The 71,062-nt window shown below is 46.3% G+C and overlaps 1 protein-coding gene and 2 long non-coding RNA genes across 6 annotated transcripts; 2 read left to right on the forward strand and 1 right to left on the reverse strand.

Moving 5' to 3' along the window:
* Window positions 1–10,116: 10,116 nt before the first annotated feature.
* SALL1 (spalt like transcription factor 1) lies at window positions 10,117–26,411 on the reverse strand. Of its 3 annotated transcripts, XM_065537301.1 has the most exons (4): window positions 26,263–26,411; window positions 25,252–25,344; window positions 12,813–16,267; window positions 10,117–11,683 (listed from the first exon to the last, which is right to left on the reverse strand). In XM_065537301.1, the coding sequence occupies exons 2-4, from the start codon at window positions 25,325–25,327 to the stop codon at window positions 11,243–11,245; spliced, it is 3,972 nt and encodes a 1,323-aa protein (XP_065393373.1). In that variant the 5' UTR covers window positions 25,328–25,344; window positions 26,263–26,411; the 3' UTR covers window positions 10,117–11,242. The 3 variants fall into 3 exon arrangements, with proteins under 3 accessions (XP_065393373.1, XP_005591967.2, XP_045238952.2); XM_005591910.4 differs by lacking the exon at window positions 26,263–26,411 and having other exon boundaries at window positions 25,252–25,761; XM_045383017.2 differs by lacking the exons at window positions 25,252–25,344; window positions 26,263–26,411 and adding an exon at window positions 24,461–24,679.
* LOC141409244 (uncharacterized) lies at window positions 23,539–25,180 on the forward strand. Its single transcript, XR_012428707.1, has 2 exons — window positions 23,539–23,666; window positions 23,763–25,180. It is a non-coding gene; the product is annotated as an uncharacterized lncRNA (long non-coding RNA).
* On the forward strand, window positions 26,187–57,363 carry LOC135968862 (uncharacterized). Of its 2 annotated transcripts, none has more exons than XR_010583871.2 (3): window positions 26,187–26,252; window positions 50,944–51,061; window positions 52,151–57,363. It is a non-coding gene; the product is annotated as an uncharacterized lncRNA (long non-coding RNA). The 2 variants fall into 2 exon arrangements; XR_012428706.1 differs by having other exon boundaries at window positions 51,004–51,061.
* Window positions 57,364–71,062: the final 13,699 nt, after the last annotated feature.

Below are 71,062 nucleotides of genomic sequence, written 5' to 3' on the forward strand. Positions count from 1 at the left end.
CTTCCTTTCCTCCCTTGCAAGAAGTCAAAACTGACACAGGTCGTCAGGCGGGTGGATGAGTGAGATGGCTGGGTGGGAATGAAGAAAAGGTGGAGAGCAGGTTTGTTCCCTCCAAAGGGGATGGTCACGCCTTTGTGCCAGCCCGTTGTTGAAATGTGAAAAGGCAAGAACACTAGATCACCTGACATTCGAAAAAAAATAAAATCTGGAAATTTGAACTTTTATAGGAGACCTCCTGACTTTTAAACATTGGCAACACTTTCAAATTTGTTAACTATGCTGCCCGAGCCAACTAAAACACACCTGTGAGCCCAGCAGTCTGTGAGTCTCCGATTTGTGGCCTGAGGGCTCTGGGCACCCTTGTAGCTCTGAGAGCCACGGTCTTTCTGAACTGTGAACTCTGATTTAAAAAAACAATAAAAATACCCAAAGCTCCTTTCATACTTCCTTTTCTTCTTAGGTCCTCATCGTGCCTCACCTGAGCTATTGTGACAGCTTCTCTCTAACCTGGTAGGAATCTGATTTGGAAATAGGGTCTTTGCAGATGTAATCAAGATGAGATGAAGTCCGTGGAGTAGGCACTAATTCAGTATGGCTGATGTCCTTCTAAGAAGAGAAGAGACACAGAGACAGGTACAGACACAGACGGAGATGAGGTGGAGATTGTCATGCGATGGTGAGGACAGAGACTGGAGTGTGTCTGCAAGGCAAGGAGTGCCAAGGACTGCCAGCGACACCAGAAGCTAAAAGAAAGGCATGGAACAGCTGGGCGCAGCGGCTCACGCCTGTAATCCCAGCACTTTGGGAGGTGAGACGGGCGGATCACGAGCTCAGGAGATAGAGACCATCCTGGCTAACATGGTGAAACCCCGTCTCTACTAAAAATACAAAAAAAAAAAAAAAAAAAAAAAAATTAGCCGGGCTTGGTGGCGGGCGTCTGTAGTCCCAGCTACTTGGGAGGCTGAGGCAGGAGAATGGTGTGAACCTGGGAGGCGTAGCTTGCAGTGAACCAAGATCGCACCACTGCACTCCAGCCTGGGCGACAGAGCCAGACTCCATCTCAAAAAAAAAAAAAAAAAAAAAAAAAAAAAAAGAAAGGCATGGAACAGATTCTCCCCTACAGGCATGAAGGAGATCACTGCTCTGCCAGCACCTTGATTTCAGACTTCTCGCCTCCCAACAGTGAGGGAATACATTTCTATTGCTTTATTTGTTACAGCAGCCCTAGGAAACCAACACATTGGCCAATCAGGGGATGAGCGCCTAGAAAAGAAGGACGCTCCCCCTACCCATCTTCCCACCCCTTCTCACTTCACACCTTCCCACAGCACATCCAGACTATGAAAACCTGAACTTCCTCTCACATTTCCTAAGTTTCCCCAAATTTTAACAACTTCTCTAAACATTTCCTTGATTTTCCAGGGATTTTCAAATCTAGCTTTGTGCGAACAAGCCAACATGAATTGCATTGATCCTCTTCACATAGAGACAAAAAGATGCCAGCTGCTCATGCCTGCAAACCATTTCTTCACAGCGATAACTCAGATGCAACTTTTCCTCCTTGGTGAAAGACAGTGTGACTTGCGGTCTGTGAGAAGGAAAAGGAAAAACAGTTGATTTGTTTTCCCATGAGAGGGAAAAAGAAGGAGGGGATACAAGCCCACACACTGTTAGGTGGATGGATCATTTCCTCTACTGAAAAGATACATGAATAATTTGATCTCTAAGCATTAGCAAGGTCTTTGTAGGGTAGGTAGTGAGGATCACATGCATGAAGCATTCATTGCTCACTGAAGGAAGATCTTGAAATGAGTGCGTGGATCCACAATTCATGTAGATTGCTGCTATTTCTGTCTTCACTGCATGCTGAGCATGAGGGACTCTGGGTAGGAGAGCTCTTCTGGCAGAAGGAGGGGTTTAGAGAGCAAATCTCTTGCCTGTAAATTGCTGAGGATTCTTCTTCTGGAGACCTGTATATAAAGTAGAGAAAGTTAAGAACATCAGAGTGGGGAAGCTGCAGGGTGAGCTTTCTTTCTTTCATAATTCCAGACTTGGGGTTTAGTTAGGGAGGGACTGTCAACAGGTTTCTTGGGGAGACTTGAGATAGGGCAAAATAGCAGCATAGTGATGAAGAACCAGCATGTGTGCTCTATGGCCAGGCGGTCTGGGTTCACATTCTTGTTGCTTACCAGGTGGGTGACCTTAGACATTTCACTTAACCTCTCTGCGCCTTAGTTTCCTTATCCATAGAATGGGGTCAATGATAACATCTACCTCTTGTCGTAGTTACAGGGATTAAATGAGTTCATTCAAATAAAGCATCTAAAGCCATGTCTGACATGGTTATCATTGCACACATTTTACTGTCATTACTAAATATATCTTATTGAAATGGTTAACTGTGTCCCGATGATGCCAAGTAAGGAATCGCTCCCAAGCTAGTGGCTTAAAACAAGCACCATTCATTCCTACAGAGCCGTGGGTAGACTCTGTGTAGCTGGGTTCACTCCAGCTACACTGTAGTTGGGGTTGGCTGGGGTTGGCTGGGGATGGCTCTGCTCCACAGGGCTTCCACTCTTTTCCTGAGAGCAGCCGGCATGTGCTTCTCATGCCATGTGCTTCTCAGAGGTACATGCAGGCTTCTTGAGGTTTGGCTCAGAACTGGCATACCATAGCATCGACCTCACTCTCCTGACCAAAGCAAGTCACATAGTCAAACCCAAAGAGGCAGGGAAGTGGGGAGGGACTGTAAGTTACCTGCCAAAGGGCATGGATCGAAGAGGCTGAAGAGCTGATGCCAATAAAGGAACTACTAGGGTGTGGTTTTTTTTTTTTAATTGTTATTATTGTCATTTAAACAGGAAGTATTGAATTGAGAATCAAGAATGAGATACTGTATCTTATCTTCAACTCATAAGTTGACCTTGGGCAAGTCACTTCTGCTCCCAGATTGAGAGGGGTAATTCTAACTGACTCAGGCCTCAACTCAGACCAACCTCTATATATCCAAAGAAGTTCCTCACTGGTCACTCCTAGCTCTGGACATTTAGGTAAATAAGTGTGTGTGTGTGTGTGTGTGTGTGTGTGCGTGTTAGAGGTGGAATCTTATCTTTGTTGAAGTCCTCAGACAACCTCCCTATCAGAGCAGCATTTCTAAAAGGACTTTTCTAGGAATGACTTCTTGGTACTTTATACTATTAGGCTATGCTAAACCCTACAGTTAACACAGTGACTAAGGATGCCTAGAAATGGCAGGATTTGGGAGGGATGTTATCTTAGTTACCCAAGAGCTGGGCCCAATTACCAATGGGGGAGGGATCTTAAAGAGACAGTGCTGCTTGCTGCAGTCATTAAGCTTTCCTGCTCAAGGTTTTTGTTTCCCCTTCTGCACTCAAGTGTGTGTTTAAGGAGAAATCCCCTTGACGACGAACTGCTATTAAAATCCTCCATGTGGAAGCAGCCTACGAGGGGAGAACACACACAAGCCAGCGCCAGGAGCCAGCGCTGGCCTCTTTCCTCGCAGAAGTAGCAGCTAGAAAACTGCACAGTGGATGAGTGATGGCAAAGAGACTCAGGAACCCACTTCATCTTCCTGTGTCTTCACCCCTGCTCTCTCCATCCTCAAAAACCTGAGTGTCAGTCCACTCTCTTGAGGATCCTGGTTCTGTGTTTCAGCTGAGAAACAGAGAGAATAACCATATCTTTCAGAGTCTTTGTCAATAGCTTTCAAACTTTTTTAAACCAAGAATTATGTGTAATTAATATTATTGTAGCTTTTATTCTTTAAATGATAAATAATAGTTGTATGTATGGAGTACATAGTGATGTTTTGATACATATAATGTATAGTGATCACAGCGGGGTAATTAGCATATCCATCATCTCAAATAGTTCTCATTTCTTTATGTTTCAAACTTTAAAAAAAAAATTTTTTTGAGACAGAGTCTTGCTGTGTTACCCAGGCTGGAGTACAGTGGTGCAATCTTGGCCCACTGCACTTTCTGTCTCCCAGACTCAATGATCCTCCCACCTCAGCCTCCTGAGTAGCTGAGGCTACAGGCACATGCCACCACACCAGGCTAATTTTTGTATTATTTGTAGAGACAGGGTTTCACCATGTTGTCTAGGCTGGTCTCAAACTCAAACTCCTGGATTCAGGCAATCTGCCCACATTCTGCCCACATTGCCTGCCCACAGGCAATGGGCCTCCCAAAGTGCTGGGATTACAGAGCAAGAGCCACTGCGCCTGGCCTGTTTCAAAGTTGTTGTGTGTTTTTTTTTTTTTTTTTTTTTTGAGACGGAGTCTTGCTCTGTCGCTCAGGCAGGAGTGCAATGGCACAATCTCGGCTCACTGCAACCTCTGCCTCCCAGGTTCAAGCCATTCTCCTGCCTCAGCCTCCCGAGTAGCTGAGATTACAGGCGCTCGCCACCACGCCTGGCTAATTTTTGTATTTTTAGTAGAGATGAGGTTTCACCACATTGGCCAGGCTGGTCTCGAACTCCTGACCTCAGGTGATCCGCCCTCCTTGGCCTCCCAAAGTTCTGGGATTACAAGCCTGAGCCACCATGCCCGGCTCAAACTTTTGGGATGTCAACTCACGCTAAGAATGGCACCATGCCCAGTGCACACATATATATAACTGAAACAAAAGCTTCACAAGACACCACTTACCCTTACTATATGTGATATACTCTGATATTTTCTGTCCTATTATATTAAAAAAAATATTTCTAGTGATGATACATTCTACTGATTTCTTATTGCACTAATGGGTCACATCCTGCAGTTTGGAAAACTCTGGGCCAGGTCAAAGGTGTGTATTGACAGATATGGGCAGGGGGAGATGGGGCTTAAATAAAACTCTTTAAGACCTACAGACCTCATGCTTGTCTGAAACAAGAGACAGCTGGTTAGAAGGGAACCCAGAAAGGGTGTTGATGAATGAAGCAGCAGGATCTGTTCAGATTACTTTGAATTTGGGGCACATCACCAGTGTAAAGCCATTCTGCACTATAAGGGTTTCTCTGGCACAGGATTAGAAAGACTACTGGAGATAAATGAATGTAATGTTTCCCATTCCTTTTGAAATAAATATACTTAAGTGTTAAAAGGGGAGTTAGCTTAAATTATTCAATAAGTGAAAGTAAAGATGAGATTCCACTAATGTAGTTATAAACATGGCAAGAGTCTGAAGGAAGCTACTGGAGCCTATTGATAGAAGTCTAACCTCTCATGGTACAGTCTGGGGAATGGTACCATGGATCAGGCAATGATTGCCAAATGCCCAAAGTTAGCATTCAGGCTAGTGATAGCTCCAGGTCTCCTGGTGTCCAAATGTTCCTTCTTTGCTCTCAGGGCCTTAGTTTTGTCATCTGTTAAAGGGATTGTTATGATCACAAGCTAGATGAGACACGGAGAATTCCAAATTGTGAATACAGAAGCAGGTCTGCAGGCTGATTAGTATAGTTATGTTTTGTCTGGCCCTAATCTCAGGAGCAGGGGTCTACCATGTGTACATGTTTACCCATGTTTCCAGGTGACTTCCAGGACCTCATCCTGAATGTAGTTGTGATGACAAGATGATGTCATCCATGACCTAACAGACTGTACTGTGTCAGGATTCAGCTATGCCTGGTGCAGCTGGACTAGGTCCCAGTCTGGGTCTCATAAGGAAGGATTGACTTGTGTGTGGCCTCCAATGCAGTTTCACTTGTCTTCAAAGCCCTCTGCAGAATGTAAGTAAAAAGCAGATCCTGGAATTGCCCTTGGCTAGGTGAGCAGCCAGGGGCCACACACAGAAAATGGTCTGTTCCTGGTGGCCTTCAGAAAAGCCAGTCACACTCACCACCCCCTTTGTCGTAGTCCCTAGCTTCAGAAAGCACTGGAGCCAGGTTGACACGCGGCCCACTAGTCTTTGTTCAACTTGAGCTCAGATGGACACAGAAACATGAGAGGAGCCAAGTCCTATGTTTAAACAGTTAAGAGGAAGCCCGGCTCAGTAAGGAACTACTACAACCCGGGATTTAGCCTGGGCCAATTTTCCTTCTCTGGGATTTCCTGTCCTTTTTTGTAGATGTTTCTACCTATCGAATGTTCCCTGGTTGTTGGTTGAAGGCCATCAAGTCAGTGGTGAAAGAAAGCCTTACCCAGTACTTACACAGTACTTGAGCTTAGCTGCGAAAGTATCAACGAGCTGCCGAACTGTGTGGACCCCAAGCCAGGCTGATGGGACACACGCGCCAGGCCTCTGTCCATCTGCCCTTCACAGTGGAAAGAGAGCCCAAATTTTAAGACTGGGCTTAACTAAAGCATCCACACAAAGAAGTCCAGCCTGCTACCCCAACAACTGCCTGGGGGGCAGTCCACGTTGGGGTTGGTAGGGGACAGAAAACCGGTGGGTCTTTAAGGAATGCCAAAGAAGTGAACCCCAAAGGCCTCCTGCAATGTCCTCAGACTGCAGTTAAAATTTAACAAATTTTTAATGTAAATCATCTGGCATACTCAATTGCATGGGGTGCACGGGATGGGTGGGAGTGAGGGTGGCAGCAGGGAGGGAACAATGGCTAGGATTAGATAATTTACTTACTGCTAAAATTCCAGGAAGTTTGTGTTGATCTGGGCCTGGATCTTGTTACTTTTTAGCTCCAATCTAAATCTTTATCTTCCTTTAAGAGTTGAGAGGACATTTATTACGTCGTCATTTTTACAGTTGTAATTTTTACCCCCTTTCATCAAATAGAGCTGGTTAGATTAGCAGCTCTTAGCACGGACATGAAAATATTGGTAGGGTCCAATGGGTCCTGTTTTGTTTATTCTAACAGAGCAGGCTTTGATCTAGACATATTTCCTGGGGTCTGGACGAGATGACCTAATTCCTGTCTTATCCGTCTCTACTTCTCTGTGAATCTCAGATTGCGCTTTACTATGGAGCCCTTTGAAATTCACTTTACACTTTTTCCACTTTGTTACCCCCTCTGACATTTGTTTCATTTGGGGTAGAGTGTGTAACTCCTAGTAAAGAATCCATTGCTTTATTTTTCTAACAGGACTGCTAAGTTTTAACAGAGTGGGAGCTTTTTTTTTTTTTTTTTTTTTGGTTCTCTCATTCTTGACATTCACGACATGCCAAAAATAATAAGCAAATGATCTACTGCTAGAAATTTATGTCAACTGCAAATCATTTAGAATTTTCTGTTTGAAGACCTTTTTCTCTTATAATTAAAAAAAAAAAAGCCCTCCTGCCACTCCCTAAAAAGGCATTTGAAAAGACCTGGCCTGTGAAGATTGGGATGTGAAAACTCAAAGCGCAAAGTCAGCTTCAGGTATCTCCAGTTGATCTGCAGGACCCCTCCCTTACACTACCCATCCTTTCCCCAACCAGACCCGGGGGGGAGGGGTCATCTCGGGCAGCTTGGGTCTGTCATTGGTTCTCTCTTTCTCTCTCTCTTTTTTCCCTCCCCAGGTCCCTGTCAATCACCAAACTGCTCTTCCAAGTATATTTTCCAGAAAGAAGGAAGCCCGTGGGGAATGGGTGGAAAAGGAAGGGTAGTGGAGATGGTGGGAGAAGGAAAAAAGAAAAAGGACGACGAAATATAAGAAAGGAAAGAGAGAGAAGAGAATGAGAGAATGACCGCTACCCAGGCAGAGAGGAAGAACAGGAAACTCAGTTCCTGGGGACAGGTGGGGGAACAGCAACAACAACAAAAACACCTCGAATAAACTACAAGTTCCTAACGTTTGTAAATTTTGAGTGATAGGCACAAGGAGTTTCTTAAGTTCTTCTCTGGGCTGTTCTGTATTTTTACAATTCCCCCTTTTTAAAAAAAGCTGGGGAAACTCTCACCAAAGTGAGTATTTTTAGATAAAAAATTCTGTGAACTTAGTTGCAGCCACAATCCTTCCTTAATTCAGTGAATTCGGTTCTCGGTGATTCCAATACCACCACAAGGCACCTCTAGTGAGGCATAGCGGGGCAAGGGTCGGGGAGTAGGTGAGGAAGGGGTGCGTGCCCCTAGGCTGCCTTCACCTCAACCCTGTTGCTTTATAAATGTAAATCCAGTTCTGTTCTGCGGGCCGAGCCCAAAGGCTGAGTGTATGTTTCACACTGGGAGGAGAAGCAGGGCAGAGGGCGATTTCTTATTTCGGAAATGGATGGAAAGGGGAATGAGTGGGCAGGTAATAATCAATACATTAGAAAGATAATCAATAAATGGATAAGCAGGGACAAAAGGAGGCAGAGAGAAAGAGAGAGAGAAGGGAGGAGAAGAGGGGGTTGGAGAGAGAGAGAGAGAGAGACGGATAGACAGACAGAGAGACCCTCCAACCTTTTCCTAAACTCTTCTGATGCCTCCGGAAAGAAGAGTGACTTTTGCTTCCCTTAACTCACTTTCAGAAACCGCTGGAAGGTGGGAGGGTGGTGATGAGAGGGAAGGGAACACAGCGCCCCCGCTCCCCTCTCCCCACCGACTGCCTCTTGGAAATGGACGGGCAGCCCAAGGTGGTACAAGGCGGTGACCTTCGCGCCTGGTCCGGCGTGCGGGAGCCCCGGGGACCGGGCGGCGACGACCATTGGAGAGCGGGGTCCAGCTGCTGGCGGACGCTCGGTGGAAGGTGTCGCGGGACAGCCGCCTGGACGCCTTCAGGGAGGGCCGGCGAGGCGCCGGGCGTGTGGAGCAGGGGGGCACTGTCGAAGCCTGCCCCTCTCGGTGGGCGGCAGCCCCCCGAATCACTTCCCTCAGATGTCCCCAGGCCCTGTCCCTGGGCGCAAAGAGCGCGCAGCCCGGGGCAGCCCCTCCTCGCCACGCCCAGCGATGGGAAGGTGTGAACGTCGTCTGTGCAACGGAAACAGCTCCATCTGGCCCGCGCAGAACTAGAGCTTCTGGCTGGAACTCCGGCCTTCAATCCGTGTCCCCACTCTTGGGGAAAAATGGTCACTCCTGGAGCAGAGGGGACGGGACAGGAGAGGGGAGACCAAGAAATCTGCCCCTCTGAATGTTCGGGTGCGGGGCCTTCGGGGTGATTCTCAGCATCACTTACGACGTCGTCGCGCAACCCCCTTCCCTCACCCCCCGCCTCCCTCTCTGTCTTTGGGGGCTCCTATCCCCTCCCCTGAACTCTCACGGCCCAGGTCAGCGCCCACCTTCCGGAACGCCAGACCTGGACCTGGAGGCCAAGCAGGGGTTGAGGGCGACCCCTTGGCACAGAGGTCTAACGACAGGGTCAGGGGAGTGCGGCCCCGAGTGGGCCGCGCCCTGGTGGAAACTTCTGCGGGAAGTGGCCTGACGCTTTCTACCTTACCTGGGCACAACCGCCAGATGCGCGGTTCACAGCATTAAACAACTTACAAAAAAATTTAAAAAAAGAAAAAAAATCCGGCGACCCCTTTGGACACAGCTTTCCCTTCAGTCGTTTGCTCACCTCAAAATAGTGCTCAGGAGGAAGAAAGCCTGTTCCCCCCCTCCACCCCAGAACAACCGGGAGAGGGGAAGAATCCATTTGAATTTGCATGACGAAATATTCAAGCTGACTCTAGTAACCTTTCTAATAGACTTTTTCTTTCAAATATGCATGTGCGTTTAAATGCCTAAAAGACCAATCAAATAAAGAACATGTTGACCTCTCTGGGTTGAGGCCCAGTTTGAGTCAGATTATATAACCCAGCCGCATCAGGAACTCCCCAGCAATGTGGCTCTCAGCTGTCTGAAAAAACGTGACTGCTTTAAGTGAAATAAAACCAGAACAGTAAAAGTGAAATCTAAATCGGCATAAATATTTTGCTTAAAAGAAACTTACCTGTTGGGATAAAACCTCCAACATCTTTTTATGTCATTTCGTTGTTTCGTTTTTCTTGGGGGTGGGGTGGGTAGTGGAGTCTATAAAATCCATTCCTAAATAAGTCATGGATACTGGGAAAATATCTAGGGCCTCCAAATTTCAAAATAAAAGAAAATGCAGGCCCATGCAAAGCCATTTCTGTTATGCCTTTTACAATTCCTCATTTAAAGAGGGATACACACTCACATACACAATTGACTGCTGCCTGGGGAAATGTTAAAATGCATTTAGGGGCCTGGCTAAATGGAAATGCACTCTAAAAACACAGACACAGTATACTGTTTTATCTGTTGCAAAAAAAAAATGTATTTGATTACTTGAGTAAAATTACAGTATCTCTGTTGTTAGTAAGTATTAAATGTTAAAGAAATTGGACCCCCCCCCTTTCCTTTCAACTTTCCAAGAAAGTGCATGTAACAGTCCAATTTTTTTCTTCCATACCTAATACAAAATAAACAAACACTATACCTGCTCTCTTGATCAAGAAGCATTTGCTCTTGTAAGGAACATATGTACATTTGAATGAAAGTGATATTTCTTATTGTATATACAAGAGCATCTACATTTTCTCCACTGAAGGTTGTTCAAGATGCTATACTTAGCAGCATTGTGAAATTCCAGCACACATTTTCTATCGTGAATATACCTACAAGGCAAAATGTTACGTCTCAGTTTCAACTACCAAAACAACACTTGTTTTTTCTCTAAAGAATTCTGCGTGCTTATTACTGTACAGAAACTTATTAACATTGAAGACGACTCAAGTAAAAAGCACGATACAAATAGCAGTTCAAAATGGAAATGGTTAAATCTACAAAAAAAAAAAAGTTTGAATTTTAGAATAAAAATCAAAAAACCAAACCTTTCAAAGACCCACACTGTTCAGTCTGTACTTTAAGTCTTTTCCTTAAATCTGTTTTGAAAGATTAGACAATGTGTTTGCTGATAAAATTTTCCAGCAGGATCAAAGTGTACATGTATATACAGACTTTATTAGAGATCTAATGCATCACTGAGGCATTGCATCAACACCAGATTCATATTAAACTGGATATAGAAAATAAGTTAATGCCAGATTACAACTGCCTAGCAGGGCAACTTGCAATTGCCATAAATGTTACAGCAAGTTTACAGCACTCTAGTCAATTAGTATTTAGTCCAAAATACAGAAGACCAAAGTTAACGCTTGCATTCTGTTTGCAAAGCAAGGTTATATCACTAATAAATAAGCTTTCTTAGAACTCTAAAGTTGAACAAGGTACAAAAGAATGTCTTCATAATGTTGTAGTTCATAGATCTGGGGAACATGAAGGAAGGGGCGGGATGGGGGGGAGGGCAAGGAGTAGGAGGCCACCATAGGTCGCGTTCTGAACAGGAATGAATGCTATGTCTCCAGCCCGAGCTGCTTTAACTCGTGACAATCTCCTTGCTGTCCTCCACGAAGCGGGTGAAGCGGAAGTTGGTTCCGTTCTCACTGCTTGCCATTTTCTCCAGGCCGGCCAGGGGAGCATTGGGCTCTGAGTTCTGGAGCCTCTCCAGGTTTCCTGTCAGCCCACTAATAGGTGAGCTGTTCCCACTGCCGAGGCTTCCAGGAATTGGAGGGATGCCACCATTCTGAATGACGGAGATCTCGTTGGCCTTCATCGCCAGCCCGTTGGAGAGCGCTGCTGCATACTGATTCCAGAAGCTGGAAGGATCCCCACTTCCTGATCTTGCCGCCAAATCCTTCTGGAACATTTCTGGGAACTTGACGGGATTGCCTCCTAGAAATGTCATGGGGCCATCCACAGACAGCCGCCGACCCCGTCGTGCAGGGGTGCTATTCCACATGTGAGTGCCCATGTGTACCTGAGATATGGGGAGGGCAGGCAGACAGAGAGAGAGAGAGGGGGGAAAAAAAGAGGAGGGGGAGAGAAGCTTAATAGCTGAATCTGTCTCAACTCATATCCCAAATGTCCACAAAGCAAGTGGCCTAAATGCCTATTCTCATCATGTGATAGACAGTGAAGGCAACAGGAACCATGCATTCCTCCTGTCTAGTAATAACGTGCTCACTCTGCAGCCCTGGGCTGTCTCCCCTCTTCCTGGGAAAGGATGCCTTACTTACTCTTTTTTTATTACCCATATTTAGCTTATAATGGACTCAAGCAAGCCAGGCAGTGGCGGATAGCTCCTTTCAGGGTTAGAATTGTTATGTCCACTCTCATTGCAATGGTAAGTATTGTATCTGACACCCTTTACCCTATAAATGTCCTTTTCAGATGGGAAGAAGGTATCCCTCCCTGACTGCCCATTGGAGGGCCTGCGTATGGAGAGAAAAGCCAGAAAGTAATTATTCATCTCACAGTACTGGGAGCAATCTCCAGAGAAATACTCTGTCAACAGAAAAATGTACATACTAAGAGCACTCAACTGTTGCTCTAGAACTTAAGCATATTTGCTTTATTTCCAACACATATCAGTAGGAAATGCTGTATAATCAATTATCATAATGCCCATTAGCAGAGCAGTGACGTTACTGTTTTTAGACAAACAAACCATGCTGGACTGCATAGTTATGAAAAATAGATGCAAACGCCGAGAGCCCTAATTATTAAGTGATACAGGCAGCACACAGGCCACATGGAGGTCTTTAATCAATATCCCATGGCAACGCCAGGCTGTCTTCCTTGGTAGGTAAAGCAATTCATTTGGTGCACTTAGCAAGACAACACAGAGGCCGCTCCTTCGCTTAGGTACCAAATTATTCAATGTGCACTGACATTCAGTGAGCTGCAGCTTGCCCTTGTCCCTGCCACGATCCTGACCCTCCCAGACACCCTTGTTTCTCCCCCGTCAACCATGTGCAGCAGGTTCCCTTGCAAGAGCTCTCTCCCTGAATATCTGGGCTGATGACTCTGGGGGCATGCACTATAGATAATCAATGGCAGCGGGACAGGGTTGATGGAGTGGGTATGGTGCAGACAGAGCAAGATACCTTAAGATTGCCTTTAGTCGTGAAAGCTCTTCCACAAATAGTGCAAGCAAAGGGTTTCTCTCCAGTGTGAGTTCTCTCGTGAATCTGCAGGGCACTCGACGAGGAAAAGGTTTTGCCACACGTGTTGCAGTAGTGCTGCTTGGGAGTTCTCCTGGGCAGAGCAGGGAGCAGAACTGGGGATGTGGCAGAGGAAGACAGAGGCCCAGACGGGATATGACTGGTGGGGGTGTCCTTACTGTCCTGAGGAGAAATATGCACGAAGCCGTTGACCTCTGTTTTGATGAGAGATGACAACGAGTTGGCGGGAATCACCGCCGAGTTCTGATTGGGGCCGAGGTTGGAACTGGGCTCAAAGAGCTGGGATGGCAGATCTCGCATCTGATGTGTCAACATGTGCTGCTTCAAATTACCCTTTGTGGAAAAGCCACGATTGCAAACTGTGCAAATAAATGGTCTCTCTTTGGTATGACTTCTATAGTGAATGTCCAAGGCACTCTGACAAGCAAATGTTTTGCCACAAATGTCACAAGCAGTGTTTTTAAATTTACCCCGGTCTCTAAAAGGGAAGAGGATCCCCAAAGAATCTTCTTTGATGATTTTCTCTGCGTGACTAGATGTCAAATCCAAAGCCCCACCATTCACTGGGGTGGGAGACAAACCATTGGCAAACTCACTTGGGACCGCTCTCTGTGGTTTCTCCTCAACGCTGGGTGACTTGTGGAACTCCTGGGTGCTGTTGGACGGGGACAGAGCCTGCATGGAAGAGGTAGACTCTGAGATGGCTGGGCTGCCAGCACTTTGGCTCTCCATGTCACCACCCACTGAGGATGAATCATTGGTCAGGACATCCCCCTCGACCGACCCATTCTCCACTGACTTCAGGCTGGCCTGCAGCTGCTCTGCCAGGCCAGCATTGATCATCTTCATCTGATTTTCCAAAGCAGCGATGCTCGACATCTCGAGGGGCAAAGGCGAAGAGGATAAGCTGTCTTGGGAGGCGTCTGCAGACTTAGGTGTATCGGGGATGCTGCCCTCAGGACAGTCTTCCATGTTTTCATCGGAGAAGTTGTCTAGGTCATCAAAATTTTTCTCATCGAAGGAACCTGTGTCGGACTCCATGGACTCAGGGTAGCTGTCGGGGACTGGGGTGTTGGGGATCTGGCCTCCCATATGCATTCGGATGTGCTGCTGCAGGACCACAGCGTTCGTGAACTTCTTCTGGCAGATGGGGCAGGAATGCTGGACTCTGAGTGGGGGCATAGCACGATGGACACTGTAGTGGGTTTTAAGATTCCCTTTCGTGGTGAAAGCCCGGCCACAGATCTTACACTTAAAGGGCCTCTCCCCGGTGTGTGTCCTGTAGTGCATTTTCAAGGCGCTCTGGCAGCTGAGAACCCGGTGGCAGATGATGCACTCATTGGGGTCAGTGGCCTTCTTGTCAATGTTTTCTACCAGTTGCTGAAGCTTGGACGTCTCTGATGCCTGGGCTGAGTCCAGGAGTCCCCCAAAAGGAAACTTGGCCTTGAACTGCTCGGACATGAGCGGCAACAAAGGGTTGGTGAAAGTGGTGGCACTGCCCACGGGGCCGCAGTCTGCCGCTGGGGAGCTCAGGGCGCTACTGCTCGCCGTTGGGACTGAGTTGGTGACCATGCCACTCTCTTCGCTTTTGCCACCGGAGGGTGGCAGAGCGGACCCTTCGGCTTCCTCTGGGAGCCCACCTAGGTTTCTCGTGGCCGGCTCAGGGCCCCCGGAGTCACTTTTGACTGAGCCTGGGGGGCTGGTGGCAGAATGGCTGATGGGGATGGGGGCTGGCTCTTCTGTCTTGATGAAGGGTATGAGGCTTGGGAGGGTCGGGGGCAACGGCAGGCCGACTGAAGTGGTCAGAGTAGGCAGGACTGGTTTGGTGTCTAGCCAGCTGGTGACTGGCTTCTCTGGAGGGATGGACATGCCGTATGGGATGCCAGTACTCGTGGGGATATTGTCCAAATGCTCAGGCACAGGATAGGGGTTCATCTGGATATGAGGGTATTTCTCTTTGTGGCGCTGAAAGTGGACTTTCAGATTCCCCTTGGTGGAGAACCTGTTCCCGCAGATGTTGCACTTGAACGGCCTCTCTCCGGTATGGGAACGCAAGTGGATCTGCAAGGCACTGTCACTCCCAAAGACCTTCGCACAGAACCTGCACTTGTGTTTGAAGAATGCCTCATCGGAAGTACTTTTCGCTTCAAAGGCAGTGACATTTGGTGGCTTGCTTTTTCTTTGCTGGGCCAAGGCAGACAAGGAGTTTAAATCCTCTGCAGTTGTTCCGATGTTGGGCAAAGGGCTGGGGAAAACCGAGTTAGCGGGGGCTGGCTGAGGTAGAAGTGGATTAGACGCAGGACTTAATAAACTGCTTATTGCAAAAGCTGGTGAGGACGATGATGAGACCGCTGGGTTGCTGACATGGGAGGCCCCAGCACTTGAAGCCACTTTTTCAGAGGACGGGGTGGTAACTGCCGCTGCCAATATGTTCATACTGGGAGAAGAGCCGCTGTTGGATGGAATGATGGTGTTGCCAGAACTGCTCTGAGGTAGCTGGATTGGGGGTAGCTGTTTCACACCACTAATGCTGGCAGATTGGCTGGCGAGGCTCTGTGCCAATCCAGCTGCTGCTGCCAGCTGCTGAGATAAATGGGAACTTAGCGTGGACAAGGGGTTGGCAGATGTTCGTAAAGTACCTTGAGAAGGACTAGAAGATGTTGGCAAGTCTGCGTTCTGAGAAGCCAACAGCAATATTTGGTGACGAATCTGTTCGATCAATTGCAGCTGGTGGATCTGCTGCTGCTGCAGAGCTAGGAGCTGTTCCATGAGGGCTGGGACGGCCAGCTTGCCCCCAGAGGCCCCGCCGCACCTCGCTTCCTGGGAGAACTGGGCCACCGCCACCTTGGTGCTCTGGAGGTTCTCGATGATGACGTTGCTGTTGATCACGGAGAAGTTGCCCAGTGTTGTCAGGTCCCCGAGTTGAGGTAGAGAGGTTGTGATCGCTGAGGTACCTGTGGAGGAGCCGCTGCTGCTGCTGCTGCTGCTGCTGCTGCTGCTGCTGCTGGGGGCGGTACTGCTGTGGCTGCCGCTGGAAAGGCCGCTGCCGCTTTTGTTAGCAACCGGGGCCTCCACCTCCATGGACTCTTCCCTGTCAAGTCCGTTGTGTTCTGAAAGGTCGCTGCAGTCCACTTGATCTGTTTTGTTAACTGTGTCACTCATTTGTTCATCAGGATTATCGGGAGGGGGGCTGGGGGAGAAGGTTTCGGGTGGGGAGGCTGGATTTTCATTTACGATTAAAACTAATTGATTTTTAGTACAGTTCTTCTTGTGGAGCAGAAGATCTGATAATTCGAAGAACTCGGCACAGCACCGGCCACAGACGTGGGCATCCTTGCTCTTAGTAGGGCGACTCGGTTGACCCTTTTCTGTGTCTCCTACAAAGGTCAAAAAGGTGCAGGGTTAGTAAAGGGGCCAGGACACACAGTCACCTATGACTTTAAAAAAAAAAAAAAAAGAAGGCTAATCAATGGTTTTTTACCTGCAAAACTCAAAACTGTAGCCCCTGAAAACCAATCAATATTACCTAAGAACATCCATAATTAATTTTTAAGGGTATGGAGGAATTCCATCCATCCGGTATCTCAGAGAGTCGTGGCCTTCAGATAATTCATCAAAATACAAAATACTACAAATGGGAAACACTGGTGCATGATGAAATTCCATAGCAAAATATTGATTTCCAATCTTTTATACACCTTATTGTCTACTCGTCCGGAGAGGGTCCACAAACCATTCTGAGGACTTATTAGGCTCTTGAGTTTCTGTCAACCTTATTCATTTTCAACTGACTCAAAGATATCTGTGACAGTTTGTTCTGTCACTAAACTAATTTGTAGTCATTCAGGTTCCAATCAGTTGTTGACAAGGGGGAAAAAAAATGCATATCATCAAGCTGTAGACTGACAACTTGAAAATCACCTCAAGCCCCTACCTCGAACCTGCGCTAAGTCTGATCCGTGACAAACACACTTTAGTCACATGAGTAACAAATCCTCCAGACCGCTCCTCAAAACTCACTTGAACACAAAAGGAATGGCAACACACACAATGAAGAGAAACACAATGATCATAATCCGTTACAAGGCTTGCCTGGCACCTATATATCACTCCCTGGCATGTTTATTTTTAAAATTAAAGATGTAACTCCGGCTACCATTCCACTAATCAAATAATACATGCCACTGTGCTCCGAATGGCAACATTATGCCTCTAAATATTTCATCAAAAGTGCTCTCTATGTCTATAAAATCTGGCACAAGATTTACATTTCTGATTAAACATCAACTTCAAGAAGGATGTGCAGTTGAAAAGTGCTCCCATCTCCTAAGAAATAATTCTTGGTTTAGGGTTTGAAATGCTTTGCAGCTCTCCTTGTCTGAATGCCTTTAAAAACAGTTTGCTCTTAACTGTTATCAATTGTTTAACAGATTGTCCTGAACCTTTTATTATAAAAATCCCTTTATTTCATGTTTGTTTCCATTGGTTGCTCAGATGTCTTCTCACTAAGATCCATTTGTAAATTAAACAGAAAAATCTCTAACTCCAAGCTAACATCCTATTCAAAGACAGGATGGCTTCCCATTGTTTGCCCAGCATGGGGAACACCAACTTCTGTTGTACAAATGGTGTGTGGTCATCTAAGAAGGCTGTGGAAAAAAAAAAAAAAAAAACTGTTTAATTCAAGGATTACCTCCCTGCATGCTTTTCTGCAGAACTGAATCAGATAATAGGTAGTTTCCATGACTTCCAAATTGAATCTCCCAGAAAACTTGCATAAAACAAAGTAATTGCAGATATGAATAAATGTAAAATCAAAATGCTGCTTTTTTCAGTAAACTTAAAGTCCATTGGAAAGTGTCAGCTGTTTGCCTTTTTGTAGTAAATATTTTTAAAAACATGACTAGTTTGCATTCCAGAAAATAAAATTAATACCTAAATACTAACTTCTGGAAATTCCTTAACTCTATTTGCCTTGAGTGATGCCGAAGTTGATTAGAATCCCTGGTGAAGTATGCCAAATGTACGCACACTTTATTCACTGGGAGTGTTATTTGAGTAGCTAAGTTATACTTAACAAGCCAGCTTTCCTAATACCCATCTTTTAATCTCCACAAGGGTATGGTGCAAAATGCATTAACACCACCAAACAAATCTTAGTTGTAGCAGAAAATACCAATAATGATTTGGTTTTAATTTAATGTTTAATCATCCTAATTGGCACTGGATTCCTATGCACATGGAAGGTGCTGTTTTAAGCACTTTCTGCTTCTCCCCCTGCCTTAAAATCATATAAACAAAATATTAGATGAAATTTGCTAAAGTTATGTTGCTTAACTTGGGACAAAAATAATGTGACAAAAAATTCTCTTTAAAGCTTCTTATTTTGACAACCAATTTTAAATGATGCATCCATTTCAGATGCTTATTTTAAACTAGGAAATGCAATTCCTAATATATTCAACAGAAATGTTATTTCTTTCTCTTTGCACATTTCCATATGTAATGGTTATGTTTCCATCTACTTTTACAGCCAATTATGAAGGAACAAAAGCTATTCTGTTTGTTCACACATTTTCAACAAAATGCATTAAAACTATTATGTCAGCATGTTCTATTAAGCTCTGCATTCAGTGGAAAATACTTTTCAACCAGCTCACATTTATCAAAACATAAAGCCACTTTAAAACACAGTTTTGCTTGGTCAGCTGGGCTTAGACAAATAATGACAGATTCAGAACTAAATAACTAGCAAGGGAAATCAGAAAACTGACTTCATCAATTGTACACATTACAATGTAGTTGCTTCAAATATTTAGCACATCTGTGCTCACGATTAAAAGAGATTTTAATTCTTTATAACTTGCAAACATCTGATATTCTCATAATAAATAGAGAAAGTAAAAGGCAGGTTACTTTATAGGATTTAGCTGATTATTACTTTCCTGCACTCGAATTCTGCATTTGTGCTGCCTCAAGACTCACTTGAGAATTTTCAAGTGTTTCAACCTGAACATTTTTATATTTAGGATTGTGCTAAGTGGATGGAAAATATAGATGTTTAAAAATAAATGCCTGCCTGCTTTTAAGAGACTGTGTTAAAAAGTTGCCCATATTTTAGCTTAGGTTTTCACAACATTTTTAATAAGCTGACATTTGATCTCACTGTAGAGTGAACTAATTTAATTTCCTGATGTTTATGAACACCCCCATGCCCCCAAAATACTGGTATCTATTTTGATTTATTTCAAAAGCAGGTGTCGCTACACTGTAATAATTCTTAACTTTAAATCTATCTACATTCGGAACAAAACTCCAAGGAAACAGTCTTTTATTTAAAAAAAAAAAAAAAAAAAAGACAAAACATGAGGACTAGTTGGACTCTTTACCAAAGGGAATATTTTAAGTTGTAGTAAGATACACATGCACACACACATTCTCTCTCTCTCTCTCTCACATACACACACACACACACACACACACACACACACACACACGAACAGTTCTAATTCATTTTTCTGATTGTCTGCTATCTTGTATCTCTCTCAGTAATCTGTTACACAGGATTGCAACTGGTGACCCCATTATAGTAAATACAGTTGCCTTGTTCCTTGTACTATGGTGAAAATAACATTCCTGTTCCTTTTCTATGGATTTTGCATGCAGATTAATTTTGTAAGCAACCCTAGTCAGATACCAAAATTTAAGAAGCAGTGGTTTTCTAAGTATGTACACACAAACAGATATTTGGAATTTTCTGGGCCTTTTGGTGGGGGGCGGGGAAGAGTGATCTTATACCTCCACCAAATTTATATTAAAATCCTAGATGCTTTAGTTCCTGTTGTACTTTTTAGTTACTTGGTGCCTAATTCAAATCTGTCAGTTTTTCATCCTCTGAACCAAACTGCAGAATCGGAAGCAGAAAATTCAAGTGTTCTACCATATCTGTCTACTGAGAAAATAAAAATAAAACTATGCCCCACACAGAAAGGTTTAGCCAGCCAGGAAAGGAAAAAAACAAAACAAAAAACAAACACAACCACCTTACTCTACCAGATTTAGTTTTCTTTTTTGGAGCTCTTCAGAAAGACACTTCACTGTACTTCCCATTATGTTAAAATTGCATTTACATTTCTTAATAGAATTGCTCATGACAGTGGTTTTGGAGTCCTTAATTTTAACAGCCTGTTCCTTTTCTTATCACAAACATATTTGATTGATTGGTCTTTTATCTTTTTTTTTTTTTTTTCTGCACCGACCTGGGAAAAGTCTGAATCCAAATGTCCAACTTAAGATTCCAAAGAAATTTTAAACACTACGACATATGCTGTGCATATTTTCTGTGATGTCTAAAGTTTCCTCGATGTGATATGCCACCAAATGACAAATTTCCTGGTACCCTCCAAGTTCACTCACTGTTCTGACCGGGATTAGCGTATTCTCTAGTGGAAGAATACAAGTGAAATCTCTGAAAAAATAACATGGACGAGGCATTGCTTTTAAAATAGTGATCCAAGCCCACCTAATGTACACAATAAATGAAAGGGGGAAATGTCTTTCCCATGGATGAATCAAACTGAACACTAGATGGGGTTCCAGTTGCAAGGGTTTGTTCAAAAACTTCTTTGTGGCTTTCCTATTGCAGTGACGCGTAAAAAGAGACTCCTTAAGGCAAGATCTAAACTTTGACTACATAAACATTGGCAAAGGCACAAGAAACTAAATCCCTGTTGTTTGAGGGTAAAACTGAGCTATGGGAACTACCTGTCAATCTTCCCCTTCGGGGGTCTGGCATCTGAGGGTGACAGGGGAATAAGGTTAGGAAAAGAAGTCAAGCTGATAAGGTGAAACTAAAATAAACTACTAACTTCCTGCTAAGTGACTAGCAGGATTCAATTTGGGGGTCACTGGGAAGATACAGAAGGACATATTATGATCTGGACCTTGTCACCTTTGCATGGGAGGAGGCTAGCAAAGGTTAAAACAGCTTGACACATCTAGGTTTTCTAAAGCCTGGCACACAAACTTTTTTCTTTTTTGGGGGGAGGAGTGTTAGTTCTTCGGTTAACTTTCCACCTCTTTCGCCAAACTACTTCAGTTTTAATAATCTAAGAATATTTTTGGAATATTCTGGTGCTATCTGCACCAAGAAGTGTCTCAGAAAAACCTAGCTGAGGTTGCAGAAGGAATTTGTTCTGGTTCCTACACAGAGTTTGGCTTTTGACAATTTCAAAAACTTAACCAGTCTGCCTATTTCTGTCCCAGTAAGATCTCCACCACAAAAATGTGGAGTTCTACCTTCTAAAAGTTTCTGTTGGTAAAGACAACTTGCTACCTCCAAAAGTATAAAGAAAAGAAATAGAGCCCCCAGAGAAGAATCTATACATTGGCACTTGCGCCAATGAACTCTAGGGAAACTTGACGTAAAATAAACTACAAAACATTCAGTATCACATATTCACTTTCACACATAGTACCCTCATGCCTAACTAGACTTTGCTCGTTTGTGTGTTTGTTTTTTAACATTTTACAAAGTATGTGCGGCCTGAAGCAAATCACAAAACACCGGTTTGCATTTTCTCATTCAGAATCTTCCATTATGACAAACTTAAAACAGCTCTGATTAAACATGAATTCTTTCCAACTGCCTTATCTTGCAGGTGTTGGTATTTTTTAAAAAAGCAATTAATTATAGTTCTCGCTAACCTTTTGGGCCCAGAGATCAATGTGTTGCTATGAAACTGCTCAAAATGAGCAAATTACTTTGGTAAATAATAGAATTTCATTATTAATATAAATAAGAGGAATTTTTATGATACTTCATATGATTGTTAGTGTTTTAGCTGCAATTCGTGGTGTTTCATTCTTCCAATATTATCTTTTCCTTGAAAAAACTGAGCACCAAAATACTTTTTAAATAAATGAATGGAGTCTAAATGGGCCATCCATGTAGAAATTACAGGAATCTTAAAAACGCCACCAAAGGAAGAACCCCAACCCGCACACATACAACACACAACTGAAATCCCAATTTATAGTAAAGAACCCACAAATCAAATCATTAGATTCTAATATTCCCTTTCCTCGGAATTATTTACTTGATAAACAATCTTTCCAGTAGCAGTCATATTTCCGCAAGTAATTCAAGACTTGTTGCATATCATTGAGGAGATAAGTCATATTTGCCATAATCTTGGTTTCATAAGAAGCAGAAAAATTACCAAGTTTAGAGTGTTTCTGGCATAGCAGCTGCACACTAAAGTAAAATAAAATACCAGCATCCTGAAATAGACCAAATACTTGTTATTCTTTTTGTTTTGGTTTTTGTGTTTGTTTTTTGTTTGCACTTGCTTCAGATGAAGCTGTCTGTGTGGCTTCTTAGCATGGTCTGGGTTTTCTTTGTAAGCACACACACACTCAAACACACACAGGCAAGACACACAACACCAAGCAGCCCTCGCTGCTTTCAGCTTTGGGAGCCGCTTCTTCAGGGCTCCTGTAACTTGGGTCTACAAACTTTTCTAGGTCTCACTCTGGGTAGAAGTCATACAACTAGAGGTGCTGGTAAAGGAGAAGTGCATGAACTAGATTTAATTTGGTATGTTTCGTATTTCCTTTGTCATATTTCAAAGACCATCTCAAGACATAAGAAAAAGTAATCAGAATGTTTGAAAAGGGGCTTGCCATCTAAAAATGTAACAATGTTTCTTTACGTAAAAAACAAAACCGAACAGAAAACCCAGCTACTCCTAGAAGTAGGGGTTGTATGTGGGGAGAAGAATGAGATTGCTGAACTCACTGCAGAAAAGGTGACTTTTAAAAGGTAACCTTGAGTTATGTCATGAACTTTCAATGCCATTTATCTCAGAACTACTTTCAAATAAAAAGAACTGGAGTATGTTAGGCCCTCCTGTATGTCCAGCGTTGGGGGAGGATTACTTGTGTACTAATATTATTACAACACACTAAATCCTGAAACCCTATTACAAAATCCACCCTCTAGGCAACTTCTCCCAAACTTATTGTTCAACCATGTAAAAACAGTCATAACCTAAAACCATTACTACCGAAGAAAAAGAGGAGGGGGTGGGGAGAGGTGAGGAAAGAAGGCTGGGAGGGGGTGTTTCCTAGGGAGCCCCTAACAGTTTACCGCTTCTTTAGGACAATGTACCAGCTTTTGGGAAGAAAAAAGAAAGGAAGGAAGAGAAATCAAAAGAAGGAGAGAAAAGAGAAAGGAAGGAAACTTGATGGAGTTAACTAACTTACCTCCAAGCTCAAATAAACTAAACTGAAAAAATTAGTACTAATAAAGAATAATGGTAACAGGTAGTGAACTCCTTTTATACTATTGCTTTATGAGAAGACTTAACTATTAAAAATTCCTGATACAGAAGGCGAAAGGCAAAGATCTAGCACGCATCATTTCTCCTAGAAGGCCGAGACTTTTTTTTTTTGAAAATGTAGAAAACCAGTACAAATGTACAAAACACACTAGAAAATGCTCTCTTATCTCTAGTTTGCTTTTTTTGTGTACAAACTGTTAACTTGAACAGTTTTCCGGTGCAAAAGGTCTCACCAGAAACTTTAGGAAAGATGGGTGTGGGTGCGGGAAGCAGAAGAAACTAAGCTGAGAAAAACCCGGAAAAATACTCGACGCAGCTGCTGCGGCCTTGGGTCATCTCACCTCGATCTACCCCGCGTGCTTGCTTTCGCTTGGGGTGGAAAGCGGGGTTCAGGGGCTCTTTTCAGCGGACTGAGAAATCGCAGAGGCCATGGGTAAGGATTCAAGCTTGAGGAAATACTGGGGGCCGGGAGGAGGGTTATTGTAAAGCATTTTCTTAATTGATTTCAAGTCCCCCATTTTTTTTACAGGAACCCCAAGTCAGGACTCCCCTTTCCCGACAGCAGGGGTAAAGGGAGCGGGGGTCCCTTCGCTTCACTGTGCCCCAGCTCTACCGAGAGGCAGGCCTCTGAGAAACGAGCCGGGGACCTGGGGGCCCGGGCGGCCGCAGCTTAGTGGGCTGAGGTGTCGATCAGGGGCACGCTTCGGAGCTCTGTCGGGGCCCAGCTCCCTCCTCCACACCCCAAAATGCCGCCTAGGACGTGGGCATCCCGAGCGGCATCCAGAGCCGCTGAGAACCCGCCGAGGTTGCTCCTTGTCCGTTCTCCCGCAGCCGAGAGGCCAGCATCGCGCCGGGACGACCCGGGGACCCGAGCCCGGGCGCCGCTGCATTGCCTCGGGTGCTAGGCCTGGGAGCTTTGAGGCCGGTACAGTGAAACACCTTTAGGAGCAAGGAGGGATTCCAGGTGTCCTCCCTCTGTACCCCAACTCCCTGCCCGGATATCTTCCACCCTTTGCCAGAGCTCCCACACACAAACTTTGTTCTGGACTTGTTCAGCCCCTTCGGGACCCACAGTTGTCGCCTCCATCGGAGAAAGCGAGTGCCCCTGTTTCAGGGGGGATTCCACTCTGGCTGGTCACCCGCAAACCTGAAAAACTATCCTACGACTTCTTCCCCGACCCCCCTGGAAGTAGGGGGCACCACGATCCGCAGAGGGCGCATACAGACCGTAAAGATTTTGGGGGGCAGAGGGTGCAATTGTTGGGGGAAGAGATGCGGAGATAAACTTTGCGAGCCAGACCCCGACACTTCCCCCGTCCGTTTGCACCGTCTCCGGAACAACTGGCGGCCAGCGGCACTCTCCACCCCGGCCGCGACCCCAGCAGGTCAGGCGCGGGCGCCCCGACATCAGTACCCATCTTCTTGCAGCTCGGAACCTCCAAAGACACCCCGTTCTAGCGCGGGCCGAGGGGGAGTGTGCGCGTGGGGCGGGGAGGGGGGGTGCAGCGAGCTCCCCCACGCTCGGAGTTCAGCCCAGCGCCCGAAGTAAACTTCCTTCCCGCTGGCAGCAGGGCCGGGAGGCGGAGGCCGGGCCGGGGGCCCTGGGGCGCGGCGCGGGGAGCGCCAGGGGCCCCTTGCGGTCCGGCGGGGACGACCTCCGCCCGCACCCACGCCTCATGGGGCTCCCGGGTCCCGGCGGTGGCTGGGATCCCCGGAAAAGCCGGGACGGAGAAGCCAGGCCGGCATGCCCGCCCTCCTTCCCCCGGGAGGACCCAACAACTCCGGAAAGATCCTGCCGGGAGATGTGCTCGCTTTCGCCGGGGCAGCGGGGGAAAGCCCAGCAAAGGCAAATTGAAAATTAAAAAGAAAAAAAAAAATTACGCCGAGTGGAAGAAGCAATCGGGGCCGCGGCGGCGGCGAGGTAGGGGGCGCGGGGGCCAGCCGCGTGTGCGTGGGTCCGAGTGTGCGTGAATGTGAGTGTGTGTGTGTGTGTCCACGGCGCGGGCCGGAGCACTCACCATCTCGCCGGGGGAGCGAGGCCACTTCGGGGTCGGATTGGAAATGTTGAGGCTTCGCTTGCTTCCTCCGCGACATGCTGGCTCAAACATCAGCTGGGGCAGAATAAAAAATTACTAAAAAAAAATCTTCTCAAAATTACGGAAATCGAGCGGCGGCGGCGGCGGCGGCTCCCCCCGCCCGCCGGCCCGCCCGCCCCCTCCCCGGCTCCCCGGCCCCGGGCGCAGCGCGCATGTGTCCTGCTATAATTATGATTATCAATAATGCATTGCGATTAATCATAGAGGGGCTCTTTGAAAGGCGATTGGCACCGGGCCAGCGCTATTCAAACCCGCTCGCCTTAATCAATTAGTTCGTGATTTGCTGCAGACCCCTGTCTCTCCGCGCGCTGGCCCAATAAGCCTGCCGCGGGGCTGGCTCTGCACGCCGCGCCGCCCGACACTGGGTTAACCCTCTTTGCGACCGCCCGGGACTCCGCGGCCAGGCCGCCGGGGGCCGGCCTCCTCTCCACTGCGGGCCCGGCGCCCCGGCCGGCGCCCCCCGCTCTCTCTCTCCTCTCCCTCTCCCCTCCCTCTTTCGCCCCCCTATCCCGGGCTGGGCCGACCCAAATTAGCATGCCCTCCCCGGAATTGAGCCGCCCCGGTGGGGGGTGGGGCCGGGCGGCGGGGGCTGGGGACTCAGGCTGGCGGCGCGCTGCGAACTTCCCAACTCGGGCGCGAGGCGCGCCGGCCCGCGGGGGGAGGGAGTCCCGCGGCGGGATTTGGGGGGAGGGCGTCCCGTTTCGTGAGTGTTTCTTCGTTTCTTTAAGAGCTACCAGAAAGCAGCCCACCCCCACCCCCATAAAAAAAAAAATAAGCGAGTGGGGAAGAGCCAGCCCCACGCCGGTCCGCCTCCCGCCCACGGCTCGGCCTCCCTCCCGCCTGGCTCGGCGCTCCTCAGCCCCGAGTTCTCCATCCCCTGGATCCCGGGCTCGCGGGGGCGCGGAGAAGAGGATCCAGGAAAGGTTTGGGAACCTGATGGGTTTGTGGCCGGGGGGAGGGGCAGTTCTCCCGCCACCCCATCCCCTCCCCGCCAGGGGCCCTGATTCTCCAGCCTCTTGCTTGCTCCCTCGCTCCCTTTCTCTACCTCGGACATTCCCAGGACAATTAGGGCTGAAGTTTTCGGGAGAAGCAGCCCTGAGCCCGTGGGATAAGGGGGCGGCCCGGCTCCGCCCAGGACCCCTCCCGGACCTCCCCCCCGGCTGCCCCGGTTGGCTGCAGGGCGCGTCACTCCGCGGGGAGGCGGCGGCAGCGGTGGCGCCGCAGAGCCCCGGGCGGGCGGAGAGCGGGGACCGGCCTGGGCTGCGAGTTCAGCTCCGGCCGGGGGGAGGGGAGGGGCTGCAGCTCACCCTGAGCGCAGCAGCCCGCCCCGGCCTGGAGAGACACGGCCCGGCCGGACCGGGCACTGGACTGGGCCAGTCCCCGGGACCCCTGGGCACCCCGCCCTGGGGAGGGGGCTGCGCCCCAGCCTTCGGGGACGAGGTGGCGGCCCAGAGCCGGGAAACTGGGTTGGGGGGTGGCGGTGGGAAGGTGTTCTGTCCGAGGCTGCCTGGAGGCGCGGAAGCTCGCCTCCACTTTTCGGGCACTTGCCGAGCGCTTCGCCCAAACTTTTCGCTCTATCACCATCTCCCCGAAGCTGAGATGCAACCTCCCTTCCCGCACCCCAGGGCCCAGAGCCGGGAGCCCGATCCCTCTGCCGGGCTCAGGCGCCCGCGAACCTGAGACTCGGTACGCGGCTCAGCCTAGCTCTTTCCCCTCGCGCCTCTGGGTCTCCTCGCTCCAAGGTTCTCGAAGTCCTGCGCCCGAAGAACTAAACTAAACTTCGGCTGAGTAATGGGGGAGGAGGGGGGTGCAGATACACAATCCCTGCCCTATCTCGCGATCAGGAAAGGAGAGAGCTCATAAGGACGCCCCAATTTGCGAGCGCCCTTCAGTCTAGCTGGTGACACGGTCGGTTCGCGCGAAGTGGGCACCAGTCTCACGAGCCGACTTCGGGTACTCTGGACCCGTACTGCGCTCCTGTAAAGGACCTTTCTCTTAGCTTCTTAAATCTTTTATTTTTAAGGTGTAAATGTGTTTTAGTGTGCTGGTGAATGTTTATTTTTCATCTGCTGACTTTATTATTTTTTTATTGGTATAACTTCTCCCTTCTTTCTCCCTGATCGTCCGTTTTCCACCTTTTCTCTTACTTTCTTATCTTCTGCCCTCGCGCACTCCCTAACACACACATTCACACCCTCTCCGCCTCGCTCTCCCTTTCTCCCCAGGTCCTGATGGGTACAGTAGATTTTGATAAAAAGACAAACGAAGCTATCAGTGGGGCTGATGTTGAAGAATGAAGATAATAATGTTTCCATAGGTGGTGCTTCAAATGCCATTATTTCTCACTGAATATTTAAAGAGATCCCTCGGCAAAGATGGATCTGCGCGCTCCTGGGGTGTGAGCGGCTAGCTTCTCCCAGACCCCGGGGAACGTGTACCGGAGCACGTGTAAATCCCGCACCCGCCCCCTATCCCACAAACAGGGGTCCTTGCACACCCACCAGCCCACACTCTCCCAGGTACACGAACGCGTTTGCGTGCACTTGCACACTCCTTTCCCGGAATGTGCCCGTGTTTGGAGCCGCCCGCATCCTTCTCGTAACAATCTTGGCTTCTTGAAAGTCCGGGCCTCCCGGGCACCGCATGCAGTCAGGAACCTAGCGGAGCTGGCGGTCCCGGAAAGCTTTTCTCCTGGTGCGCGCCGCGTGCGCAGCAGGAAGCTCCCGGGAATGGCTTCACATGTGTTTGTTACTTGGTCTACGTGTGATTTAAGATTAAGTGGAGGAAAAAAGAACCTTCCCTCCCCCGCAAAAAACACCACAACAAACATCCAAACGAAATGAACATGCAAAAAGCAGCTTCGCGATGTTTAATTAAAAATGGGCGAGCAGAGACGAATAAATTGGGGGATCCAAACTTTAATAACTTTTTTCGTTTTTTTGCGTCCTCGACGGCGTAGAGGCGGGCGTTTCGCTCTGCGCTCGGCGTCCCCTGCTAATTTCTTGTTTGTTTTCTTTCCCTCGGTGGCCCCGGGAGAGGAGATGGGAGGTGGAGAAGGGGGGGATGGGAGGAGGGGGATGGTCGGAATGGCGGGGAGAGGAGAATTGGTCTTTATTGTTGATGGCAATACATCAATTACAGGCCATTGTCTCGGTCCCAAGTTCCGTGGTTCGCTGGTGCGGGCGCCGCAGTGTCAGGGCGCTGGCGAGGCTCCGCGTGCCGCGATGCAAAGAAATACTTACATCAATAAAAACGGAGGCAGAGTGGGGGCTGATCTTTATTTTTGTGCGTGTCGAAAGTAGGCGGCGAGTGGGAGTGAGGTGCCACTGCTGGAGTCCCTCTACACGCCCTGCTCACCCTAGAGCCCTGCGCGCTCTATGTGCGGTCGCACCTTCCTAGCCCTGGGTGGAGGTGGGGTGCGGGGGGACTACTGGGGAATCCGGGTAGCGAAGTTTGTACTTGCAGGTTCCTCGAGAGGGCCTGGTACTTAGGGGCTGATCCGCAGTAGCGAATGGGGATAGCCCGAAGTGAGGCGGCAGCTGCGCTGGGGTCGCGACCTCGCGGGCGGAGAGGAACCGCACCTCGGGGAGGCGCTTGGCGAGTTTTGCAAACTCCCATCTTGGGGGATTGATGCTCGTTCCTACTAATACGTCCCCTCAGTTTTCCCAAGTCCTAGAGTGTCCTTGGTGGGTTGGCGTGGCCGAAGGTTTGTGCCCCAAGGCCGCAGGCCACAACTGGGGTCCCGGTCCTGGGGTTTCCAGGCTTCTTCGCTCAACCTCTGGTCCTAGGAAGGGTAAAGAGGGGGGAGTCAAGGTTCGCGCATTCTAAGGCCTGGTTCTTCTACCCTCAAAAGTATCTTATTTTGGCCCGATCTGACCTCGGGTCTGGGATGGGGCCTGGGATGAGGCCTTGACTGGGCCTCAGACCCTCTTTTCCGTTTCGCTGACGCTGCTTGGCCACCCTACCACAGAAATGGAGGACGCCTCCAAGCGCTGTGCCTTCACCCCTGCTTCCTCAGTCCCCAGCTCAAGGCCCCGCTGGCCCCCGGCCGAGGCTAGGAGGGCAGTAGTGGAAGTTTCGTTTTCTTAAGCCAGGCAAAAAGCGGCGAAAAGGCGGCAGCGGCGCCCCGGGGGCGGGGGAGGAGGCACAACGATGGTATCAACATTATTGATGGGGAAACGTTCGGGGCAGGAGCCCGGAGATCAGGTTCCCAGTCCCTCCCCTGCCCGGAGGTGGGTGGGACAGAGCGGGTGGCCAGCTGTGTGTGTGTGTGTGTGGGGGGGGGGGGTTGTTCCTGAATGCACCCGCATTAACCACCTGGGGTTTATTTGTATTTTCCTTGTCTGAAAGTTTTCGGGGGCAGAGGGAAAAGGAGGAAGGGTTGAGGTGGCTTGTACCCTCTAGCCCTTAGGGCTCTTTACTAGGGTTGGGGTTGGGTTTAGGGTTGGAGTTAGGGCTGGAGTTGGGGGGAGGGTGCGGGGAGAGCAGGAAAAAATGACAGAAAAAAGAAAGATCAAGTTTGGAAAGCCCTCCATAGATTCGGTTATTTTTCTAAACCCCGGGACTTCGCTTCCCCGGGAGTTTCAGAAACTCCTTTCCTACTGAACTGCTGTCACTCAATCCTAACCTCTCTTAGAACACTGGAGCGGCTTCGAACCCGAGGTCTGGAGCAGGCTCGGGTGGGTATCCCGCCCCTGGCCAAGTCTACGCTGTGCGCCCTCGGCGCACTCGCTCTCCAGCAGTTCAATCCCAGCAGCAAAACACGTTTTTTGGGGGACTCCCGCCATCCACCACCAAGGGCTATCTCCAGACGGGCGCCGGGTGCAGCACTAGTGACCGGGAGCCCTGGCGCCGGCTCAGGCGGGAAATTCAGCGGTGGCAAGCGGAGAGTGGGCTTGGTAACCACCCGCGCGCGCCCCAGCCAAGAGTCCCGTACTGTCTGCCGGCGGCAAAGTTCGCTTTCTCCGCTTGGAGGGCAGTTCCTACACCAGTATTTAGAAACCGACTTCGCTAGCTAGTGCAAGTGCCTGAGATTTTGACTTTCCGTCCATATTTGAGCGTCTTGCACTTAAATTCACTGCGCCCCGCATGCAACAGTGCCTCGCCAAGGGGCCTCTGGGTATGAAATTCCTCCCAGAGGAAATGTCCCGATGTAGAGAAAGTGGAAAAGGCTAATCGAATTTAGAAAAAGAAAACCTTTCCTTTTGGTTAAATCCCTTTGCGGTTTTCTGAGCGCGAAAAAAAAAAAAAAAATCATCACCATGTAATAGAGTGTAGCTAATTCTTAGAACCTAGTAGTAGGATGTTCAGGAAGCCCAGCAGGGCGCACAGATTCCCATCTGCCAGCTCGAGTAGGACCTTAGTTAGGATCCAGCGCATAGTGGTTAGTTCCTGTGTCTTCTGTCGGAAATAGGTGTGACATCTGTGGAGTCCTGTTCTCAGAGCGTGTGCATTTGGAAGAGACTGGTAGTCTGCCAGGAAACTCACTTTCATTCATAAATGAGATCCCCTCAAACGACCTCCCTATGGCACTCCTGGATGAACTAATTTAGCACATCTCTTGCAACAAAGTTTTATTTTAAAAAATTCTACGCTGCCACTTTTTCAGCAGAACTTCCATTGTTAAATAATAGAAAAAATTCTCAGAGATGTGCATCTTGATTTTTACAAAAAAAAAGTTGTGTGCAGTGAACCCTTGCTCTTCCTCAGTTTTCATGCGGGTAAAAGCACCTTTTGGTTTCTGTTTGGTGGAAATGAAATGGCAAGGTCTGGTTTCAGAACTGTTCTGGGGTACTGACACTTGGCTGTGAGCAAGGTCTGCCTGTCACTCACATTGTTGATAATTTACAAACTCCACAAGTCTCAGCTGAGCGATGACTTTCATAGGAAATATTTCTCAGGGTTTCTTGCTACTGACTTTTGAGCAAAGATCTTTTTTGGTTTTTCCCTGATGGGGAGAGGTGCTTCTTGGGGCTGCAATTTGAATCACATTTGTAGCTTTACCCTGTCCCCACAATGAACTTCAATTCATCAATCCTGTGCAACCTTTTCAGTACAAACCCACATTCTTTACTTTTCAGCTCCATATGTGCAGTCAGTAAGGAAGGGGTAAAAAAAAGGCTGTGGGGTGGGGGTGGGTGGGGGGGTGGGTATAGCCCACTCTTCTCCCTCTTCCCCTTTTCCCAGATTGACTAAACGTTCTTAATCATTGCACTATAATTTCTTTCTTTGAATTTTTATCTTTGTGTCTTCAGCCACATTAACAGTATTGTTCTCTCCAACTCAACGTCCAGTTTAACATAGAGTTTTACATTTAAGAGACCAACATTTCCCAACCCCAAACCCGTGTCTCCCTGTTTTCTTATGCCTTCTCAAAACAGAAGCAGTTATCCCTGAAGCCATAATCCCAAACCCACACACTAATGTTAGCAACTAGCTCCAATCTTTTCTTCCTCTTCATGTTTATAAATTCTCCTTCTGTCCTGGCCTTGCCTCTTTCATCCTGGGTTTCCTCACTTCCCCAAGACTCTTGGACATGTTTTGTAGTAAATTCCAACCCTGGAGAAGATTCACCCAGAACTTTGCTCAGGGTGTAATGTATGTAACTTTTGCTGAGAACTGGGCCCAGGCCTCGCTGTGGACTTTGCTCAGGCTGTAATGGATGCCTGGGAACTAAACAAGGGAAGATGCCAGCACATTCCTCCTCCTCCAATCAAAGCAAAATGATTTCAAGGGAACTGGGGTGCAGCCCACATTTTCCAGGTTTGTTTTTGTTTCCTCTTTCTTTCCTGGACCTCACAGCACCTTCCGTTTGGGAGAACAGTGCTGAATAACCCAGTGCCTATTATCTCCACCCCCTGGACAATCTCTCCTCTACGGATCTCACGTATTTGCAGTGAACTTGCTTGATTCCACATGTGCTACTTGGGAGTTGAGCGTGCAGACTCACAGTCAGGTTATTTGGGTGCGCATTCTGGCTCTGCCATTTAACACTGGCCAGGGAACAAAGCCCTAGGCTTGCCTCTGCAGATCCGGGAGCCTTGTTCAAATTAAGATCGCCACTTTGGGAGGCCGAGGCGGGCGGATCACGGGGTCAGGAGATCAAGACCATCCTGGCTAACACGGTGAAACCCGTCTCTACTAAAAATACAAAAAGCCTGGGCGTGGTGGCATGCGCCTATAGTTCCAGCTACTCGGGAAGCTGAGGCAGGAGAATCACTTGGACCCAGGAGGCGGAGATTGCAGTGAGCTGAGATTGCGCCCCTGCACTCTGTCTCAAAAAATAAAATAAAATAAAAATAAAAATTAATATTGCTACCCTCCGTTTTCTGCATCTTAAAATGTAGCCAAGGGAAAAGAAGCATAGTGCTTAAGAGCATCTAACAAGGATTTGGCTTTGCCTCCTACCAGCAGTGTGACCTCTATATGTCTCCAACAGTTTCTTGGTCTGTTAAATGAAGGTAATTATCATCCATATTTCATAGAGTTCTGGAGGGTTAAAAGAGTTAATATGTATGAAGAATTTAGAATAGTGGCCAGCATATAATGAGCACATTATAGGTGTGAACAATTATTGTTATTACTTCTCAAGGTGGTTGTGAGAATCAAGTGATATCCTATGGTTAAGGTATCATTCTGTATTCACCCATCCATTTATTCATTCATGTCACAGAGGTACGTGCTAGGCATGAGATATATTTTCCTTACTTACAAGCAATTAATCAAATGTTATTTGCTGAGAGCATGTTATTGCCTGGCTCAGTGTTGGGGGTGAAGGGAACAGTGTAGTGGAAGGAATAAAAGCATTGCTTGATCTCAGGTGATTTCTACGATTCGAACGGGTGGTTCTGGCTAGTAGAGAAATTTGAGAATAGAGCAAGTTGTGCATGAGCCAAAGCATCCTTGTGCCTATGGGTCGCCTGGGCCAGGGACAGACCGTCTTCATGCTTCTAGAAGGTTTAGAAGCACCAGTGGACATGTAAGTGGCCTTTTGCTCAGGTGCCAGCCTGTATTCACTTGGTTGTTTTATTTGGTTCACTTAAAACAAAAAATTGTGTAGTTTTCTGAATTGTGCAGAAAAAGAAAAAAAAAACAAAAAAACAAGTGCCGTTTTTTTGGGCGGGGTGGGGGGGAGTAGGAACCTGTAAGGTTTAAACCACTTACGGTCTCATAGGCCTCACTTTTCTGGCAATTTTACTTCCCGTTTTGTCAGATTGTAAAAATTAGTCATGTTTATTACAATAGAGCAATCTGTAGCCAAATACAAGAATTGGAATGGAAACTCCGCCCATCACCCTGTCCTGCCCTTAAAGGTGTGTGTCTCCTGGATCTGCATTCAGACCCTGCAGTAGGTGCTGCATGGACCAACTCATTATCGGCATGATAGCCATGTTGTCACCAAATGTAATTTAACATTTGCAGGCAGAAGGCACAGTGCCCTTGTGAAACCCACTCCCGTGTGCTTTCAGATTAAAACACTTTTTATGGTCAGAATCTGGAAAAGGAATGAAAATCTGAGCAAAAATACCTGTTACCAGTGGGGTTGTGGAAAATGAGAGAGACAGTAGCATCTGTGTACAGTTTTCAATGTAATCACGGCTTCCCTGGGAAGCCTCTGACAGCAAATGTAGTTTAAGACATTTGCAGATGTCCCAGCAACTGGAGGGTGAGGTTTCTTTTCTTCCTGATGTTGGGGTAGCAGACTCGATGTAATCTGTCGCTCCATGTCCTTCTCCTCAAAAATAGTGCTTGGGAGCCCTCGGGGGCTTTATTTAGAGGCCCTTAGGAGCTTGGCAGTATGTAAATTACATGTGAGTGTCCTTCAGAGTCCCCAGTGGTCACAATCAGAGGGATTTAAACATGATTTAGCATTTCAGATGATTTGTAGGAGCACCGGAGCCAGCCAGTGTGGTGAGGATCACCAAGGCTGACTTGCTCACCATCATGTTAAATAGATTTTCATGTCACAGCTGCTGGGTTTGGTCTAGATCCCTGCACCAATCCATAAGCAAGCGCACGTTAGTGGGTGGCCTTCCAGATTTCTTTACTCTATTAGAGAGTTCTGAGATTTTGCAAAAGAAACTATTTTATAACTTTTAAAACTATTGTTCAATCTATAGTGCTCTTTCACCTTTTCATGCATTCATTCATTTATTCTCTTATACTTTGACTTAACCAATATTTATTGAGTACCTACTATATAGCAGTCAATATTATAGGCATCTAGGATATAATGGTGATCTTGGAAGGCCTCTGAGGAAGTGACTACAGCATTGAGATGTGAATGATGAGAAGGTATGAACTGTGCCAAGATTTGGGAAATATTCCAGGCCAAGAACAGAACAAGTGCAAAGATCCTGAGGTGGGAATGAGGGCAGAGAAGGGGGCTCCTTTTTTATTTTCCTTTTTCCTCCTTTTTTCTTGTTATTATACTTTCAGGAGGATTAAAAAAGTTAAATTTCGTTTTTCAAAACTGGTTTTTGCAATTGCATAGAAACAGTTTTATTCAGTGGAGTACTACTCAGCAATATAAAAGGAATGAAGTACTGATACTTGCAATGATGTAGATAAATCTGAAAAGTATTATGCTTAGTAACAGAAGCCAGCAGCGAGAGAGTACACACATTGTAATTCCATTTATGTAAAATTCCCAGAAAATGCAAATGAATCCATACGGGCAGAAAGCAAATTAGTGGTTTCGTGGTTGCCTGGAGTGGAAGGGGAGGGAGGGAGAGATTGTCAAGGGGCACAGGGAAATTCTGCAGGGTGATAGAAATGTTTGTTATCTTGATTGTACTTATGGTTTTACAGTTATATACCTATTTCAAAACTGATCAAGCCTGGCATGGTGGCTCATGCCTATAATCCCAGCACTTTGGGAAGCCGAGGCAGGCAGATCGCTTGAGCCCAGGAGTTTGAGACCAGCCTGGGCAACATAGTGAGACCCTATCTCTACAAAAAATTTAAAAATTAGCCAAGCAGGGTAGCGTGCCCCTTTAGTCCCAGCTACTTGGGAGGCTGAGGTGGGAGGATTGCTTGAGTCCAGGAGGCAGAGGAACTGATCAAATTGTACATTTGTCCAATGTGCTGTTCAGTGTATTTCCACAATACCTTGATAAAATTGAAAAGTTAAGTTTCTCATTTCCCAAACTATTTGAAAATGGTCGTTGTACATAAAGAATTTAAAGGGAAAAGGAAAATTGCCACTGTCATATTTAAGCATTTGAACCCTAAAAGTTCTCGGGGGCCTGGTTGTGTTTTGATCTGGGAACAAAGCTAGGGTAGGGACAGGATAGGGCTGGCACTGAGCCACCTACATTGACTCTGGAGAGCGCATAAAGTTTTCCTTGTGCTTCTGAGTAGTAGTAACTCCTTCTGTTATTCTGCCTGGAGATGAAAAGGCCTTTGGCTGTCAGGTACTAATCTAGTCTCACGATTAGATGCCTGGTCTGTGGTGAGAGTAAAGGCCAAAGCCCCCAGTGGCAGACATATCCAGGGGGAATTCAAGGTCTGAAGCTGGACCAACATGACACAGAACACCCAAACGGACATAACTCACCATTGGATGATTCTTTTGGTATGCTGTGGATCAGTTGTGGTGAAAGACCAATTGGTTTTCTTTCTTTTTTTTTTTCCAAATGTATTATGGACCAATATTTTGGGGAATACATGAGAAAAATATTACTTGAAAAAAATGAAATAGAAAACAGGGTCACAGAAAACATTACTCCAAAATTGTATGATGGATTTAGCAACCAAGAAATTATTCTGGCAAAGTACCAAAGTAAGTTCTCAATGCTTGCTTTCAGTTTCTGTAGTTATGGTGTTGCAGATGGATTACAAACTCATGGATCACAATGGTCCATGGACCAGAGTTTGAGTAGCTCTGAAATAGTCCAGAACCTCACAGCCATTTTACCCACCAGGTGGGTAGTTAGATGTTTCCCCTTAGTGCTCAAGGTGGCTGGGTATGACCTGGGACAGCCAGAGTCCCCCAGGTCCAGTTGCCTTGGGTCATAGGAGCTTCTAGCTTTCATCACAGTGAGCCACACAGATGTTAATACTTGTCTATGTAGAAAAGGTTAGGAAGCACCAGAGACCAGCGGGTTTAATATTTTAGCGAGCACAACAGTTAGAAAGATGGGTAAAGGGAACTTTGGAAAAAAAAAAAAAAAAGCCTGTTTCTGAACTGCAGCCTCCAAGAGTCTAATCCAGGAATCTGCATTTTCATCAATACCCTAGTTACACCAAAGTTGACTCCAATGGGTGTGTTCCAAGGGCTTCATTTTCAGAAGTACTTGTGTGGACATAGTGGAGTTAGGTCAGTGGTGGGGATTTTCTAAGCGTACACATTTATTTCTTTCTACAAGTTACATTTAAGACCAGGAATTAAACTGAGGGTTGCTTCTGTCAGGGTTCTTAGCTTCAGCAACAGAAACCGGTTAATTTAAACACTGAGAGGCCGGATGAATTGGCTCTCGCCGGCAATCCCAGTGCTTTGGGAGGGCAAAGTTGGAGGATTGCTTGAGGCCAAGAGTTCAAGACCAGCCTGGGCAACATAATGAGACTGAGTGCATACAAAAAAATAAAAATAAAAAAGTAGCCGGGTGTGGTGGTGCATTTGAACGGGGCCCTGCCCCCATCACACTCCCAGCCCAGCCCAGCTCAGCCGCGCATGTTGGAGAGTTGCTAGGGAGACTCATCGGGTGTCATCTGCCCTCAGCAGACCCCTGGGATGTTTACAGAAAAAAAGGGAGGGAGAAGGTATTTGCCTTTTACTGCACACTTTCCAGAACTCCAGCTGAGCACAGTCCCCCCTTTAGCTCAACATATTCCCCCAAGAACTCTATCCAATGTTTCTGTTTTTCCCATTTTACAGAGCAGAAAACTGAGACTCATGAGCAATTTCCCTGAAGTCATGAAGCCTTGGAGTTGCTTGATGCTTAAAACCAGGTCTCATGACATTTTTACGAGAAAACAAAAACTACCTGATAACAAAAAAGGCTTCAAGTTTTAGGAATCCCAGGTGCAAAAGGATTTGGGGCAGGACTCTGGAGTTCCCAGCGTTGACCTGCTCTGGGTCCCTGTTTTGGTTTAAGATACTAGGAAGATACAGTGTGAGGGTACAGACTCATCAAAATCTCAGGAACTGTAGTTGCTTTGTATTTTTTTTATGGGTGGTCTTTAAATGCCTTTTATTTAGAACTGATGAAACTGATGGAGAGCCTAGAGCAAAGCTAACTCCACCCCAGTGAACGAAACTGTCTTTGAACCTCTGATTCTGGATGAGTTCACGACTGATGCCAGCCGCCAGTGTGTGTGACCCCTATCCTGCAATCCTGCTTTTAGTATGATTGAGTAGTTAGGATAGGCAGGAACCTCTGTATCTTCTCTTTGCCCCACTGAGTGTGGGTGAAAAGTAGTATGAATATAGGAGAAGGGGCAGGATTTGGGAAAAGAATGCCTGAGTTAAAACTCTTATTCTGTTTATTAGCAGTGGGATTTCCCCAAGTTTCTTAATCTGGTAGAGCTTCATTTTCCTCCTATGTTGTAAACTGAGTGACTTTATCTGGGTAGTCACCAGCTGGGGGGCGGGTGTGGCCAGAGGCCACCAGACTGTCAGCCCCACATGGGTGGGGCACATGGTAGGCATTCGAGAAATATTTATCGAATGGGTGAATCCAGAGAGTGAAGGGACGCTCTGGTCCATCTATGCACACTCTAACATGCTGACAGATGCTAACAGCCTTGGATTCTTTACCACAGAGCAGTATCTCAGACTCTAATGCATTCACAGATAACCTGGGGAGCTTGTTAGAATGAAGATTCTGAATTGCAAGGTCAAGGATGGGGCCTGAGATTCTGAATTCCTTAATGAGCTCTGGGGTGCTGCTGTGGCTGTGGGTCACGGACCACTCTTTGTGTAGTGAGGGTGTAAATGAGTGGCCAGTGAGTCCACAAGTCGTGTGTGGTTGAGTGGAGTAGGGCGGGGGTCACCTTGACTAGTGATTTTCCAATAGGAGCGTGACTCAGTTCTCCAACCCATCCTGTATCAAGAAACATCCCTAGTGTGACAACACAGGACTGTGAGCGAAGAAAGAGCATACCCTCTGTTTTCCCCTGCAGCAGTGAGGGCAGCCTGGCCATGCTACTTCTCGTTTGCCATATTTGGTGAACATGATGGCTCTGACTCTCTGGTATTGTGAGTCACCAGCCCATGGCACCAGCATTAATTGCCATGAATACTTGTTAGAGATGGTGAGTGTCCAGTGCCAGGCATATGGTTGGTATGTGATAGGCACTCGGGAAACAATAGCTGCTGTGATGAGGATGATGATGGTGATGATGATTATTTTATGAAGTCCTTTCACATCTCATTTAGTGTTCTCAGGAACCCACCCAACGACACGAGTAATAATTGTGCAGTGTTTATCTCTAGATCCTGGATGTACCAGGCTTGTTCCCATCTCCACACCTTTGCTGTGAGCAATGGCTTTCAGATGGGAGCAACTTCCATCCCCAGGGACATTTCGCAATATCTGGAGACATTTTGGGTTGTCATGACTGAGGGGTGCTACTGGCACCTAGTGGGTGGAGACCGGGGAGGCTGCTGAACACCCTACACTGCACAGGACAGCCCCCCAAAAGCAAAGAATTAGGCCACAAATGTTAACAGTGCCGAGAGTGAGAAACCCTGCCTCAGATGGTTCTTTCTATAGAGATTACTCCCCCCATTCTACCGTGGAATATTCTATAAGCTTGCTAAGCTGACTTTGGAGTGAAAATGTGTTATGATGTTATTGTCCTAATTTTTAAGGCCTAGAGTCTCTTAGTGGTATAAGTTTAAACTAGAGGCCTGCAGAGGCTTTCTCACTGTCTTTTCACTGTATACCCCCCACCCCTACCTTTACAATAGGGACGTGGGAGGGGCAACAATTTCATATTCCCATTTAAGATGTGATGGAGGGTTGGAGAAAGGAGCCCCAGTGGGTATGTGCTTGTGTCATCAATTTCAGAACTAGACCACAGTTTTTTGGTCGCTGTCTACCCTCCCTAACCAAGACCAGCGAGGGATGCCGGCCCAGACAAGGAGGCAGAATTCTTGGGCCCACCTTGGCTGTAACATCCACAGCAGTTTTGTTTTTTCCAAACACAGCAAAAGGGACCCCCCCCCAAAAAAAAATTTGCATTGTAAGGAACTAGTTTGGCAAAATAATGCCTTTTCACCTCCAAAAAAATAAAGAAGGACTTGATGAGGTATGGCCTCCCTCTAGGAATTTAATTTGGAATGGATTTTGACAGCATGTGGGTTTTTGCACCACCTTCCCGAGAGCCAGGAGCTGCTACAAAACCTCCAGCAGCATTCCCCATTCCACACAATGCACAGGAATAAAATGCAATGATCCTTAGAGGTGGCCTGGCCAGTACCTGTGAGCCTGGGAAATTTTTTTTTTTTTTTGAGATGGAGTCTCGCTTTGTCACCCAAGCTGGAGTGCAGTGGCACAATCTTAGCTCATTGCAACCTCCGCTTCCCGGGTTCAAGCAATTCCCCTGTCTATGCCTCCTGAATAGCTAGAATTACAGGCACTGCCACCATGCCCAGCTAATTTTTGTATTTTTAGTAGAGATGGGTTTTCACGATGTTGGCCAGGCTGGTCTCGAACTCCTGACCTCAAGTGATCCACCCACTTTGGCCTCCCAAAGTGCTGGGATTACAGACATGAGCCACCGCACCCGGCCGAGAAAACCTTTTGAACAACAAGAGGAAATGTCTGTTGGGAAGCCGAGTGCAGATGGCAGGCAGGGAGCACGTTGCCTCCTGGAAATGGTTCTTTTGCTGCGAGCTCATGCAGGAGATGTTTATCAGAGAGGAGTAGCCGGCCCACAAAGGGAAGAGCCTCTATTCTGTCTCCAGCAACCTTTTATTGCTAGTGATAGCTGCCATCAGTGTCTGGCCTGAGGAATGGTCGTGCTTGCAGGCACCTCTGTCAAGCATCCTATTGATCTGTGCTTTCTCTTCTCTGGAACAAGTGAAGAGTAGTAAAAAAGTCAGGCACTGCTGGCTGGGGTGGGTGGCGGTGTGGGCTCACTGGGGTGAGCTTGTGCGTGGTCATCCTCACAGCTGCCCTCCCTCCAGAACCGCAGATCCTCACCATACTGGCCCCACAGACACAAGCCCAGCTCACGGTGCCCCCTCAGGAAGATGCATGCCTTTTCTGATTTTTCTTCCTCATTGCAGTGGTGGCGGTGATTCATTTTTCTACCATTGACATGTTAGATGTCTGTTAAATAGGACTGAAAGCAATTAATCTGGAGCAGAACACCTGAATATCCCATTCATAAATAATTGTTTTTCTTGGTGTCCCAGCATCAGTGTGTGAGGGAAGATTTACAAGCCTAAAGCCTATAGGCCAAACTCATAGAAAAAAAGTGTGGGCCCAATCCTCTGACTGTACACATGAGATTAAATGGCCATGATTCATAGATTGCCATAAGCACCCGGGGGACATTTTTATGGCATGTTCGTAAGTGTTTATAATGTGGAAGAGACAGCCTCCACCACCAGCCCCAACCAGGGCATAAAACCCATCTTCCAAATAAAAAAAACAAAGGCACTTTAGCAAAGTTCTGTTGTGTGGCTGTTAAAATGGCAGATAAAAGTCTGTTGAGCATAGGGCAGGCTGAAATTAGAGTCTGAATGTGTGTGTGTTTGGAAGGAAGGGCATCTCTGGAGCAATATTGCTGAGTTGTTGCTGCATGGTTAAGGACCCTGCCAAACCTGGGGGTGAGTCATGGCTCTATTACCTGCTAGCCATGTGACCTTGGGCAGGTCATCCAAGTACACTATGCATCAGTTTATTAATGAATAGTATAGTACCTGACCTCCTAATTTCTTGCAAGGATTTCATGAACTTGTGTTTACGAAATGTTAAACCTGTCCCTGGAGCATAATAATAGCTCAATAAATGTTAGAGAGGAGATAGACAGGCTGTTGATGATGGTGGTAGTGAGGTTGATGGCAATGATCCCTGGTGTCTGGAATGTACCAACTTACAAAGTACAGCCACGTGCCTCAGTCATCTGACCCTTTCCTCTGTGTGTTAAGGAGCAGGTTCAACCACTTCGCAACATGCTTGATGGTGCAAAGAGCCAGGTAGAGCAGTTGTAGGACAAGTCCCTGGGATAGTTGCTTGTCCTCTCGAGCTGGTCTCAGATTTCTGCCCTCGAGCCCCTGTTCCCTCAGTGCCCTGACTCACTCGTGCTGCCCATTGACTGTGTGTCCAGAGACTGTAAAGTGATTTTAACATCAGGACTAGCACACCATGGTTAAGAAGGAGAACTTGCTGCCAGCATCGCCACTCAACATTTTTGTTTGGATTTGGCTTTTGGAGGGTCTGCGCCTCCATGCCGTTGTGTTCGTCACATGTTGCCAATTCGTGGTGAATGTGGCAAGCGTGAGACTCCAAGCAGCCAAAGTTAAGTGTAGAGGGGAAGTTTGCCAATTCAGCAACTGGGATACTGTGTACCCTTTTTGGTCAATCAAAACCTTGTGTTGAACTCAGATCATCCTTTCGTGGGGGCCATCTGAGTCTGTACTGATCTCAATAGCTAACATGTATGGAGCCTGGCTTTACAAGAGTGATTTCAGTGAAGCTTCGCCACAGCCTTATAAAGAGGACCCTTTCATCTGCCAGCTTTCTTGGCTGTAAGCAACAGAAGCTGACTTGCTTTCTCAAAGTAAGAGAGTTTATTGGAAGGAGGTTGTCAGAAGCTGGAGCACAAGGTTGTGAAAAGGAAGGGGGATTCAGGGAACCCCAGAGAATCAGGAAGGCTGTTCCATGTGACACCTCTGTGACTACAATCAACAAAACTTCCAGTCATCTCCACGGCCTGGAGTCCCTCAATCGGGATTTGTTGAGCTTACTTCAAGACCAGCCATTTGGCTAGACCAGGTCAGGAAAAAGAGATGTTGTCTGTTAAGCAACAAGAGTACTTAGCAGGGTCTATCTTTCTCCAAGACTATGTATCATTGGGGGAGCTCCCAAAAAAGTTTTGAAGGTGGGGGACTGGATTCCAGATAGTCCAGATTGACCAGTCACCACCACAGTAGCATTAATGTCCCGATTTACAGATTAATGCACTGAGGCTTAGAAGAGTTGGGTAAATTGCTCAATTTCATACAAGCAACAAGTGGCAGAGCTGAGATTTGCACTCACAATTGTTGCTGTTCTTTTTTTTTTTTTTTTTTTTTTTTCCGGAGACAGAGTCTTGCTCTGTTGCCCAGGCTGGAGTGCAGTGGCATGAGCATAGCTCACTGCAAACTTGAACTCCTGGGCTCAGGTGATCCACTCCTGCCTTGGTCCCCCAAAGTGCTGAGATTACAGGTGTGAGCTCCTGCACCTGGCCACTGCTCTTCCTTTGAGTAGAGAATGCATTGGTTAGGATGCGTTCAGCAGACAGTAATAGAATCCACTACTCAAACGGACCTAACAGCAAGGACGTTTATTCACTCCCACACTCAGAATTAATCCAGGGCTTTCATCATGACATCAGGGACTTGTACCTGCTTCATCTGAAGGCTGGGTTCCCTCATGGCTTCAGAGTGGCAGCCACAGGCATCAGAGCTCTTTGCTTCCTTGTTCACATCATGTTGGGGGAAGTGAGAGTGGACTTTCATACTCTCTCTCTCTCTCTCAAGTGCATGAAATACCTTTCTCAGAAGCCTCTGGCAAACCTCTCTTTCAGTCTTACTGGCTGGAATTGGATCACACGACCACTACCAAACCACTTGCTGAAAATGATTAACCTCAGACCTACCACTGGAGCTGGATTCAAACCCCAAACTGCATGGCCTTTGCCAGGTGACAGAGGGTGGTTTAGCCGTTGGGGAGTTGGCCATGGTCCACTATGAGGAATAACAATGTATATGTTTAACTCCTCTTTTACATAGAACAAGGACCCAGGCCAGTCAATCTATTTACCATACTGATACCTGTGGTCAAGTTTAACTTTTTCTCTAGCTCATAAATGCTTTACTGCATAGTAGTAGTATAAAGACAATGAAGATAAATTATTTCTTCATTGTTCTTCCCAGCCTGGACTTTAACATCTCACTGATCTATGGCCAAAAGACATCTATTACAGACACCTTGCCCTGGAGCTTAGCTAACCACCTTCCATTATCATTAGTGGCTCATGTTATTTTTCAATGTTCTTGAACATAGCTTATGACTTGGTTTCCTTCTAATACAATGATGGCACCATCTGTGGGTGACTCTCGGTTTGAGGTAGGGGTGAGGGTTGGATAGAGAAGAAACTCCCCCAAAGGCATGACACTTTGTAAGCATAGCAGCTTCTCAGAGCAGTATTGCACCATTCGGAGGCCATGGGTTGCAAGTAACAGAAACTCAAGTTGAACCAGTTTATGGAAGAGGGAGACTAAAGAGGAAGACTTTTCTGGAGTATCGCAGAAAAGATGCAACAGGACCTAATGAAATGAGGGGTTCAAAAGGGATCAGGACAAGTGATCTTTTTTTCTGCTTCCCGCTGAGCATCTGCTCATCCTATCCACTTGCACACTGGCTTCTTCCACTTCTGGCACCCTCATGGAAGGAAATGAGGCTACCTAGAACATTTCACGCCTTGCTTGAAGATACTGGAGGCTCTCTTTGATTTTCGTTTCAAGGATTCCTGAAAGATCTCTTTTTGGCTCAAGGTGACAGGTGCCAACCGCTGAGGCTGTGGTCAGGAGTCAGGTTGGACTTACAGAGTGATTCCCTTGATGACCATGTAGAAGATGGGAGATGGGGAGTGATGCAACAATTCCTGGAAAAGGAGTCCTGGGAGGACAGTCCCATAGGCTGCATCATAATCATCTAGTGCCACTGAGTGGGGCAGGTGGCAGGAGAAAAAGAAGGGAATTCCCCGTGTGATTCTGTAGACTTGGCTGTGCCTGCAGTTTTCCAAGGAGACTAGAGAGCTCTGTCTTCTCACCACTTCTTCAGAAGGATTCGCTGAGGAAGCTGCTGGATCTTTCAGAAGGTGGTGATGAACAGAGCTGAGCGAATGGGCATGGCATAGTCCATGCCTTATGAAGACCAAAGACTGGCTGGGGAGAGAGATGTGTGCTCAACTCAGGGCCTTCACTGGGGTTCCAGAAGTCCTCTGCTGCCACACTTACCACATATATGGTGACAGCTGTCTATGGGTGGATTTTTTTTTTTTTTTTTTTTTTGAGACAGTGTCTTGCTCTGTCACCCAGGCTGGGGTGCAGTGGCATGATCTTAGCTCACTGTGACCTCTGCCTCCTGGGTTCAAGTGATTCTCGTGCCTCAGCCTCCCAAGTAGCTGGGATTACAGGCACGTGCCACCGTGCCCAGCTAATTTTTATATTTTTAGTAGAGACAGTGTTTCACCATGTTGGCCAGGCTGGTCTCAAACTCCTGACCTCAAGTGATCTACCCACCTCGGCCTTCCAAAGTGCTGGGATTACAGGTGTGAGCCGCTGGGCCTGTCCAGTGGGTGGACTTCTTGAGGGCAGGGGGCTGTGTCTGGATCTCCTTGATGGCCCAGATCTTAGTTATTTTCCTGACACTGCACAGGTGCGTCAGGTGAGTGATTGAATAAATTCTTCCCCATGCAAGGCAGAATGAGAGGAGTGCTAAAGAGAGACACAAGATGGTTACTTTGAGGAGGAGAGGTTGGTTCTTTCCAACGGGTAGACTGGGGCAAGTATCACAGATGTAACACCCACTGAGCTATGCAGGAGTGGTCTCCAGAAATGCAGTAGATGGGAAGCAGAGTGCTGATGCAAATTGGGGCTTAGCCTGAGAGGATTCTTGGCTTTGCCCAGGAAAGAATTCAAGGGTGAGCTGGTGGTAAGGCAGAAGAAAACAGCTTTACCAAAGTGTCAGTGTTGCAGTTCTGACAGTGATGCAGCTCTGTGACTGCTCCTGCAGAGCAGGGCTACCCCATAGGCAGTGTGCTGAGAGCAGCAGCTCAGGGCAGGTTTGCAGTCATAGTTATACCTACTTTTCATTGCATGCAGATTAAGGGGTGTTTTTTGCAGACATTTCTAGGAAAAGGGTAGTAACTCCTGCATCATCAGGTCATTTCCATGGAGAGGAGCAATAACTCCTGGGTGTTGCCACGCAAAGGTAAACTGACGTGGCACACTGGTGGGCGTGTCTTATGGAAAGTTGCTTCTGCCTAGTTCCTATTTTAGCTAGTCCTCCATTTGGTCCAGTGTCTGAGCCCTATCTCTGGTATTGAGTCCCACCTCCTACCTCAGTGGTGGGGGTCGGTTCTGCCTGGATGGGTTCAGAGCCTCCTTGCTGCTTCTGTCTCTGGCCTGGGCTTTGACAACCCATATTCTCTCTAGAACACCATTTAGGTCACAGCAATTAAACTTGAATTTTTCCAAAAAATCAGCAGCTACCTGATGTCCACTGTATCTTTCTGGAGTTCCATGTATTTCCAACTAGATAGACTTTTCCATCTTCATAATAGGTGAGAAGGAGGGGATTGGGAGGGGCCATGGGGAGGAGCATAAGGAGGCTACATGGGAGGCAGCCTCTGAGGTTTCAGCGAGCCTTCCACACAGTGCTGCCAGCAACACACCATGTGATCCTGAGCAAGTCCCTTTCCTTCACCATAGCCCCAGTTTCCATTCATAAAACGAGGAGATGGGATTCAGTCACTCTTGTGGTACTTTGCAGTGGTAACGTTTCATGCTCCTTTCTGTGCCCTACTGGTCATGCCAAGTGTCTAAGAAAGGCAGTGCTTGGCCTAAGTCACCTAGCAAGTTGGGGAAGGAGGCAGAAAGTGCACCCGCTGTGAGCAGCAGGAGGCCGTGTTCTGTTCACTGCTGGGACAGTCATAGCACCTTGCTAGTGCCTTGCACACAGTAGGTACTTGATAGATTTACTGAATGAATGCATGCACGTTTCTAGACTCCTGAGTTAGTGTAGATTCCAGAAGCTACTGTCTTTCTGTTAGGATTCTAGAAATAAGCCCTCAACTTCCCCACCAGGATGGTTTGTTACCAAATGGGGATCCAATCCTTTCTTTTTTTTTTTTTTTTTTGAGACAGAGTCTCACTCTGTTGCCCAGGCTGGAGTGCAGTGGCGCAATCTCGGCTCACTGCAAGCTCCGCCTCCCAGGTTCACGCCATTCTCCTGCTTCAGCCTCCCAGGTAGCTGGGACTACAGGCACCCGCCACCACACCCGGCTAATTTTTTTGTGTTTTTAGTAGAGACGGGGTTTCACCGTGTTAGCCAGGATGGTCTCGATCTCCTGACCTCATGATCCGCCTGCCTCGGCCAACACTTGTTTTGTAATTGAGGTCAGTAACTGTCTAGGAAAGGAGAAGCTGGGATTTATCCCTAATTTCCCATGGGGACCTGAAACCAGTGCAGCTCACAGGAGAAGCAGGACGAATCTGCAGAGGAAACTGTCACATAAACTGTCAACAGGTATGTGTGGCAAACCAGGTGCGTGGGCTTGCATCTTAAGGACTGAATGCGGTTGAGTCCTCTGGAGGATGCCAGCACCTTGGAGATGCAACTAGGACCTGAAAGCATTGTCAGAGTGGCTGGAGTGCTCCCTAGCACTGAATAGGAAGGCAGGCAGCTTAGAGTGGGATCCTGGGCTCTATGCCAAAATGCAATCCAACGTTTTTGGAGATTCAGTAGGATAATAAATTAAGGCCGAGGTGAGGCCATCAACAGGAGAATCTTGTTTCATATTCCAGCTAGATATTCTTTCATCTATTGTTATATATATACATTTAGAGATGGCCCACTGCCCAGGCTGGAGTGCAGTGCCATGATCCTAGCTCATTGTAGCCTTAAGCTCCTGGGCTCAAGCAATCTTGCCCCCTCAGTCCCAAGTAGTTGGGACTACAGGTGCCCAACACCACCACCAGATAATTTTAAATTATTTTTTCTGTAAAGATGGGGTCTTGCTGTTTCCCAGGATGGTCTTGAACTCCAGGCCTCGAGTGATCTTCCTGCCTCAGCCTCCCCAAGTGCTGATTTAGGCATGAACCACCATACCTGGGCCATTCATATATTTACTATTTTATTTATGTTTATGGAAGCCACAAGATTCTCAGCAGTCAATTACAGCATTCAAGAATGATTTCTCAGCTGGGCGCAGTGGCTCACGCCTGTAATCCCCACACTTTTGGGAGGCCAAGGCAGGTGGGTCACCTGAGGTCGGGAGTTCCACCAGCCTGACCAACATGGAGAAACCCCGTCTCTACTAACAATACAAAATTAGCCAGGCATGGTGGTGCATGCCTGTAGTCCCAGCTACTTGGGAGGGTGAGGCAGGAGAATTGCTTGAACCTGGGAGGCGGAGGTTGCAGTGAGCCAAGATAGTGCCATTGCACTCCAGCCTGGGAAACAAGAGCTAAACTCCGTCTCAAACAAAAAGAAAGGATAATTTCTCTTCTAAAGAAGGGTCTTATGTTATTAAATCCAGGGCTTTCAAACTCTTTTGAACCCATCCTTAAAAAAATACCTTTTCCGGCCGGGTGCAGTGACTCACACCTGTAATCCCAGCACTTTGAGAGGCTGAGGCGGGTGGATCAGGAGGTCAGGAGATTGAGACCATCTTGGCTAACATGGTGAAACCCCATCTGTACTAAAAATACAAAAAATTAGCTGGGCGTGGTGGCAGGCGCCTGTAGTCCCAGCTACTCAGGAGGCTGAGGCAGGGGAATGGCGTGAACCTGGGAGGCGGATCTTGCAATGAGCCGAGATCGCGCCACTGTACTCCAGCCTGGGTGACAGAGCAAGACTCCATCTCAAAAAACAAAACAAAGCAAAACAAAACAAAAACAATAATAACAAAAAAACCTTTTCCATCAGGATCCAGTACACGTGAACAGATATACTACTGGAATAAGAGTTTCAAAGAAACAAAACTTGACTGTAATATATGTAATGCATTCTTAATATAGTGGTTCTCAAAATGGTTTGGGACCAGCAGCCCCAACATCACCTGAAAACTTATTAGAAATGCAGATTCTTGGCTGGGCACCGTGGCTCACGCCTGTAATCCCAGCACTTTGGGAGGCTGAGGTGGGTGGATCACCTGAGGTCAGGAGTTCGAGACCATCCTGGCCAACATGGCGAAACCCTGTCTCTACTAAAAATACAAAAAAAAAAAAAAAAAAAAATGGAAGGGCGAGGTGGCAGGAGCCTGTAATCCCAGCTACTTGGGAGGGTGAAGCAGGAGAATTGCTTGAACCTGGGAGGCGGAGGTTGCAGCGAGCCAAGGTCATGGGTGATAGAGGGAGACTCTGTCTCAAAAAAAAAAAAAAAAAAAAAGAAAAGAAATGCAGATTCTTGGGCTCAACCTCAGATAAGCTGCATCAATCATTCTGCGAGATTTACCAAGCGATTCTGATATATGCTAAGGTTGGAAAACTACTACACAGTATAGTATAGACTATTATTCTAATCTATTTAATTAAAAAACCAAGCTGTTGATTATAAGCCACTACGTTTGGGGTTAGCTTAAAGGCTACCTAAAAAACCTCTGAGGTCTTGCCCGGTTGTTTTCCAGCTTCCCTCTCCAAACTCATCTCAGACCATCTGCTCTTTGCAACCTTGCTCAAGCCAACTTCAGCCAGACCCACTGCTTTGCTGGCTCTTAAGCCTGCAGCCCTTTCTGCTCCTGAACCTCTGCCTGCAGTGCAGCCCTGCCTGGACACCTCTTCTCCCAGCTCTTGGGTGGATGGCTCTTGCTTAGTGAAGAGTCTTAGCTCAGATACTTTTCTTCAGAGAGACTGCCCTGGCTAAATTGGTCTCAGCTGGTATATTTTATTTTTGTCATAGCCCTTAGCACAATTGATCATTATCTGCCTCCAGTTGAATCTCATTTGCGTAGAACAATGCCTGGCATATAGTAGGTCCTCAGTAAATACAGTCACACACCACCTAATGACGAACCACATATATGACACTGGTCCCATATGATTATAGCACTGTAGTTTTACTGTACTTTTTCTAATTTAGATTTGTTTAGATACATAAGTATTTACCATTGTGTTACAGTTGCCTACAGTATTCAGCACAGTAACTTACTGTACAGGTTTGTAGCCTAAGAACAATAGGTACACAATAAAGCCTAGCTGTGTAGTAGGCTGTGCCATCTAAGTTTGGGTGAGTATATTCTATGACGCATTTCTCAGAACGTATCTCCATCATTAAGTGATGCCTAACATGACTATATTTGTCAAAGGAAAAAAATGAATGGGTACTTCTCAACCCAGAATGCTCCCCTCATGAGTGTTTTGAATCCACAAATCCTTGGTGACCTCTCCTAGTGACATGGCCTTTCCTCCCTCCAGTGAGAAACCCTGCCCTGCCACCAGAGGGTTTTTCTTCCCTCCAAAAGAAGGAAAAAAATACTGAGAATTCTGTCTCCTGGATGTTTCTTGCCTCTCTAGTCCTCCACCATTCCCTGTGTGCAGTGATTAAATCAGAGAAATGTAGAGTAAATAGCACCAGGCTTGAACTTAGGGCACCTGGGTACAAGGGAGGGTTCAACTGCAGCCTGACTGTTTGGCCTTGGGTAACTTACTAAGTGTCTTTAGGCCCAGTACAGTAGGGGTCATAAAACCTGCTCATGGCCGGGCGCGGTGGCTCAAGCCTGTAATCCCAGCACTTTGGGAGGCCGAGACGGGCGGATCACGAGGTCAGAAGATGGAGAGCATCCTGGCTAACACAGTGAAACCCTGTCTCTACTAAAAAATACAAAAAACTAGCCGGGCGAGGTGGCGGGCGCCTATAGTCCCAGCACTTGGGAGGCTGAGGCAGGAGAATGGCGTAAACCAGGGAGACGGAGCTTGCAGTGAGCGGAGATCCGGCCACTGCCCTCCAGAGCGAGACTCCGTCAAAAAAAAAAAAAAAAAAACCTGCTCATTCTCCCTTATCGAGTTATCAAGGGTCACAAAGGATAGAGCTTATGAAAATGCCAGGTATTACAAAGAATTCACCAACTTAACACCTAAAATATTGACCCATAGACCACATTCACAGCACGGAGGCACAACCTTCCTGATATGGGTTGGGTGTTCGTTCCCTCCAAATCTCATGCTGAAATGTGATCCCCAATGTTGTAAGTGGGTCCTTGTGGGAGGTATTTGGGTCATGTAGGCAGATCCACCATGAATGGTTTGGTACCATAATGAGTGAGTTCTCACTCTTTTAGTTCATGTGAGAGCTGATTGTTTAAAAGAGCCTGGCACCCTTCCTCTCTCACACGTGCTGCCAGCTCCCCTTCCCCTTCTGCCATGAATGGAAGCTTCCTGAGGCCTTACCAGGAGCAGATGTCAGTGCCATGTTTCTTGTACAGCCTGCAGAACCATGAGCCAAATCGACCTCTTCTTTATAAATTACCCAGCTTCAGAAATTCCTTTCTAGCAATGCAAATGGACTAAGACACCTCCCAAGGAAGTTGGGAGAGCTTGGGCATGCAAATCCATGGTAGAGCATGCAATCACGAAAATACCTGTGTGAATTCTAAAAGGAGCCCCTGAGCCATACAGTAGAAAAAGGAGCTTTTAGTAACTTGCATAGGGATTTTCATATTGTTTGCAAGTCATTTAATGCAGGTGGGCATGCATCATGATCCATAATACTCCTGCGCTCCTGCCTCCAGCCATCCTTGGCCTCTTCACCTTCACGTCCTCCCTGCTGGAACCCAGCCTGGAAAAATGGTGAGTTGAGCTCCCCCTGGGGGGCTCCCATGGCTGTCCCCTCCTTCCAGAGGCATGTATGGGGGTGAATGTGGGCCGGGAGGGATCCTGGAACATCATGCTGTCTGATGAATGGCAGGCCTTCGGCATCACTGAGCTTTCACACCTGAAACCATTAAAGGTTGTTCTCCTTTTAATTCTTTATGGTCGTTCTCACTCCTTCCTTAGAGAAACCTCTGATTTTCACTTGCGAGACGCTTGGCTGAGCTTGTCATACCCTAAAAGGTGATTTCAGTTCTCTGATGCCAAAGAGCCTCTTCCGCTAATCAAAACACAGCTGCAGAGGCCTGTGTGATCTGCTAATGGGCACCCCAACTCTGGGGTATGTCTGTCTGTACCTGGGAAAATAGATGTAATTAGGATAACAGATATCATATGTATATGCAAATGTAGCAGGTAAAAATGACTAGAAATGAGACAGGGCTGCAGTTTGCCAAATCCCATCAGACCAGCTATGCAGCTTAACCAGATGCTAACACCATCACCACCAGGCCTTCCCCGGTACCAGCTCTGGTGCCCTTGCTTCATCTTCTTTTCTCCACCATGCTGCAACCCTAATGCAAGTTATTTTTATTTTATTTTTTTATAGATAGGATCTGTGTTGCCCAGACTGCAGTGCAGTGGCACAATCAAGGTTCACTGCAGCCTCAGACTCCTGGGTTCAAGTGATCCTCCCACCTCAGCCTCCTGAGTAGCTAATCTTTAAATTTTTGTAGAGACAAGATCTTGCCGTGTTGCCCAGGCTGGTCTTGAACCCCTGGCCTCAAGCAATCTTCATATCACAGCCTCTCAATGTGTTGGGATTGCCTGTTTTTATTTTTTAATATAACAATAGATCCCCGTAGTTTTCTGAAGAGGCTCTTTCAAGAGCTTCAGATCTTATGAGGCTGCAGGGATCCTAGCATCTGAGAAGCTGGTGGGGGAAAGATGGACAAAAGAGAGGGCCTCTTCAGTGTTTTTCCTTTAATGAGGGTTTGATCCCCACAAGGACAGCATCAGGATTGGAGGGGACCTGATGCGTCATTACCAATCCGGAGTTGCCTTTTGCAGAGAGAACAACCCCGTAAGGATGAGAAACACCCCAAAGCTTCTTGTCTGGAGTCAGGAGGCTCAGGCTGAAGTTCTATTTCTGCCTCTTCCTTGTGGTGTGCACTTAGGCAAGTGACTTACCTCTCTGTGTCTTGTGTTCTTCACCCTAAAATGGGCACAACAACAGCACCCACCTCAAAAGGCCTGCAGGACATAGGCTCTCAGATGATGTCTTCCTTTGTGATAGGTACATGGGCAGGTGAAGAGAGATAAACATCAGGCCCAGGGTTCTCACTCCACTGCATCACTCCGTCTACCTGCCCACAGATAAATCACTTCACCTCTCTGAGTCTCAGTTTCTTCATCTGTGAAGCGGGCTAATGATGGATGTCATAGTGCTGCTTCACTGTAAACAACAACATGCCATTAAACAGAAGCTAGTTACGCATGTTGAGTAATGACATCTGCATTTTGGGGGAGTGCCAAGTCTGATAAGATTGAAGAGCATTTCAACTGGGCGTGGTGGCTCACACCTGTAATCCCAGCACTTTGGGAGGCTGAGGCAATGCCCTGTGTCTGAGAGGGGTTAAGGAAGTCATCACTCCCATCTGGTCTATCAGAAGGGCTGCCAAACTATGCAGGCAAACGACTTGGGCACTGCCTTTATCGAGCTGTGCAGTCATTGAACAAGGGCATCCAACTTCACCAAACTAGGAGGGTCTGCGTGTGCACATCCATCTCTGTTGTTGGGACTGGGGCCTGTGCCTGTTTCCATTCTGTATGCTGTGTGCTTGACACAGTGCCTGGTGCATTACATGCTCAATAAATATGTATTGATTGATGGATGAATAAATGAAATCATCTGCATCCATGGATGAATAGATGGTCAATTACATTGTCAATATTCTACCCTGTGGGTGGAGTGGAAAAAGCAGTCAGAATCTTGGTCCTTTTGCAAATGGTGGAAGAGGACAATATTTGTAGAGTGTGTACAGACTTTGCAGTCAGAGCTACGTTCAATTCTCAATATTGCCATATCTTAGCAGTGAGCTTATTCAAACTTCAGTTTAAGAAAACATGCTAACCTTCAGTTTCCTCATCTGTGAAATGAGGATAAAAATATTGCCTCCTTTATAAAATTATTGTGTAGATGCTATACATTTGTACATGCCAGGGCCTGCCATGTTACCAAGTGGAAGGTGGTAGAATGGAAATGAATCTCCTTCTTTCTTCCCGTCTGCACTACACAGATTCCAAGCATATTGTTTTATACCCAGCCAAGTCTGAAGCCCTGGAAGTGGATCTGATCTTTTACCTGTCTCTAGCATTGATGTTTTTTTATTCTGTTGAAGGCATCAATATTTGTTCAATAGTATAAATCTTAAATAAGCATCTAAACTACATATTACAGATGATGAAAGTCATTTCTGCACAGAAGATTATCTCACATGATCGTGTTTCCTTCGTTATCTGGGGCCTCTGTAGTTGGCAAATCTCCGCAGCTACTTAAATGATAACATTAGTCCTAATGCCATGTAAAATGACTCGTTCCTCAGGGTAGGTTTATTTTTAATAGTGTATGTCAGCAGCAAATAGCTTGGAAGACCCCAGAGGAAAAAGCACAGCTCAGGCTCTCACTGAAGCGATGATATAGATATATTTAATATCTATATTAAAAACCTTTTAGGCACCATGGTGATATTGAACTGGATAGTTAGGCGTGTGCAGGGAAAATCCTGGGCTGTTTATAGAGTGTGATGCAGTGTGCATAGTAGAAACCTTTTGAGGTTCTTCTAAGTCAAATTTGGGCCTCAAAAATCTTTGACAGACATTTGACCCCAGTAGTAAAATACTCTGAAATACAAGCTGGGAGAATAAAATCACTTCCTTTTCTCTTTTTTGGTAAGCCTGTTGATAAGTTTGCTGCGCTATTAAAATGTTTAATCACTTGCCTCCAGCAAGAGCAAGCTTCTGTCTGAAGTTGCAATTTATTAGAGTGCCCAGAACATACTTGCTGTTTATCCAAAAGATGGCCAGGGAATTCTTACAGAGAAAACAAACCACAATTTGAAATCAAGCATAGAATGGCAGATGAATAGATCAAAGGCAAAAATTATTTTGGAGTTGATTTCAGGGGAGACATGATAAAACCTGCACTGATTTTCTATCCCAAAGGCACAGGGTTAAATCATACAGTGGCCACAGGTCTGGCCTGTGAGATATCCCTGGGACAGATGGTAAAAGTGGTGCCAGGCCTGTCCCAGGGAGGGGAGAAGAGGCAGCAGAGGAAAGGGCTGCTTGCTAGAAGCATACCTTCCAAGAAGAGGCATTTCTCTCTGCTTTCAGGTTTGGTCAGAGAAGCTCAGCCTGGAAGGGCAATAAACAGATAGGTGCCTGGTTTCAGCAGAATGCTATGCCCAAACCCCTCCTCCCTCCTTCTCTTCTGTGGACCTCACTCTGGCCTTTCAAACTCATCCCAGGCAAACTGAGTCATGGGGCAGGGAAATGCCTTCAAGACAGTGAGCATCATTCAGTTATGGCTCCTGAAGGCCTCTTGCTAGTGGCACAACACCATGGACCTAGCCCTTGAAGGAAGAGGAGAGAAGGAGCGCCTTGGAGGGCCACGGATAATTAACTCCTTCCAGAAACTGGTATCCAGGACTATGCCTCGGAGGGCACCTACGGATAATGAGCCTACCATCAGGTCACAATTTTCTAAACACAGATGTGTAAAGACATAAGGAATTTCCTGTTTATCATCCTGTCTTTGCCTATACAAATTCCTTTTTAAATCTGGATGATTGTATCCCAAACTGGGTTATAAAGAATAACAGATATTCTGGCAGAAAAGAATACTACGGCTTAATACATTTGGGAAATACCGCATACCTTGAATCACCAGATACAATGGCATATTAATGACTCTCCTATGTCCTGAACTGAAAACTAGCAAACAAAACTGGTTTCACTCTGTTTCCCCCAGTGTTTCTCCAAATGGTTTGGCTACGAACTGCTTTCTTCACAGAACAGCTATCATCATCTTACCTTTGTGGAAGGCAGTTTAAGAATTGCTGTGTTATGGTAGGCAGAATTCTAAAAATGCCCTTGTTTCCCCCAAGATTCTCCTCTTCTGTTGATTCAATTGAATATTTACACAAATGCTGCTGAGAGGGAATTTTGCAGATGCAAGTAAAGCCCTAAGTAAATCGACTTTAAAATATGGAGAGTATCTGGGTGAACCTGAGCCAATCAGGTGACCTCTTAATTGAAAGGGTGAGGATTTGATGTTCCTTCTGTGGCTTTGAAGGTGGAGGGAACCCCATGAGAAGGAATATGGGCAGCCTGGAGAGGCAGAGACCAACCCCAAACCCCAGCTGACAGCGATGAAATGGGGACATCAGACCTGAAGCCACAAGGAACCGGATTCTGTCAACAACTGTAAAAAGCTGGAAGCAGAATCTTTCCCAAAGCCCCCAGATAAGAACCCAGATGGCTGACACTTTGATGTTGGCCTTGTGAGACTCTGAGCAGAGTCCAGGTGAGACTACCTGGACTTCTGACCTGTAGAATCGTGGGATAATAAATGAGTGTTGTTTTAAGCTGCTAAATTTGTGGTAATTCATTTTGCAACGACAGAAAACTACTACATACTGATTCAGAGAAATCAAAACAGAAGTGGTACACTCTTCTCTACCCTTTTACATTCACAAGGTGTTTCCAATGTAACGCTCATGTATGGTCAGGGCAGGTGTCTCTGTTTTTACAGGTGATGATATAGACTCAGAGAGATTAAGTTACTTGCCCAGGACACTCAGCTAGGAAATGGGGGAAGGGGACTTGAACGGGCTTTTTTGTGTGTGAGTTAGGATGGGGTGGGGGCGTGTTTCCTTTACTGTCTTTTGCATTCAAATAGGAAAAGGCATTTGGAGAGACTGCAGTTGGGAGCTTGCAAAGGAGGATGTAAAAAAAAAAAAATCAGGGAAGAACACATCAAGCAGCCGGTTCAACTGCTTCATCAGAGAGGTCCTTTCTTTCATCTCTTGTGTCTGAGCAGAAAAGCTTGTTAGAGAAAGGACCTACAGCTGTGAGTCAGTGACAATGTGTGGGGGCAGGGTCTTATGAGGCCACCGGAAGTGGGCTGCTGGGATGCTTTATACGGACAACTAAGGGTGAAGACACGCAGGCCTGTAATATCAAGAGAAACAATGTTTGCAGGCTGACCGCCCAGATGGGTGGTTTGCAGAGGTGGAGCTGCCTGCATAATTAATCAGCTCTAGCTTTCTTCGCCACAACTGGCATTCCTACCTGTACCCGCAGCCCTTGAGGGGCCCCTCACTCAGTGTCATGGAGCAGACAAGTCATCTGGGACCACTGCCCACTAACCCCCAGGGACAGAAGTGGAGACTGAAGCCCTGAAAAGGAACAGGACTTCCTCAAGGTCACAGTCAAGGATCCCCTAACATATGACAATTCTCTGTGTTGGTTAGTGATGACTTCCTGATGAGCCAGTATTCCTTACTGAGCAAATTTAGTGTGCGTGTATGTGTGTGTGTGTGTGTGTGTGTGTGTGTGTTTTGTGTCCAGTATGAGAGTCAGAACTGTGAAGTGTTATTATTGTCCTAATAATAATAGAAGTCAATACCCACAGAGTAGAGACCCAGTGCTTGATGCTGTCTTGAAAGTGCTTCGTGCTAACCCCATTCTCACAGCAAGTCCATGAGGTAGTCAGGAAATCATTAGGGCTCTTAACAAATGTTTCTCTCCAGAAGTGGATCCAGGTTTTGCAGAGCTTAAAGCTTATCCAATTTGTGGGGACCTCTTGAAGGAAAGGAATACCAACTTACAAATATAAATTAGGCACAAGGCCTCATGAAAGAGAAGAGCTTGGAAGCATTACAGTAAGTCTGTTAGTTGCACGTTAATGCTCCCTGCCCCTTGTGAAGTTACGCAAGAGAATGACTTGCTTTGACCAAGGGGATGTGAATGAAATTGATGTGTGTCACTTCTGCGTGGAAGTCTTAAGACTTAGTGAGTGATTCTCCACTTTGTTTCCTAACCCTGACTCCCATGGTCCCTGGATTGACCATGGAAACGTGTGCCAAGATGGAACCTCCTTTGCCCTGGAACCCTGAGTCTGTGATATCTAGAGCAACCTCTCTCTTAACCCTGCCCTGTGTCAACCGACATGAGATCTGGAGTGTAAGGAAGAAATAAACTTTCGTCTTGGTAATTCACTGAGATTTTAGAGATTTTTTTTTTTTTTTTTAACCACAGTGAACCTCACTTAACCTAACTGATATAGGCAGGGTCTTATTATTGTTTCGTTTTCCAGATGAGAAAATTGAGACATAGGGAGATTCAGTTACTTGCCTGAGATCACCCAGCTAGTTAATGGTAAAACTGGGATAAATGGCTCAGTGTCTTTGTTTCTAGGTGACATTAGGGAGTGCTGGGGACTTCAGCAAACTGAAGATATTTGTTCCATCTGAAGACTGCTTCTGACTTCCTGCTGATGGTTGTAAAAGAGGAATGTAGGCCTTCATTGCCAGATCATCTAATTTTTTTTTTTTTTTTTTAGCAGAAGCCAAAAATCCAGCGTTTTAATGTAAAACCAACTGATTGAAATATTTTCTTTTTCTTTTTTTAAACACCATGAAACTAAGACATCAGTGAGCTAGGAGGCTTGGTTCATCAGTTTGAGACCTTACAATATCCAAGTTTTCTTTAAAAACAAAACACTAAAAATTCAAGCCAGTAACAGGTATGTGCTAGTGACATAGCCATGGTAGTCTGAGAAGGCTTTGGTGGGGAGGTAGGACTGTGGCAAGATGTCCAGTGCCCAGAGAGGTTCCCTGCACTAAGATGATAGGGGTCGGGGATGTTCCTGGGCTGGGGATGGAAAGAGAATAGTCACACAGATTTTCAAAGACTCAGTCACATCAAAAATGTTTTGTGGCCAGGCACAGTGGCTGACAATCCCAGCACATTGGGAGGCTGAGGTGAGGCTGGGCTTGAGCCCAGGGGTTTGAGACCAGCTTGGAAAACATGGTGAAACCCCGTCTCTATATAAAAATTTAAAAAAATTAGCTAGGCATAGTAGTGGGAATCTGTAGTCCAGCTACTTGGGAGGCTGAGGTGAGAGGATTGCTTGAGCCTGAGAAGTTGAGCCTGCAGTAAACTGTGAATGAGCCACTGAACTCCAGCCTGTGCAACAGAACAAGACCCTGTCTCAACAAAAAATGTTTTGCTAGGGTTATCCAAATTTTTATAGGAGGCTGTCATACTCACACACAAATACTCCTCGAGGAAACACTAATAGTTTCACATGATGCATTTCTAGAAGCTTTCATATCACCATGCCCCGTGGGGTTGAGCAGGATCTAGCTGAATGTCATTGAGTCAAAGAGAGAGGAGGCTGTCACTGAACAAGCCTTCCTGAAAACAGGAGATCTCCCTGGATCCAAAGAAGGCAATTCTCTGATAACTCCTTGAAGAGGCCCAGGTGTTTCCATGTACCTCATCTCTTCAGCTGTCTTGTGGGGCTCCGCTCATTCTTGGGGAGTGGAGACAGTGAACAGTAAAGGTTATGTCCAAGAGGCCCTAACGTGAAAAGTGAAAAGGAAAATCAAGGTCAGATGAGACCAGTGAGCGTTCAGCACACCTGACCTCATGCATTAACCCAGAGGTTCTCAAAGCGTCAAAGGGGACTTGAAATGTCATAAGAATAAATGAACCATTTGTGGAAATAGAATCATGTGGGCAAAAACATTTGGAAAACACATTATGCAATGAAACAAGGTCCTTTGCTGCAGAACTTCTCAGAACGTTTAAAAAGCCACATGCACTGTGTGTGTCTCTAAGAGGGCAACACTCTCTCTACCTTTTTTTTTTTTTTTTTTTTTTGCAGAAGCTTTTGGGAAAGAATGTGATAGAAAACTTTCTTTGAGATGTGCTGTCTCCTTTCCTTTGTGGGTTCTCACCTCTGAATATCTTGGTCACTTCCTCTCCAGGTTTCTTTTAGAATTGCAGTTTTCTCTTTTCAGAAAAGGAGGCATTTCTATTTATTCATTAGTTTTCAGAGTGACCCGTGGAGATCGGAGAGGTTATTGCATGCCTGGCACTGTACCCCACGGGTCCTTGAGCTCTCTGGGCTGGGCACAAGCACCTGCCTTCTCTTCAACTCAGCGGTGACTTCAACAGTTGGAATTTCCAGCTCAAAGGAGGTTCTTTAAGGCAAAGAGACAATGACACTTGGGAGGTAGCAGCCTCAAGGAAACAGTCTCTGCCTGGGGACACGTACTTGGGAGGAGGAAAAGGAAGAGGAGGAGGAGAGAGAAGCCCCTGAGTGGCTGACCAAAAGGGGCCCCTTTTATGGCCTTCCTGTTTATGGCTGAGAAGTAAACAGCTCAGGAGCCAGGTTGTCTCCCTCCACAGCTGGGCCACTGGTTCGAGCTGGCCGGGGACCCTCTCTTTCTGGGTGGCAATGGGCGGAGAATCTGCCAGTCACGCTCATCTCAGAATGCATTTTTAAAAAGTCAGCATCTTGGGCATTTTTCCTTCACCCTGTGCCATCTTCTTGGCCCACACCTCAGGGGTCTTGCTTCTTTCAGGAGACAGTTGGAGATCTGTGTGTGCAAGCTTGGGGGTCAGATCCCAGCTGCAGCGCGAAGCAGCTGTGTGACTTCCGGGGAGCCCTGTACCTCCCTTATTCTCATTTACAGTGATGAGTAGTAGCCCCTTTCCCCCAGGGATCTAAGAGGATGTGCAGACTGTGCCTGTGAACTTGCCTGGCATGTGGTAAGTGACAATACATGTTTACTGCTATGACTATTATTTCAGTTGCCCTCTGGGCTCAGTCAGCCTCAGCTTCCAGGGGGTGGAGAGCTGGGGTCCTGGTTGGGGGCAGGGGCTCAGGCTTACCTCCCAGAGGGACTCCAGGGGCCTTGGTCCAGGCAGCAGCTCTCTCTGAATTAGCGCTTGGAGTGCTTTGCCTCCTGAGAAACGCAGGCTGTGATGGAGCTGGGAAGGTGCTCCAGCTAACATGAGGAAGACGGCGCCGGGGGCAGCTAACACCAGGAGAATCAATAAACTATAATTATCAAGAATGGTGTCTGTGGGGGGTGGGGGCAGAGGGAAACAGAGGAGGGGGTGGGACAATGCCATAGAGAAGAAACATCGAGAGCAAGACACACACACACATACACACACACACACACACACACGCACACACACACACACAGAACAGATGCAGAAAAAGTGTGCGAGCATGAAAAGAGAACAGAAGTGTGTGCTGTGCTCAGCCCTCCTGTCCTGTCCCCTCAGGGTGGGTCTGCCTTCCTGGACAAGACAGAGGAAGTAAGAGCCAGACATCTATTAGCTCTTTACATTCCCCAAGTCCTTGTCCACATCAGTCCTTTAACTCTTGGATGCAGGGAAGAAATGTTCTCACGTCTGCTTACAATGTCTAATCTATTAACTTAGTTATGTTCAGATTTTAAAACAATATATATATTTTTTTATATTGAGTGTAGTCTGTTAGGCTAGAAATAGTACTTCAACATTACCCGCACCTTCATCATCCCTGGATTGAATGCTACTTTTCAGACCCACTGCTCCTGCAAGGTTTCTTTTATTTATTTTAAAAATATTTTTAGAGACAGGGTCTCACTCTGTCACCCAGGCTGGAGTTCAATGGCACGATCACAGCTCACTGCAACCTAGAACCCCCAGGGAATAAGGGATCCTCTTGCCTTGATAGTGAGTAGCTGGGATTACAGGCATACACCACCAGGCCTGGCTATTTTCTTTTTTCATTAAAAAAATAAATAAATTTTAGAGACAGGATCCCACTATGTTGCCCAATCCTGGGGTCAAGAGATCTTCCCACCTTGGCCTCCCTCCCAAAGCGCTGGAATTACAGGGGTGAGCCACGGTGCCCCATGCTCCTGTGGTTTTTTGATACAGCACTTTTGGAACCCATTACGATGCTGTCACCTGGACTTGAAGGCCAAGCCCCACAAACCCACTGGCTACTCATGAGCTCTATCCGGTTACCACTCACTGTTTTTTCTAAAAAAGACTTGGTTTTTGAGAGCAATTTTAAGTTCACAGCAAAATTGAGAGGAAGGTACAGAGATATTCCAGACATAACCCGGCCTCCCATATAACCTTATTGCTTTCAAAAGCCATCTTTTAAAATTTCCTTTTCTCTGATCCCCCAACTCTTGCCATTTTGAGGTATCGCCCCTAGAAGGGATTGTTACATCTGGCGCATGTTTTCTTGGCTTTCTTTCCCCCAGATTTGATCTGGGAGACTTCACAAGCACAGGAACAGGCATTGATGGAGGTTGTTGAACATGGGTGGGTTGACTTTTCTCCTGAAGGTGTCGAAGAGACCCTCAGAGGAGGAAGGCTTTTGTAACACTCAGACATGCTGAGCCCCTGTTTTTCAAGGATAGGGTTTTGGAAAATGAGCAAATATGCAAACAAACTTGTGTTACATTTGGGCTTTATTGTGTGCCAGGTCACTAGACACTAGGCTGTGTGTGTATGTGCATGTGTGTATGTGTGTTTAACCAGCATTATCTCAGTTAGCCAGTCTAATCTCAGTAGTATTCACAGGAAGGATTTCTACCTCCCTCATAGAGTAGAGCTGCTGGCCAGGAGGTGTCCCTCCCTGTCACAGAACTTGCAGGTGGCTGAGCCTCCCAGGTGCCCAGATAGGCCCTCAGCACTGCCTTTCCCCAGTGAGGAAACTGAGGCCCTAGCAGGTTAACTTTCAAAGCATCCGAGGCTCACTATAGCAGTGACCAGCCTAGGTTAGATCAGGTCTCCTGACTCTCAGCCTGTCTGATATCCCATGGGGAGAAGATGGTGAGGACAAGATGAGACAATGTGTCCTGCCTGGGAGGGGTTCTCCTGGGAGCTGTCTCACACATGCCCTCTGCCTCCCGCCCTCTGCCTTAAAGTATGCACACTCCCCTTCTCTAGCCCTGGGTGGCACGCTTTACAAGGAGCCTAGCCTCCTGGCCCTTGGCTGAGCAATCACATAGCTTGCCATGTTCCTGGGAAGCCCAGGGCAGAAGACAGAGCCCAGGGCCTGGTACTGGATCAGCCGGGACTTCTCAATCTGTGCCTGGTCCCCCACATCCTATCTCTCTGCCTCCCTTCTCCTGCCAGCGACAACCACAAAGCTCCCTCTTGCCTGGAAGCAGAAAGAAGGTTCTTCTGTGCGCCCACGCAGCCAGGTCAGTGGGATCCCTTCGGTGAGAAAATTCTTCCTGGGTTTGGGCACGGATTGCTCTGCCTACAGGTGGGCAGATGCTCCTAAGCCCTTCACCGTGTGCTGGACAGCGAGCAGGCTCCACTGCACAGTGCGGGGCGTGGGTTTCTCTCTCATCACTGAGCCCAGCCTCCATTTTTTTTTTTTTTTTTTTTTTTTTAAGGAGGTTGTGATTTCTACTTTGTTTCTCTTTTTTTGTTACTTCAAATTGACATCCTGACCTTGGGCAGAGTGTAGCAGGGAGCTTCCTTTTATTCTTATCTTTTTGTTTTGTGTTTTTGTTGTAAACTGTCTAAAACTGTTGGAGAATTTAATTTGGATACAGTGAAGCCAGATACCACAACATAAATTTACCCTCAAGACTCTGAGCTCTTAAAATGTGTAGGAAGGTCAGTTTTCTCCCCCTTTCTAAACTCAATGCAAATTTTTGTTTAGTAACTTTTTTCCCTACCTTGGTAAGATATCTTAGAGAAAGGATGGTTCAGAAAAGAAGTGGTCTGAGGTGGTGGGAGGATCGCTTGAGCCCAGGAATTGGAGGTTGCAGTGAGCTATGATTGCGCCACTGCACACCAGCCTGGATGACAGAATGAGATACTGTCTCCTAAAAAAGAAAAAAGAAGAAGTGGCGTGTGCTTTTTCCACTTTGATGAAAAGAAAAAGTATGGAATGGGTGTCTGCTAAGAAGCATGCTTCCTGCTTGGCCAATGCTGCTGGTTATTTTTATTTGCAAGTGTCAGGGCTGGGTTTCTCTAGTTTCTTCCATTTCAGACCTACTTCATACCCATTCTTAAAAGGCATTCAAAAATACAAAGGTGAAACTTTATAAAAGACTCTAATGTGTGTTTCATTTTACTCAGTTTTTCTTTAAATTGAAGGGAAATTCAGTTGCGTTAAGTGGAATAAATTTTTCTTGCATGTTCAGCCTGTTGGTTTCTATTTCACTTGGGAGAAAGGGCTATCTGCATAGCCCCCAACAGGGGAATCATTTTCACTAGACATTTTCCTACTTGCTTTAGATTAAAGGAGAAGTCTCGAAACTCTAGAAAAATAAAAATGTAGGTGGGGTGGGTGGGGGAGCGGGAAGAAACAATGCAAGTAATTACTTCTCTCGATGTTTTTTTCCAATCTAGATTTTCCCCTCTTCTTTTGTGGATCCACACCAGGCACATTGGACCTTGCCCATCTACGCCCCAGCCCCATAGAGCAAGATCAGACGCCCACTGGTTTGAACTCCCGTGGGTGGATGGGGTGGTGTTGAGGGGGAAAGGAAGTGGGGAGAAGAGCAGAGCAGTTTCCATAAGTAGAATTTGGGGCTGAGCTTAAGCCACCACACCAAGGGGAAGATGAGCCTGGTGGTTCCAGACATTTTTTCCCCCGAATATTGAGTTAAACCTTTCTAGATCAGTGAAATCTAACACTCTGGATACCTTATGAAATTTATACCTTATAAAACTATGGCAATGAGTTCTGTGAATTAAAAAAAATTTAAAGTAATTGTTTTCTTAAAAAATAATAATAATTTTTTTGAGACAGAGTCTCTTTCTATCATCCAGGCTGGAGTGCAGTGGTGCAATCTCAGTTCACTGCAACCTCCGCCTCCCGGGTTCAAGCGATTCCTGTGCCTCAGCCTCCCAAGTAGCTGGGATTACAGGTGCCCATCACCATGCTTGCTAAATTTTTGTATTTTTAATAGAGACGACATGTCACCATGTCGACCAGGCTGGTCTCAAATTCCTGACCTCAGGTGATCCATCCACCTCAGCCTCCCAAAGTGCTGGAATTACAGGCTTGAGTCACCATGCCTGGCTAAAATAATAATAATAATAATAATCAAAATCATAATTTGATGTAAGCCTTTAGTGGGGCCAGGCAGGAAAGACATAGAAGAAGACACATTGTAGCTACTGCCAAAAGTTATTTTGCAAACTGTGGTTTTCTGATTGCTTATTTTTTTCCCATCTCTTTTTACTACGTTACTCTCTTTTCCATATTGAAATATGTGTATTAGAACAAATTTGCTTTCTATTTGGTACTTCTCCTACCTCAAGAGTCTGAATCTCTGTTTAAATGCTCAGAAATGGACATTTTCGCACCCATGTGGCCATGCTCATGTACTTCTTGCTGGGCGATCCTGTAGTCACTGTTCTTTTGTGATTTCCCTCAAAGCCCCCACTGTGGTTTGTCCCCTGAAGGTTGCATCTAGGTGGCCCGATACAAGCTAAAGATTTCAGGCTTGTTCCAAGTTCCAAAAGTGTTTCCGTTCCAAGGCACCCTGGGTTTCTCACTGTCCTCTTTATTAACATGGACAAAACGCCCTGCTTTGTGGCTGATTTATGGTTGCATTAGGGAAAACTCCACAGAGGGTATAAAATACAGTGTCCCACGCTGGGGCCTAATCTTACGTGTTATCGGTGATTGCAAGTGCATTTTATAACACCGGTGCCAAATCGAAATCAAGGTGATTTGCGCATCAATCTCCTGGATAAAATCAGGGCACGCTCTATTGCAGTTTGACCTTCGTGGTGCCTTTGGCTGGTCCAACTTGTTTAAGTCCCTGGGACAATTACCCAGGGACAGTTGGAAAATGCAGTGATACTGGCCAGAGCTGGATTACCAGCTGTATCAGAAGGCTTAACCGTTCACGCCAGAGACTCCCGAGAACCAGAGGAAAAACCCTTGGAGGAGGCTCTGATGGCTTCTATGAAGCACTGGTGCTGTGGGCAGAGAAAGGGGAGAACCTAGGGGCCATTTTCATGTGTTTTTAGATGTACCTCCGAACTCTATAGCAAATCTAAGAAGCAAAACTTTCCATTTTACAAGCTGGCAGATAACTGGGTCTCAGAAAGCCTGTGTGGGCTTTCCCTGCCTTATTTATCATTCCAAGAGCTCAGCTAACTGTGGGTCAGGGAAGTGCTTAAGCTTCTAAAACAAATAATAGAGCAAGGATGAGAATGAAGTCAGTGGGAGACGCTTTATTCCTGCCACCACTAACTAACTGTGGGTCAGGCAGATCCTTAAGTTTCTAAAACAAATAGTAGAGCAAGGATAAGAATGGAGTCCGTGGGAGCCATTTCATTCCTGCCACCACCAACAGTTGGTTCCCCTTACTGATTTTCACAGAAGAAGATCAGAGACTTCCTGAACAATCTGATAGATTCCCTTGGTAAAACTCAAATCATAACCCTGGATTTTGATTGATGCATTCACAAGAGCCTAGGAGGGCTAAAGATATTTTGAGCAGATTCATGGAAATTGTAGATTTTTAGAACCTAAAGACTCTTTAGTGATGGTCAGAGGGTATATTTAGGATAAATATTTTTAAATCAGGGTTTTATGCCTATAATCTGAGTTTCTCAACTTATATTTAGCCCAGACTTCTTTTTAAAGTAATTCCATCTCTTTTGAATCTGGACCCTTTCATAGCCCAAAGGGGGAACCTTAGATGGCTCTTCAAATGGTGAATGCTATTTTACAAAAACCCTTTGAGATATGCTAATGGATATGGGATGATTATTAAGATAAATACCTTGTGTTGGAAACTATAGTTAATTATAATATATATAATTAGTCACTGGTCAGGCTAGAAGTTATAATTTATTGCTCCTTAATTTGCATTTATTATCAAAGATATTTAATTTAAAGGAATTATAAAAAATAGCCTGATTTGAGTGGTTATGGAGATGGTGGGCATTTAGCAAACTTCAAAACTCTCCTTTCAAATTTTTCTAAACCCATCATATACAATTTCAGGAAATAACACACCAACAAGAGGAGATGACTTATGCTTGTTGATTAAAAAATGAGAAAGCCATTTCTGTAAGAAGAAATGATGTAATTTTCTCTTCCAGACCCTCATTTTTGGAACACTAGGTAAGCTTTTATTGTAAGAGGGTCCAAGTTCAAGTAATAGAATTATGAAGCTTTTGTGATGAAGTTCTTTTGTGTCTGTTCATGAGGGAAAACAATAAAATAAAGTATTAGATCCTTTTCCTTTTAGATAATAATTTCCCTTGGACAGTGAAAAAGAAGCCATTTTTGGCGAAAAAGTCGTTAGTCACAGATACAGCTTTTGTACAAAAGGAGATCCTGGTGTCTTTTTATATAAAGCTCCACTGCTTGCAAACATATGGTTTCTGCACTCTCTTTTATAATTCTTGCTCTGTCACAGCTCAGGGTGCCTTCAGCCCCACAAGAATGACTTTCTTGCATCCTTGTGCAAGGAGCACCTTGGTGCTGTGTGAGAAGCAGCCTTGGTCGTCTTGCCTCCTACGAATCCTCTTTTTAATAAATGCAGCCGCAGTTTGACCTGCAGTGATCTGCAATGTATCCGCAGGGGAAAAGCACCACCAGAACGTCAGAATCTTCCTTCTTGAGTTGAAGGGATCCTCTGTCTTAGGGAGACATCTGTGAGAATGCACCATTGAAATTTCCGTGTCTTCAGATCAAGGTCATCCTGGAGCCATTTAAGCATTATTTTAGAACTCACCGAATGTAGATTGTCACTCTCTTCATTCCCATTTCTTCCAGGATCGGAAATGGGGGTATTTGGTGTTATAGTTTTGTTAAGGAAGAGTGAAGCATACTCGGATTGGGTGGGGCTTGAATTGTGCTTCCTTTAGATAGAAGCTCTGTTCTCGTATTGAAGGAGAAGTTGGGGGGGGAAGATGGGGGGAACCTTTGAGAACAAGACCTCGAACCTCCCTTGTGAGTGGGTCCCAGGGTGCTCCCGTTGAGTGATGGACAAAGCCGAGTCCTGAGAACATGAAGCCCATGGGACACCTCCTGGTTATTCTGCAAATGGTTCCTTGGCTTCTCCTCCTCTCAGAGGCCCTGTGTCCATCAGTGTACCAGCAGTGGCATGCATGCAATAAGAGGGTGCATCGACTGCAGAGAATTTAAGGTCAGAATACCATCTAAAAGTGTCTTCTTTTTTATTTTCACCATAAACTAGCAATTCCAATGTCAGCACTAAGGTACTAGTGTGCTGGTACAGAGGACACTTCAGTCATGCACACTTGAGCTGCGTGTGGGGGCTAAGGCTGGGACCCGGTCCAGATCCCCTTTGCTGGATCAGGAGTGGGGACACCTACTCTTTGGCTGCTGAATATTGGCTGCCACTGGCTCAGAGCTGCCATCTTCTTGGCAGAGTTAGACTCATCCTTCCCTGAGCAGCCCACAGCCAGTGAATGGCTGACCCCGTCCCTAAGGAGCAACTTACCTCTCAGAGTCCCCACCTCCCTCAGGCTAAGCTTAACCCCACTCAAGACCACAGCCACACAGCCATGCTCAGCCTCTTTCCCATCTCTCCCCTGCTTCTTTCCCTCCCTTGATCACACCTCAACAATTTCTGTGCATTCAGAGTTCTGTCTCAAGCCTTGCTTCTACAGAGCCTTCTCTAACGTGGCTAAAGTAGTATTCAGAGAACAATTTATAGCCTTAAATAGGTTTATCAAAATCTAAGACTGAAAATACATGAACCAAATATTCAACTCAAGAAGTTGGGAAAAAAATAATACCACCAATTGCAACTACACCACACACACACACACACGCACACACACACCTGCACACACACACAGAGGAAGAAAGGACTTTTTGTCTGCATTCTATCATAGAAGAATCTTATGATAGTGGGATGCATTAGTGCCAGGACATTTTCTGAAGCGGTCACCGGTTGACACACTATTCAGTAATCAATAATTGTAATTATATACTCCCCTTATGTAGAGTATGAAGCTTTCTGCAGGCTATAGCCATTCTGTAACAGCCAATCATGTTTTCTTTATCTGAGTGATCCTCATAAAAGTGTCAGTAGAAGAAGATGGAGGAAAAGACTTGTGGGGAGAGTTGACAGGCAGGTCATGGAGGGAGCAGAGGGCTCATTCCGGCCTGTGACCACGTGAAGAAGTCATTTGACTTCCAGGCAGTAATGCTCTAAGTGGCAAGAAAGCTTGGGCTCTGGTTTCCCCCAGGCCCACCTGAGATCCAAATAGTGTCCATATGTCCAATGTCTTCCTTTTTACCTATGGATGCAAGATGTGATCCCAATACTCCTTTGACTTTTCAGGTTTATTCGATGTCATCCACGAGTCTGTAGAGTGCTCCTTGAAGATGTTGGAATTCTTTTCTCAAGGACTCTGTTTAAAAGCCATACCCAGCCTCTGGGAGGCAGGATAACGTGAATTTTGTGGACCAACAAGCCTGGGTTTAATTCAGATTACCATCATTTACTTCCTGTGCAATATTGGGCAAAAGACTAAGCCTGATGCCACCCTCAATCTGTTAAGAAGCAGAGCTAGTGTTTAAACCTACGGCATCTATTTTAGATTCCCTGTTCTTCACCACTATCCTGATCAAAGGGCCAATGGATCTAAAGCATTTGGATAGCACAGTCACTGGCTGCTCATAACATAACAGCAATGAAGATGATTATCTCTTGATGAGATGATGAAGTTGATGGTGATGATGATGGTAGTAGGTTATACATATAGATAACAGAGGGTAATAGACCAACCAAAAGTCCACAGATTCTTCCCCTAAGGCTCCTTCAGATGAAACCCACCCCGTCCCCCACAACGTTAGGGTCTTGGAATGAGCACTGTTCTTGGCATCAGAATACCATATCCTGCTGAGATGCTAACTTTAGGTGAGTTTATTTGCCTGAGCCTTGGTGTACTCATCTGTAAAATGGGCAGAAATGCTAGGATTACACCAAAAGAGATCCTGGGTAAAAGTGCTCGGGTGTAGATGCCCAGCAGATGCCTGGTAGGTTAGAAGAAGGCCATGTCTTGGGAGGGTGTCTGGAGGGAAGCAGTGCATGGCACTTCTACCACTAACTTGAGCACTTCCAAGGAGTTGGTGAGACAGGCTTGCAAGAATTATTGGACCCTTTAGGCACAGATGTGTTGGCTCTTGTGAAGAGGACTTTCTGCTTCCCTGACTCTGCAGTAGCAGCTCCTCTGCACCCATGGGTTTTCTCCTCTTTCTGGGTCCTATTTTCACACTTTGGTCTCATTTACCTGAAAGTAAGCTCCCCAACAAAATGCTGTTGAGAATAGGGATTTTAGTCTGTATCATTTATTGCTGCACTCCCAGCACCTAGAATAGTAGCTGGCATACACTAGATAATACACTAGATAAATACTTTGGAGAAAATGAATCTTATTCAGAGCCAGGACCAAATGTGGCAGGAACAAGCACTCTGCTAGTAGTCCAGAGGCCACAGAGTGTGTCCTTTCTGTGCTCTACAGCTCTGGACAAATCTATGAAATGCATCCATCTGGTATGTCAGTAATATTAGATCTACCTTGCAGGAAATGGGATCGTGTCAATTGAATCTTACTGGATTTTTGAAGTTTAAGGGCAATGAAACTGATTTGAAAAGGACAATTCCAGGAAGTGTAACTAGTCCTAGAATTTATAGTAGGTAATATTTCTAGAAAATATGCTGCAAATGTTCTCTCTTAGAAATTTAAAAACATCTTTCTAAATTAACTTTTGGGTTAAGCAGTCAAAACTGAAATAAGAAACCATTTAGAAATGAATGGCACCACATGCCAGAAATTATAGGAGGCGGCTAAAGTAGTATTCAGAGAGCAATTTATAGACTTAAATGCTAAGGCTCCTTCTGATGAAACCCACCCCACCCCCAACAATGTTAGGGTCTTGGAATGAGCATTGTTCTTGGCATCAGAATACTATATCCTGCTGAGATGCTAACTTTAGGTGAGTTTATTTGCCTGAGCCTTGGTGTACTCATCTGTAAAATGGGCAGAAATGCTAGGATTACACCAAAAGAGATCCTGGGTAAAAGTGCTCGGGTGTAGATGCCCAGCAGATGCCTGGTGGGTTAGAAGAAGGCCATGTCTTGGGAGGGTGTCTCTGGAGGGAAACGATGCATGGCACTTCTACCACTAACTTGAGCACTTCCAATGTGTTTATTAAAATATAAGGCTGAGAATACACAAAGCAAACCATTCAACTTGAGAAATTGGAGAAGAAACAATACCACCACCACCACCACACACACTAAGGAAGAAAGAGATTTTATCATAGAAGAATCTTATGATAGTGGGATGCATTTGTACCAGGACATTTTTTTGAAAGGAGTCACCAATTGATAAATTTTCCACTGATCAATAATTATAATTATATACTGCCCTTATGCAGAGTATGAAGTTTTCTATAGGCTACAGCCAACCACGTTTTGTTTTATTGGGGTCATCCTCAAAAAAGTGTCAATGAAAGCAGATGGAGAGGAAGGATTGTGGGGGAACTGACAGGCAGGTCCTGGAGGGAGCAGAGGGCTCATTCAACCCTTGACCATGTGGAGAAGCATCTTGCTGCATGACGTGATTTGTACAATATGGCAGTGGCATTGAAGAGGACCTGGAGCCCTGAGTGAAATAGGCAGGGTCCTCTGGAGATGGGAACTGTGAGCCACCAGCCAGCATTTCCAGGGCTGAGGGAGGTCCAGGGAAACAGTGTGCTGGCTTCCTTTTCTGATTCCATTTGATAATTAATCTGATGACAAATCAGGAAATCAGAGTCTGGCCTCCCTGAGCACATTGTCCAGGCTGGATGCTGGTGATGGAAGACCCCTGGGAAGTCCTCTCTGGGCTCCCTTGCTGGAACAAGGAAGGCCTCAAATG

This window comes from Macaca fascicularis, chromosome 20, assembly GCF_037993035.2.
Source record: "Macaca fascicularis isolate 582-1 chromosome 20, T2T-MFA8v1.1".
In the NCBI taxonomy this organism is placed as follows: domain Eukaryota; kingdom Metazoa; phylum Chordata; class Mammalia; order Primates; family Cercopithecidae; genus Macaca; species Macaca fascicularis.

Bases quoted from the DNA above. Each gene is read 5' to 3' on its own strand.
- SALL1 (XM_045383017.2), bottom strand. From the start codon at position 24,641: ATGTCGGGGCGCCCGCGCCTGACCTGCTGGGGTCGCGGCCGGGGTGGA. The intron at 16,268-24,460 runs GTCTGTATGCGC...TGACCTTTGTAG, and splicing joins TGCCCCCCAAAATCTTTACG to GAGACACAGAAAAGGGTCAA. The intron at 11,684-12,812 runs GTATCTTGCTCT...CCCATATCTCAG, and splicing joins CGACTAAAGGCAATCTTAAG to GTACACATGGGCACTCACAT.